Below are 72,089 nucleotides of genomic sequence, written 5' to 3'. Positions count from 1 at the left end.
ATGGATCACGTGTATTCAGCCAATCAACATAGGTTTTTAGATCTTGGTTATTGCGCCAAATCATAAGGACGTCATCAATGTAACGTTTCCAGTAGAGAATACTGGAAACGTGAGGATTGGCAGTTGTTAGTACATGATGAGTTTCAAAATTACTCACGTACAGGCCGGCCACCGAAGGGGCAAAGGCACTGCCCATGGAGGTCCCATGGCTCTGTAAGTACAGTTGGTTTTCAAATTCGAAGTAATTCTCTGTAAGTGCCATCCGGCAACATTCCAGGACAAAGTGTCTAGGTGTTTTGAAATCCCAGTTTTCTGAAAAAAGGACATCTTCCAACATTTCTAGTGTCTCTTTTTGTGGAAGGCTGGTATATAATGATTCCACATCCATTCCTACCAAGAGCATACTTGTGGGGTCAAAGGCTTGATCTTTAAGTTGGACCAGCAGATCTCGGGTATCTTGTAAGTAGGCAGGTGTTTTTTTGACAAGTGGTTGGAGGAATTGATCCGCAAATTTTGAGAGCGGTTCCAGCACTGATCCTATACCCGAAACAATTGGTCGACCTGGTGGAGGAGTTCTGTTTTTGTGTGTTTTGGGTAAGGAGTAAAAATACGGGGTCTTTGGATGTTCAGTCGTTAGGAATTCAGCCTCTTTTTTGCTCACCCAGCCGTTTGTTACTGCTTCATGGACCATGATTGCCACGGTTGTTTTTAATCTTGATGTTGGGTCCACGGTAATTTTGGTGTAGAATTTTTCATCCATCAATAATTCGCGGCATTGGTTTCTGTAACCTTCTTTTTCCAGGATAACTATTCCGCCGCCCTTATCCGCGGGTTTTATGACAATATTTTCATTTGTCTGTAGTTCTTCCAAGGCGATCCTTTCTGATCTCGTTAGATTCTGGAAGGGTCTTTTGACATTAGTTGCCATGTCGTCAATTCCGGTTAGGATGGCTTGTTCGAAAGTTAGTATTTCCACTGGCACCATGTTTGCTGGCGGGGTAAAACTCGATTTTTTACGAAGATTGGTGTCTCCGAGGTCAGCTGTTGGTGTAGATTCCCAAAAGTGAGCTTTTAATTTCAGGGTGCGGCAGAATTCCGATAACTCACACTTGAGTCGGAACAGGTCGAGGTTAGGAGTAGGGACATAGCCAAGTCCTTTGTTTAGGACATTTTTTTGTTCTTTTGAAAGGACCATCGGACTTAAGTTCACTATCAGTGATTCGTTTTGCTGGTCCCTGGTTTTGTCGAGGTCATACTTCTCGTTTGAACATTCGGCAGTTGGTCTTGCCAAGATATGTTTCTTCTCCTTCCTCTTTGGTTTTGGCCCCTCAATAAAAAAGAATCTTGATTTTGGTTATTTCCTTGTTGAGGTATGCCCATAAAGTTTTGCATTTGTTGGGGTCCTTGATTGTACGGATTCATCCAGCCTGTGTATGGTTGTATATACGGCTGAAAAAATGGCATTGGGGGGCCCATAAAGTGTTGTCTTGGCCATCTATTGCCTCTTCCCTGTGATCTGGACCTATACTGTCCTCTGCCCCGTCGGTGGCCAGAATCCTCGGACCCTGTATCTGACCCTCCTGAGGAATCCCAGCCTTCAGAGTCATTATCTGTTTTCGAATCCGATGATTTGTAATCTTTTTTGGTATAAGGATGCATTTTCTCATGACTGAATTTTTTTAATGTCTTTGCTTAGCTTTTGTAATTTACTTTGCATCAGAAAATCTTCACTCTCTGATATTTCTTTATTTAGTTCTTCCAGTCTTTTTTTGAAAACCGCAGGTTGTATTCCTTTCTTTAGTTCCGCTTCACAAGCTTCTATTTGAATTAGAAGTTCATCAGAAAGTCTTTTGGCAGTTTTGACTATTAGCACTAAGTAGTCAAGAGTGCACTTCCACGAGATTGCAGACCAATCACGTCTAAATGCCAGGTCATGTAGAAAAATTCGTGGTGCGTTGGTGATCCACAACCCTCGTGGTGCTATCTTTGAACGCAAATATTCAGTCATGATTATACCATGTATCGCAACTCTTATCTGCTCCTGTTTCTTTGCTGTTAGATTATCCCAATCGTCGGTCTGGGCTAGTACTTGTATAAATTCTGGGTTTCGATTTAGTGTTTGAGCCGCTAGAATCTCGCTGATGTCGCTTCCCGAAAAACTCAAGCCATTCATATCTTCCATTTTTTGTTTCCAAGCGGTGTCTTGTTATTCATAAACAAGACAAGGAAAATATTCCCGCAGCTGCACGCTGCTTAATACGAGTTCCTCAAGATGAGGGAAGAGGAATAGCTGTCCTATCTGTTCCCCAGAATTAGGCAGGATTAATCAAAGGTGGATAGGACACTTGTAACCACTAATACCAAGAGAAGTATTTGGAAAACCCTCATAAACGTTGTGTATAACGTAAGCGGTATATGTTGTTGGCCGCCCCACACAAACGTTATGGCAGCAATCATTGGGTTTAACAATTTGTAAATTGCCAGCCTCACCCGAGGCGTTCTCTGGTTTTGTGGCAGTCTCCAGAGAATTTAGAGTTACCCCACTGAGAGTGCGCAAAAAGGTTTTGTTAAAAAAGCTTCCAGACGACTTAGATACTCTTTATTAGTATCGCTGGACTGCTAGGTTAAAAATGGTTGGGTATGCTCGCAGGAAGTTAGGTATCCATAGCATATGATTAATAAGATTGCAAGAACGTCGACATGTTTCTGCTCTGTTGGCCAGGGTGGTCTAAGAGCATTCGTCAGGACAAATACAACATTTAACACAGATAGAAAAACATATCACTATTTGTGATGTTGGTGGGTAGATTTATAAACTTATTAGTCTTACCCTTCTGTTTGCGGTATATGAGGTCACCTAAAAATTATTAAAGAGAAAGGTGGGGTCACTCCTAGCATTTATCCCATATTCAGGAAATGGTTAACAAACAGAACTTGATACTGTTTTAGCAAAAGCTCAAATGAGACATAAGGAAACAGATTAATGGGGACATTAATGGCGAGTAATGGGTGGCGACTGGCGAGGAACTAGCGTTTGCATAGTGAGACTGTAACTTAGTGATGACAATAATACAGTACCCAAATCAATTCCTAAACTGTGACATACCTCTAGTTAGGTGAGCTTTCATATAAACCTAATGGAGGAACTAGCGTTTGCATAGTGAGTCTATGACTTAGTGATGACAATAATACAGTACCCAAATCAATTCATAAGCTGTGACATACCTCTAGTTAGGTGAGCTTTCATATGAACCTAACGGAGGTAAAAACAAAGGAAGGTAAAGAGGGGGGAATGGATAATAATCCATGTTGAAGGCAGAGAAACGATCCGAGTTACCTCAGGTGAGGTCTTACCTTTGAAATGAAGAATCAAGGTTTCATCAGGAGGAAAGGACATTGTCCCAGGCTATAACGATAGCAGGCTTAGGTTAGTACAGTGCCGTGTCTTGGCGATTCACCGCTAGCAAATGCGGGAAGAAACTCACCCGCTTTGGAAGTGTGCCGCGTCTTGTGCTGACTCTGCCTCCTGGACGCCAGGAGCACGCTTACAATGGCGTTTTTACAGGGCATTTCAAGAAAATAGAAATGGGACTTATAGCAAGATGAGGACAAGTTAGGACTATGTACAAAAACAGGTTGAGAATTGTTTATCACGCTCGAAGTCAATTATAAGTGAACACCAAAACGATGTGGTAATTATCATGGCGTTACTTATAAGAATTGAAAAAATGAATTTTGACACTGAAATATGGATATCACATATATTTACAAATCCAAATCTCGTGACTTTCGTACTGCAGAAAGAGTAGTACTTCTTTGGGGTCTATTGTTCATTTTTCAAAGAAATTTTAGCGTGCAAAGTGGTGCCAGCAAATGTCATCGTTTAGACCAATCTGATTGGTCTTAAGGCGGTCCACCCAACGCTGTTCTTTTTCATATAATACTTTATCAGCATTGGGTGTTGTGTCTGGTATTCTTTCAATAACTGTCCACTTCAAGTCCTCAATGTTGTGTTTTTGTTCAGTAAAGTGTGCACAGAGCTTGGTAGTATTCTTGTGTAAGCGAATGTTGCTTTTATGTTCCCCTATGCGTAGTTTGACCTTCCTGCAAGTCATGCCAATATATTTCTTGTCACAGGGACAAGTGATCATATAGATCACGTGCGAGGTGTTACAATTACTGTGTTGCTTTTGGGTCCATGTGAATGTTGCAGACAGCTGTAGAGTCTTTGACATTGAAGTGGATGTACAGGCTGTGCAGGAGCCACATGGGTAATGGCCCGTCACTGGTGTCATGTTGGTATTCCTGATAGGATTGGTTGGGTTGATTTGTTTTGGGCGGGTATGTACCAGCATGTTGCGCAGATTCTTTGTTCGTCTATTCGCAAAACGAGGTTTTGGCCAGTTGAACTTTCCGGTGTTTACGATGTGCCAATTCTTGCTTATCAGTTTGTTAACCTGATATGATGCAGGCCCAAATGTTGTGACGCAGGTCATGAGGTCCTTGTTCTCCGCTTTTTCAAAAGTTGTCAAGAGGTTTTCTCTGGGTTGATTTGAGGCTCTTTTTTGACATTTCGATATTGTGGATTTTTTATAATGTCTTTGTTGGAGTCTGATGCTGAGAGCTTTAGATTGTGTTACATAATCCTTTTTTTGACTACAGTTCCTTTTGAGACGTAAGAACTGACTGTAAGGTAGGTTGTCTCTTAATGGTTGTGGGTGATAGCTGTAATAGGACAACAAACTATTTTTTGCAGTAGGTTTTCTGAAAGTTTTTGTCTCAATTCGGTTTTCCGCTGCAAAAATCGTTAGGTCCAGAAAGTCAATGCTCTCTTTATCTGCTGTATACGTGAATCTGAGCCATGGATCACGTGTATTCAGCCAATCAACAAATGTTTTTAGATCTTGGTCTAAACGACGACATTTGCTGGCACCACTTTGCACGCTAAAATTTCTTTGAAAAATGAACAATAGACCCCAAAGAAGTACTACTCTTTCTGCAGTACGAAAGTCACGAGATTTGGATTTGTAAACATATGTGATATCCATATTTCAGTGTCAAAATTCATTTTTTCAATTCTTATAAGTAACGCCATGATAATTACCACATCGTTTTGGTGTTCACTTATAATTGACTTCGAGCGTGATAAACAATTCTCAACCTGTTTTTGTACATAGTCCTAACTTGTCCTCATCTTGCTATAAGTCCCATTTCTATTTTCTTGAAATGCCCTGTAAAAACGCCATTGTAAGCGTGCTCCTGGCGTCCAGGAGGCAGAGTCAGCACAAGACGCGGCACACTTCCAAAGCGGGTGAGTTTCTTCCCGCATTTGCTAGCGGTGAATCGCCAAGACACGGCACTGTACTAACCTAAGCCTGCTATCGTTATAGCCTGGGACAATGTCCTTTCCTCCTGATGAAACCTTGATTCTTCATTTCTAAGGTAAGACCTCACCTGAGGTAACTCGGATCGTTTCTCTGCCTTCAACATGGATTATTATCCATTCCCCCCTCTTTACCTTCCTTTGTTTTTACCTCCGTTAGGTTCATATGAAAGCTCACCTAACTAGAGGTATGTCACAGCTTATGAATTGATTTGGGTACTGTATTATTGTCATCACTAAGTCATAGACTCACTATGCAAACGCTAGTTCCTCCGTTAGGTTTATATGAAAGCTCACCTAACTAGAGGTATGTCACAGTTTAGGAATTGATTTGGGTACTGTATTATTGTCATCACTAAGTTACAGACTCACTATGCAAACGCTAGTTCCTCGCCAGTCGCCACCCATTACTCGCCATTAATGTCCCCATTAATCTGTTTCCTTATGTCTCATTTGAGCTTTTGCTAAAACAGTATCAAGTTCTGTTTGTTAACCATTTCCTGAATATGGGATAAATGCTAGGAGTGACCCCACCTTTCTCTTTAATAATTTTTAGGTGACCTCATATACCGCAAACAGAAGGGTAAGACTAATACGTTTATAAATCTACCCACCAACATCACAAATAGTGATATGTTTTTCTATCTGTGTTAAATGTTGTATTTGTCCTGACGAATGCTCTTAGACCACCCTGGCCAACAGAGCAGAAACATGTCGACGTTCTTGCAATCTTATTAATCATATGCTATGGATACCTAACTTCCTGCGAGCATACCCAACCATTTTTAACCTAGCAGTCCAGCGATACTAATAAAGAGTATCTAAGTCGTCTGGAAGCTTTTTTAACAAAACCTTTTTGCGCACTCTCAGTGGGGTAACTCTAAATTCTTTGGAGACTGCCACAAAACCAGAGAACGCCTCGGGTGAGGCTGGCAATTTACAAGTTGTTAAACCCAATGATTGCTGCCATAACGTTTGTGTGGGGCGGCCAACAACATATACCGCTTACGTTATACACAACGTTTATGAGGGTTTTCCAAATACTTCTCTTGGTATTAGTGGTTACAAGTGTCCTATCCACCTTTGATTAATCCTGCCTAATTCTGGGGAACAGATAGGACAGCTATTCCTCTTCCCTCATCTTGATGAACTCGTATTAAGCAGCGTGCAGCTGCGGGAATATTTTCCTTGTCTTGTTTATGAATAACAAGACACCGCTTGGAAACAAAAAATGGAAGATATGAATGGCTTGAGTTTTTCGGGAAGCGACATCAGCGAGATTCTAGCGGCTCAAACACTAAATCGAAACCCAGAATTTATACAAGTACTAGCCCAGACCGACGATTGGGATAATCTAACAGCAAAGAAACAGGAGCAGATAAGAGTTGCGATACATGGTATAATCATGACTGAATATTTGCGTTCAAAGATAGCACCACGAGGGTTGTGGATCACCAACGCACCACGAATTTTTCTACATGACCTGGCATTTAGACGTGATTGGTCTGCAATCTCATGGAAGTGCACTCTTGACTACTTAGTGCTAATAGTCAAAACTGCCAAAAGACTTTCTGATGAACTTCTAATTCAAATAGAAGCTTGTGAAGCGGAACTAAAGAAAGGAATACAACCTGCGGTTTTCAAAAAAAGACTGGAAGAACTAAATAAAGAAATATCAGAGAGTGAAGATTTTCTGATGCAAAGTAAATTACAAAAGCTAAGCAAAGACATTAAAAAATTCAGTCATGAGAAAATGCATCCTTATACCAGAAAAGATTACAAATCATCGGATTCGAAAACAGATAATGACTCTGAAGGCTGGGATTCCTCAGGAGGGTCAGATACAGGGTCCGAGGATTCTGGCCACCGACGGGGCAGAGGACAGTATAGGTCCAGATCACAGGGAAGAGGCAATAGATGGCCAAGACAACACTTTATGGGCCCCCCAATGCCATTTTTTCAGCCGTATATACAACCATACACAGGCTGGATGAATCCGTACAATCAAGGACCCCAACAAATGCAAAACTTTATGGGCATACCTCAACAAGGAAATAACCAAAATCAAGATTCTTTTTTATTGAGGGGCCAAAACCAAAGAGGAAGGAGAAGAAACATATCTTGGCAAGACCAACTGCCGAATGTTCAAACGAGAAGTATGACCTCGACAAAACCAGGGACCAGCAAAACGAATCACTGATAGTGAACTTAAGTCCGATGGTCCTTTCAAAAGAACAAAAAAATGTCCTAAACAAAGGACTTGGCTATGTCCCTACTCCTAACCTCGACCTGTTCCGACTCAAGTGTGAGTTATCGGAATTCTGCCGCACCCTGAAATTAAAAGCTCACTTTTGGGAATCTACACCAACAGCTGACCTCGGAGACACCAATCTTCGTAAAAAATCGAGTTTTACCCCGCCAGCAAACATGGTGCCAGTGGAAATACTAACTTTCGAACAAGCCATCCTAACCGGAATTGACGACATGGCAACTAATGTCAAAAGACCCTTCCAGAATCTAACGAGATCAGAAAGGATCGCCTTGGAAGAACTACAGACAAATGAAAATATTGTCATAAAACCCGCGGATAAGGGCGGCGGAATAGTTATCCTGGAAAAAGAAGGTTACAGAAACCAATGCCGCGAATTATTGATGGATGAAAAATTCTACACCAAAATTACCGTGGACCCAACATCAAGATTAAAAACAACCGTGGCAATCATGGTCCGTGAAGCAGTAACAAACGGCTGGGTGAGCAAAAAAGAGGCTGAATTCCTAACGACTGAACATCCAAAGACCCCGTATTTTTACTCCTTACCCAAAACACACAAAAACAGAACTCCTCCACCAGGTCGACCAATTGTTTCGGGTATAGGATCAGTGCTGGAACCGCTCTCAAAATTTGCGGATCAATTCCTCCAACCACTTGTCAAAAAAACACCTGCCTACTTACAAGATACCCGAGATCTGCTGGTCCAACTTAAAGATCAAGCCTTTGACCCCACAAGTATGCTCTTGGTAGGAATGGATGTGGAATCATTATATACCAGCCTTCCACAAAAAGAGACACTAGAAATGTTGGAAGATGTCCTTTTTTCGGAAAACTGGGATTTCAAAACACCTAGACACTTTGTCCTGGAATGTTGCCGGATGGCACTTACAGAGAATTACTTCGAATTTGAAAACCAACTGTACTTACAGAGCCATGGGACCTCCACGGGCAGTGCCTTTGCCCCTTCGGTGGCCGGCCTGTACGTGAGTAATTTTGAAACTCATCATGTACTAACAACTGCCAATCCTCACGTTTCCAGTATTCTCTACTGGAAACGTTACATTGATGACGTCCTTATGATTTGGCGCAATAACCAAGATCTAAAAACCTTTGTTGATTGGCTGAATACACGTGATCCATGGCTCAGATTCACGTATACAGCAGATAAAGAGAGCATTGACTTTTTGGACCTAACGATTTTTGCAGCGGAAAACCGAATTGAGACAAAAACTTTCAGAAAACCTACTGCAAAAAATAGTTTGTTGTCCTATTACAGCTATCACCCACAACCATTAAGAGACAACCTACCTTACAGTCAGTTCTTACGTCTCAAAAGGAACTGTAGTCAAAAAAAGGATTATGTAACACAATCTAAAGCTCTCAGCATCAGACTCCAACAAAGACATTATAAAAAATCCACAATATCGAAATGTCAAAAAAGAGCCTCAAATCAACCCAGAGAAAACCTCTTGACAACTTTTGAAAAAGCGGAGAACAAGGACCTCATGACCTGCGTCACAACATTTGGACCTGCATCATATCAGGTTAACAAACTGATAAGCAAGAATTGGCACATCGTAAACACCGGAAAGTTCAACTGGCCAAAACCTCGTTTTGCGAATAGACGAACAAAGAATCTGCGCGACATGCTGGTACATACCCGCCCAAAACAAATCAACCCAACCAATCCTATCAGGAATACCAACATGACACCAGTGACGGGCCATTACCCATGTGGCTCCTGCACAGCCTGTACATCCACTTCAATGTCAAAGACTCTACAGCTGTCTGCAACATTCACATGGACCCAAAAGCAACACAGTAATTGTAACACCTCGCACGTGATCTATATGATCACTTGTCCCTGTGACAAGAAATATATTGGCATGACTTGCAGGAAGGTCAAACTACGCATAGGGGAACATAAAAGCAACATTCGCTTACACAAGAATACTACCAAGCTCTGTGCACACTTTACTGAACAAAAACACAACATTGAGGACTTGAAGTGGACAGTTATTGAAAGAATACCAGACACAACACCCAATGCTGATAAAGTATTATATGAAAAAGAACAGCGTTGGGTGGACCGCCTTAAGACCAATCAGATTGGTCTAAACGATGACATTTGCTGGCACCACTTTGCACGCTAAAATTTCTTTGAAAAATGAACAATAGACCCCAAAGAAGTACTACTCTTTCTGCAGTACGAAAGTCACGAGATTTGGATTTGTAAATATATGTGATATCCATATTTCAGTGTCAAAATTCATTTTTTCAATTCTTATAAGTAACGCCATGATAATTACCACATCGTTTTGGTGTTCACTTATAATTGACTTCGAGCGTGATAAACAATCCTCAACCTGTTTTTGTACATAGTCCTAACTTGTCCTCATCTTGCTATAAGTCCCATTTCTATTTTCTTGAAATGCCCTGTAAAAACGCCATTGTAAGCGTGCTCCTGGCGTCCAGGAGGCAGAGTCAGCACAAGACGCGGCACACTTCCAAAGCGGGTGAGTTTCTTCCCGCATTTGCTAGCGGTGAATCGCCAAGACACGGCACTGTACTAACCTAAGCCTGCTATCGTTATAGCCTGGGACAATGTCCTTTCCTCCTGATGAAACCTTGATTCTTCATTTCTAAGGTAAGACCTCACCTGAGGTAACTCGGATCGTTTCTCTGCCTTCAACATGGATTATTATCCATTCCCCCCTCTTTACCTTCCTTTGTTTTTACCTCCGTTAGGTTCATATGAAAGCTCACCTAACTAGAGGTATGTCACAGCTTATGAATTGATTTGGGTACTGTATTATTGTCATCACTAAGTCATAGACTCACTATGCAAACGCTAGTTCCTCCGTTAGGTTTATATGAAAGCTCACCTAACTAGAGGTATGTCACAGTTTAGGAATTGATTTGGGTACTGTATTATTGTCATCACTAAGTTACAGACTCACTATGCAAACGCTAGTTCCTCGCCAGTCGCCACCCATTACTCGCCATTAATGTCCCCATTAATCTGTTTCCTTATGTCTCATTTGAGCTTTTGCTAAAACAGTATCAAGTTCTGTTTGTTAACCATTTCCTGAATATGGGATAAATGCTAGGAGTGACCCCACCTTTCTCTTTAATAATTTTTAGGTGACCTCATATACCGCAAACAGAAGGGTAAGACTAATAAGTTTATAAATCTACCCACCAACATCACAAATAGTGATATGTTTTTCTATCTGTGTTAAATGTTGTATTTGTCCTGACGAATGCTCTTAGACCACCCTGGCCAACAGAGCAGAAACATGTCGACGTTCTTGCAATCTTATTAATCATATGCTATGGATACCTAACTTCCTGCGAGCATACCCAACCATTTTTAACCTAGCAGTCCAGCGATACTAATAAAGAGTATCTAAGTCGTCTGGAAGCTTTTTTAACAAAACCTTTTTGCGCACTCTCAGTGGGGTAACTCTAAATTCTCTGGAGACTGCCACAAAACCAGAGAACGCCTCGGGTGAGGCTGGCAATTTACAAATTGTTAAACCCAATGATTGCTGCCATAAAGTTTGTGTGGGGCGGCCAACAACATATACCGCTTACGTTATACACAACGTTTATGAGGGTTTTCCAAATACTTCTCTTGGTATTAGTGGTTACAAGTGTCCTATCCACCTTTGATTAATCCTGCCTAATTCTGGGGAACAGATAGGACAGCTATTCCTCTTCCCTCATCTTGATGAACTCTTATATGAAATAATACTCCGGATGGAGGGAAACATACCAAGAAAAGTGAGAACACTCTTTTGGGAGCGACTTTCTAAGTGTTATGACATTCTTCTAGCTGAACCACCACAATTTCAGGGAGTGCCCACATGGCTAGGACATCATTATGCCAGTCTTCTCTAACCATATTCCAATTCATTTAAAATATACTTATGCCTGTAAATGGGCAGTCGCCCAAGCTCCTGCATTATATAAAAATCATGTAGGATGGGATGAGGACTCTCCTCACCATAAAATCCAGTTAAAAATCAACCAACTGCACAAAGACAGTACCCACTTAAGCAAGAAGCTAAAAAACGGGTCAGGGAGATATTAGATCAACTTGAATACCAAGGGCTGATTTAAACATGCACCTCGTCAATGAACAATCCTTTGTTTCCTGTCTCCAAACCAGACAATACATATCGTCTAGTATTGGATTACAGAGATCTAAATTCTTGTTGCAAAACATTTGCTGTACAAAATGCACACAGTACAGCATTAATGAATAACATTGTGCGTTAAAAATATAAAACCACATTGGATATTTCTAGTTGGAATAATATTGCACCTGAACGCAGGTATTTGACCGCTTTCTCAATTATGAGGACACAGCGTCACTTCTGTCGTCTACCCCAGGGATTCAAGAATAGTCATGGGTTATTTTTAGCAAGGGTAACAGAGTTACTACAAACTTATGATGATAAAGCATTATCATATGCGGATGACATCTATCTGACATGATGATGACTTGGATAGGCACTTGAATAGGGTGAATACAATTATACTTGGATTTGTCTCTGACGGTTACCAATTCAATTTTAAAAAATCGAGAATTGCCCATTTAAACATCCTTTTTCTAGGATATGAACTTTCAAGTGAAGGCAAAAGCCTGGCAGCAAACTTTCTAGAGAAATGTGCCCTGCACCAACCTCCAAAAACATTGAAAAACCTAGTCGATTCTAGGATTTTTAAATTCGGAAGAACCTACATTCTGAACTACGTAGAGAGGGTTAAACCTCTCTATGAATTAATCAAACCTGATTTTAGAAAAGTATATTAGACACTAAAACACACAGAAATGTTGCGTTCACTCCAAACAGACATGTTAGCAACGAAACATTTGCAAACACGCATAAACGTACATAACTTAGTGATCCGAATCATTCCGGGTCAATGCGGATTTACCTACTTAACTTTTAACGAAGATGAAAAAATACCAATAGCTGATAAATCACATTTGTATACACAAGCAGAAATTAAATTCACTTCTACAGAAAAAATTCTGACAGCGGATCAGACTGCTGTAGAACAAGAAATGTAAATGTAAATGTCAAGGTATTTGTAGAGCGCACTGTCACCAAGCAGTTTCCTGGCGCTATTACTCATACCGCTGTGGAACCCCTCCTGGCTTTCCCTGTGAAGTATCCACTCCTGGGCACCCCGAGGGTGAAGCCAGGCATCCTAGCGCTGTTGGGGCTGGTGTGGAGGTTAAGCAAGCTATTTCCCAGAGTTGCAGCGTGGGACCCATGATTAGAATAGGCACCGAGGCGAGAATTATCAGGTCCGAGGAGATTAAGCCCAAGACCCGCCGAGGCGGGAATTGAACCCTGGTCCCGGGCCAGAACTCTGCATCAGGGTCTGCTGCTCTAACCATTGAGCCACACTCCTCCACAAGAAAGAGTCCTAGCACAGGGAAAATGCATTTTGGTCATAACTCCAGTACCTGCCTTAGAAGCAGTGACAAAAGGGAGCATTCCAAATGCTAAAGCTTTACATCCATGATGGATATAAAGGGTTAATTCTCTTGCTGCAACTGATGTTGAATACGTTTTTGATCCATATTTGAAAACACAAGCATTTCTACAATACGAACAAGAATGTCCTCTGCCTACTGAAATTCTGCCTCTTGACCAGTATGAATGTATAACTTATACTGACGGATCACCTCAACCCGCTGCGGGGGGGGGGGGGTAAACAAGCCTATAATGCGGCGTGCACGATCGTTAAAGGTCGCTGGCGCGATGGCAAATTCTGACCAATGGTCACAAAAAAATCAATCTCTATAAGATTGTACAGCTGAGAGAGCTGAACTACAAGCATTCAAGATGGCACTTGAAAACACGGATCGCGAATTCCCCACACTCATTGTGTGCGACTTGTATTATTGTGTTCAATGTTACAAGGAATACTTGAAAAACAGGACTCAAAACAGTTACAAAGATGCAAAAGGTGGCACAATTAAACATAAACTGCTTTGGGAGCAAGTAGTTCAGTTACAACAAGGACTACAAAAGACTCACGTGATACATACACTGAGTCATCAACGTGATGGCGTTCACGTTGCAGGGAATTCATTGGCTGATGAAGCCGTAAAGGCAGCTGTGAAAACGGCTTCCGTAGCTGCAATCACTCGTTCAAAAACGAAAATAGACAGTAAAATAATGCTGGCTGTTAATGCTTCTAGCAAAGACAGCGGAAAAACGTTACCTAAAGGGTTTCCACTCAAATACTCATATATAACTGATGCAAATAATGTTCCATTTGCTCGAATACCTGGAGTTGGGGATAGGGTAATTCCAAACATGGAACATAGATCAGGACTAATTTTAGCAGCACATGAAGGGCTTGCCTCTGCACATGCAGTTTTTTCCACCACAGTGTCATTATTAAAACAGCAATACTGGTGGCCGAGCATGAGGAATCAAACCAGAAACTTTGTTTTGGAATGTAAAATATGCCAAAAAATGAAAGTCTCTACTGTGAAACGTCCTTTGCAGACACCCCTGTTAATCTCAGATAAAGCATTAGCTTGCGTTTACCTGGACCACCGCGGTCCCTTACAGAGGGATGGTAATTACAAATATATCATGGTCGCAATGGATTCGTGCTCAAGGTTCATTTGGATGTGGCCTCAGTTCTCGGCTGACGCTCAAATTGTTATGAAAGATTTGTGAGTCTTTATCGGCACATACGCAGTTGGCATGCTACATTCTGACCAAGGTCCTGCGTTTAGCTCTCGAGCTCACAAGGAGGCCATTGCCAGTTTGGGCATTGAATTGCGGTACTCTAATCCATTTCATCCTGAGGGAAATTCGGTTGTGGAGAGAAAAATCCGGGACATAAAGCAATCTATAACAGCTGGGGTATTGGGCTCGGGTGGGTCAAACATCTAATAAGTGTCCAACATAGTCTTAAGAATATGCCAAGAAGTTCTCTAGGGGGTATCACTCCACATGAAGTGCTTTTTGGGACCAGAATGTTAGTTGCGGATCTCGATTGTCAGACTTCAGTGGTAGACCAAAAACCATTTGATATCAAAGACCGTTTGGCTGTTTTACAGGACTCAAATGAAATAAGAACAAAACAAAGCAACGTGTTCCTGAAGCCAACCACCATTGAAGAAAAACCAACCGTCCCAACAAGGCCTGTCTGGATCCCAAAGCTTTGTGATCTAGTCAGAGAAAAAATTGCGGACAAGAAGGAATTTGGGCCTTCTTACAGACAACCAGTACCTGTCCTAGCAATCCACGGATCAAGAACAGTATTACTCCCGCCTCTTGCTGGAAAAAAGGAGAACAGGTTTGTGTCAATCGACCTGGTCAAACCACATCATGTGGCTGATACTAAGCAATAGGCCAAGTGGACTCCGACCAAGCAGCAGACGCCCTAATCTAGCTACTATCCAAGAGATTCAAACTGAGAGACTCATCACCTTTGAGGAATCTGCAGTACGAAATGAAGGACTATGCAATAAAGCTATGGAACTTGTCCCTCTTGAAACCCAAATAACAGTTTGTCAAGAAACACCTATCTACAATGAAGTAACAAGTTATCAAGCGATTTCAATGAATCCTGATGCAATCCCAACAATTGACAGAACTGCCACTGGCTATTTCATTAACTTTGATATGTTTTCTGAGGATACCAGCGAACCTGACACAACGCCAGCAAAAAAAACTTTCTTTTTTTTTGTCCTCATTTGCCTTGCCCTCCTTTCAGAATCGCCAACCACCTTGCGTGTCGCCTGCCAGAAGACTTCAAATCTTTGCCTTCTCCCGTTTCAAGACACAAATTGATGTTACTGGCGGAAGGAGCATACCAAAAGTATAGAGGGAGGAGGATAGGATGCAGGCATGCTATACCTCCAACTCCATCTCAGTGTTTTTCAACCTGCAGGACCAACAGTATTTCGAAGGGGGCCCTTATCCTAGGTCCATGGAGTCAAACTAGGCATAATCATTGGACCCGGGGGAAAAAAAGAAAAAAAACCCTGGGGCCTTCATCTCCACTGAACCAACAAGTCCCAAAAGGCCAAATTTCTTTTATTACCAGGTCTAGCGAGATCCCCTTTAGATGTTTCGTATAACGATGTTAACCAACCCGAGTGTAATGGGGCCGTATTCTCCATCCAAACTTTACAAATTTGCCTCCTGGCCAGGAGGATCGCACAGAAGAAATAAGACCTAGCCTGACCAGTTATGCCTGCCTTGAAACCGAAGATTATCAAGGGCAACGTGAGAGACAGCGAAATGTTTAAGATAGAATTTAGAGACCTTATTACTTCATCCCAGAACCTGGCAATGTGGGGACAGTCCATGAACATATGAACATCAGATGCTTCACTGTAGTTACATTTGTTACATTTCTTTCCTGGGATGAATTTCGACAATCTCAGGGGCGAACGATAGGCCCGGTGCAACGTGAACAGATGATTTTGCCTGAGCCAGGCAGGCTTCACGATTTTATAAAGGAGGGTAAAAGATTTTAACCATATCTCCTCATAAGGGAACCCCATCTTTTCCTTCCACAGTTCATCAGGGAGAACAAGGTCCCCATCAGCCTCCTCCAACATACTCCAATACCATAGGGCTACCTCCTTGCCCCCCCCTGACCGCTCTACCAGCTGCTGTTCCAGGCTGGATATCTTTCCCAAAGGAACCCCCTTCCTGGTCAACACCTTGGCCCAGCTTTCTAACTGTAGATATTTAAATCTAGAGAAGCCCGGGCCAACCAACTCTCGTAGATCCTCCCAGGCTCTCAACCCCCCTTCAGCCACAAGCTCCCTCCATCTTACCACCCCGGCGTCTCTCACCGGAATGGACAATCTATCTTGTAAGCATAACGGTAACCCAGGGGAGTCCCATAAAGGTGCATAGTTGGAGTAATAGGACAGTCATATTCTCTTCCTAATCTAAGATCAGGCTGACCCCAGAGATGCTAATATTTTTATTTTGACCTTTTAAAAAAATTTCTGGTCCCCAAATTTAAATACGAACCTGTCTATTGACAGGTCCGCTCCAATCAGCATGGCTTTAAACATTGTCCCAGAAGATGTACCCAGTGGTGTTTTTAAGAGCATTCTTGTGTGGGACAACTGAAAAGCCCATGCATAATACTGCAGGTCTGGCAAGGCGAGCCCCCCTTTCTCCCTCCTCCTCCTCAACTTTTTCCACGCTAGCCGGGTGGACCTATAATTCCATACAAAGGAGTTGATTTCTCGCCGACATTTGTCTAGTAATTTAACATCAAAGGCCAAGGGGATTGTATTAAAAATGAAAGTAAATTTAGGCAGGATAGACATCTTGATTAGGTTAATCCTACCCAAGATTGTTAGTGGGAGGTGAGTCCATATTCTCATTAGCTTCTTACACTCATTGTGTATCCACTCCAAATTGACTCGGGCAATGTCCCCTTTCTCCTGTACCACCCATATACCGAGGTTCCTAATTGATGTTTTCACTCCAAGATGTAAGTTGGGGATGTTCTACGCCATGATCTCAGTTTTGCTGGCGTTGATCTCGTACACTGATATATGCCCAAACTCCTCCGCCCGCTTGATTACCTCAGGAAATGCTTTAACTGGATCTGACGTAAAAACTAAAATGTCGTCCACATACAGTGCAACCCGCCTCTCCCACTCTTCGAATTTAAACAGTGGGATATTTTCATTCCCCCGCAAAGTCTGAGCATAAAGCTTGATGTACAAATCGAAGAGAAGGGGAGAAAGCGGGCAGCCCTGCCTCGTTCCCCTCGAGATTTTAAAGGGTTCTGTCAGGACTCCATTTATCATAAGCCTTGCCGATGGAGCACTATACATCAGAGAGATGACACGACAAAAACCCTCGCCAAAGCCAAACTTTTTCAACACTGCCTCCAGATAAAGCCAATTGACCCTGTCAAAGGCCTTTGTCGCGTCTAAGGTGAGAGCGGTCAGAGGGAGAGAAAAGGTGTAAAAGCACAAAATTTTGTGAATAGGGATAAGAAGGGCACATACAAGGTTTCAAAAGAAAGTGGCTTTATTGCCAATAAGCTGCAGCTGAGACAATTTGCAGGACTGCAAAGTGATCTGGTTTTTCAGTGAGGAAATCAGTCTTTATATATGTTTTCACAGACCCCTGACACATTATTCATTAACTACTACATTGTGGTGTGACCATCTCAGCCACGTGTACATTACAACATCATGGTGCATTTCAGAAATATGTCTACGTTCACACTTTACATTATTCCTGACGGATCTGACCATGCAGATGCTGGTTAATCTTTACACCAATATCTCCTGACCCACAGCCTTTGGTCGGTTATCTTTGAAATGTCAATGTGCACTGTTTGCTCTTATCAGCAGAGGCCCGTGTTTTCTGCTTTCCCCATACAAATGACGCACTTGCTATCTGTGCTGAGCAAACACTTCACCCTTTCACTTAACCGGGCAAGGGCAGAGCAAACTTGGCACGTCCTAGGTCAGCGAACCCTTTCTAGGAATTGGCTCACTGAACTGGCTCTATACACAGGTGAAAGCTAGTGAATCATTAAACAAGTTGGAGTTACAGCAGAATGGGCACGTACACGTTCACTTGCCATTCTTTCTGGTTTCAGCTGAATTTCAGACAACTTAATTTTAACCATTTGTGCAGCATGGAGCTACCTTCCATTATGAGTGGCTCATATCATTTACAGGCAGATGTCAGGCATAAATTAATATAAACTACGGTTCATTTAAATGTATTCATTGAAGAGGGCCAACTAATTTTTCATCTTTTACAAAACGACCCTTTGAACCTTAGTTTAAAATAATTTCATCACGAAGCATATCACAATTTAATAATTATATTGCCCATTCTTATCATTGTCAGAAATGTCTATGTTCATCAACTCAGTAGTGACTGTTTGCATCAGCATTCTTTCTTTTTCCTGTAATTTCCTCACTTGGCACTTTGTCAGCTGTTCCAATAGTTGACAGCACATTGGCAGGCAATTAATTAATAGACAACAGCCTATTATTAGTAGGAAAAATGTTATGAACACCATTCCTATCTTCCAACCCCATGCGCTCAACCAACTCCAAAGTGAACCTCCTATATCCCATGTACCAGAATCCTGATGTGTTTCTACACCTATATGATGCAATCTTTTTATTGCTTCCCTGACAGTAACAGAGGAGTCAGGGACATAGGTGCAACAGGACGCCCCTATAATTGCACAGACTCCACCCCTTTCTGCTAGAATCATGTCAAGAATCATTCTATTTTGTAACAAAACTAATCTCACAGCTTGCAGTTCTACTGTAATATTTTCAAGTATACTTGTCGTTTCATTTATTGTTGCTTCTAGTAGCCTGGACAATCTACGTATATCCCCTGAGTTGATAGATGGACCAATCCATGGTATCACTCCTTTAAATATGTCACCTGCTATCTGTGATGCTGTATCTCTTTGATCCACACTTCTCCTGCCTCGCCGTGGTGCATGTCTTTGCATGTCCCTTCGTACTTCCTTTGTGTCTTTTATTGCTATAGCAGGTAATACAAAACCTGGGTGACAACAACCACTCCAACTTGTTGGAAGCCATGTATAAGCCTTCTCTCCACAAATGAAATAAATTGAGTCACCTACGTAAAGTGGAATGCTAATATTTCCGGCCGTCATTTCAAATGTCATGTTACAATTTGTACTATTGCCCACCTGATAGGACCCATTACTCTTAATACAAATACTCCCTATTGCGTTGTGTTTTCTTAATTTTAACTTCAAAAATTGTATATTCTTATTTGCCTCTTTTGACTGGCCTGCTATCCCAGTGCTTGTATTCTGAGTTGGAAAGAGCAGAGTAAAGATGTCAGACAGGGGGAATGTTGCATTCTGTTCTTTTACCTCCGTGCAGTTCCCCAGAGTCAGAATATCTGCCATATATTTCTTATATAATGTTCCTGCAGGTGGAGCCCTAGTTGTCCCTGCACCAGCAGTACTTTTCTTTAAATTGTGCAAAACAGCTATTAGTTCTATTTTTACTATTGTTATGTAAATGGCATAACAGGATGCTGCAAAAGGCAGTGGGACTTGAACCAGGGGCAAACTTTGGTCCACCGAAGCAGGGAATTGCAAACATATCCAGCAATTTCCCCTTGGTAATATCTTATTTGTATGATGCAACAAAGTTACAAAGGAATTGTGGTGCATATTTTCTCTGTGGGCTATTTCTTCAGGTGACAAAGTGTATGCAGGTATTGTAGCAGGTGTTGTTGGTGTTGGGTTCAACTGTTCCATGGGATAGAACACATCCAATAGATATACAGTAATTAATGCTAGCAATAACAGACAGAATATCACCCCAGGTATGCACATTTTAGACTTATACCATTTTTTCTTCATTTTTAGAGCTGTATTTTCCCTATCCATGCCTATCTAATCTTATACTTTCTTTAATTGGATGTAGTGCTATTGATGACACTATATTGTGAATTATCACTGTGAATCTTTACTATAATATAAGCTAAACACACAAAAAGCATGAACACGTATAAGGTGAGGCTGTAGTATAGAATATATTGCAAACTGCTATTCGTTAATATTTCAGATGGCCTCTGAGAATTTCTTGGTACTTCTCGCCTCCCAAAGATATGCATGTAATTCTTGTAATCCACGACCCTTTGGTCACGTATATCAACCATTAGTGCAGCCTTACTTAATTTTTTACAATATTGTCCACTGTACCTCACCTTAAAGGATCTTTTTGAAGCAGGCTGTCTTGCCAACCTGTGAAAAAGTTATTTGCTGGTTGCTGCAGCAGCACGGGTGCTCGCAGTGACAGGAGGACTCGCAAATACCTCCCGGATCAGTTCATCTTCTAATTGCTGCAGTGGCACGGGCACTATGCAGTTACAGGAGGACTCGCAAATACCTCCTGGATCAGTTCATCTACTAATTGCTGCAGTGGCACAGGCACTATGCAGTTACAGGAGGACTCGCAAATACCTCCTGGATCAGTTCATCTACTCAACGTTGTACTGGCCCACTTTTTACTAAGAACTCCCTGATGAAGTGTGCTAAACTTTTCTTGTTCTGCAACTGAGCTATTACTCCTGGTGGTAGTGTGCAATATACCCTAGTTGAATTTTCTTAGTCAGAAAGTACTCTACTCAAGGCTTCTTGTAATGCTATACTATTTAAATCTCGCATTAGTTGGTATTCTAGCTGATCAAATACTTCCTCGAGGTAAATGAGTGCGTCTTCGTTGTCTTCTTCACTGCTATTCTCAAAGTCAAAAATTGTTGTCAAAATATCTGTTAGGATAATATCTAATAGTAGTACTTCATCTATTTCCTGCAGAAGATCAGTTACCAGAATTACTGATATTTCATCTCCTTCTTCTTTGTAGACCTCAAATTGTACCTTTTTTCCTCTTTGATCAGTTCTGGTGTTGGCATGTGCTGCTGACCTGGGTCTTGGCTGGATGCAGTCTCAGGAGGTGCCCTCTTTATATGGCTGGCATGTATCCAAGATTTGTTGTTGGTGCACTTCACTGCTGTCTTTGTGGCGAGCAGGACTTGCTGCGGACCCTTCCAGCGAGCTTGGAGACAGTTGGACCTCTGGAATGCCTTGATGAGTACCCAGTCACCGGGCTTGAACGTGTGCCCCTCAACATGCAGTGGCTCTGGAAGGGCCCCCTTCAAGTGCTGGTTGATAGAAGCTAGAGTGCGTGTAAGTGACATGCAGTAATCATTCAACAATTCATTCGTCATCATAGGCAGAGCATTTTTGTTCGGAACTCCCCAAGCTACCGTTGGCAACCCAGTGACAATTTCGTGTGCACTGAGTTTGGTCTTGGCATCTGGTGTGCTCCTCATGCTCATTAGGGCAATAGGTAAGGCATCCATCCAGGTCAATTTTGTGTCAGCACATATTTTTGCTATCTTGCTCTTGAGCACGCCATTTTTTCTTTCTACTGCACCAGCGGCCTCTGGATGATAGGCGCAGTGTAGCTTCTGCTGTATTCCCAAGGCTTTGCATGTCAATTTTATTATTTCATTACAGAAGTGACTGCCATTGTCTGAAAATATTGTTTTTGGGACCCCAAAACGTGGGATCAACTCCTTTATCAGGCACTTGGCTGTTGAGATGGCATCATTGTGTTTTACCGGGTATTAAGCATGGGCGAATTTTGCGAATCTCGCGTTCGCGAATTTTGCGGATTTGCGAACTCGCAATCCGCAAAATCCGTGAATTCTCGCGAATTTACGGATTTTTTTTTTGTGTTTGCGCGGGTTTCTGCCAGTTCGCGAGGGTTTTGTACAATTTCGCAAATTGCGAACTTACCTGTCGGGTCGCAAGTTTCGCGAACTTGTTGTTTCTACGTGTCCAGCCTGTTTGGGACACTCTTCTTCATCACTGCCACTCTCTGTCACCACTGCCACTCTCTGACTACTCATGCCACCCTCTGGCCCACCCATGCCACCCTCTATTTCATCACAGCACCCTCTGGTTGTCCAGTCAGTGTACATTATTGTGGCAACGCAAGCACACCTTCCCTGCCTCAAGTGACCTGAATTAATTTGGGGCTGATTAATGTGTCACAGAATATTTTTTTAGCTGGCACCTGCTTCCTTAGTGCTTCCTGATTAGTGATCTTTTGCACTTGCTAAGTGCTTTCATTGTTGCAAAATTAGTTACAACACCTGCCCTGCCCCAACTGACAATAATGAATTAGGGGCTGATTAATGGATTTGAACTTCCAGCCTGGCTCCTGCTTGTCTCCCTTAGCTGTAATTCAGGACCTTTGTGGCATATGTGTAACTATTCTGAGGTTCAGAGCAGGGTCACATAATAGTTGCAACTGGCAACTGAACTCTGGAGGGGCCCCTCAGGAAGCCCTACATGAAATGGCTACTAATGATGAGCCTGAACTTTTGAACCTGGTAAGTAGTTTCAGTTTTGCTAAGATCGTATTTCTGCAATTTTGCACTTATTCGCGGGGCGCGAAGTTGTACTGGGAAGCCGCGAACTCACGCGAACAGTGCGAGCAAAATCCGCTGCTCGCGGATTTGCGGATTTTACGGGAGATTCGCGAATCTCGCGGATTGCGAATTTACCGAAAATTCGCAAAATCCGCGAGCGAAACGGATTTTCCGCCCATGCTTACCGGGTATGCCTCTATCCATTTTGAATACATGCACACCAAGACCAGGATATACCTATACTTATTTGTAGGTGGCATCTGCACATAGTCTATCTGCAGAGCTTCAAATGGCATTGTTGGTTTTTGAAAGTGGCCTTTGGGTACTGGAGCAGTCTTACCCACATTGTACTGTGCACATACCATACATCTTTGACATATTTCCTGTGCTGTTTTCCTTATATTCTTGTTCACCCAGAACTTGTCCATACAATTTATTATGGCATCCCTGCATATGTGTGCCGGGCCATGCATGGCCAAACACATGGAGTAGACCATCCTGTCTGGTAACATATATTTCTCCTTGGTGTCATTCATCCAACATCCTTGAACAAATGACCCGTCCTTTGACCAACCCATCTGTTCTTCTGCTGTTGCTCCTTGTTGCATTAGTCTTATACCTTCAGTTGTTAGATCTAGTGACTTCACTTCATCAGGTAATTCTTGGGCCGTTAGTACTAGTGCTGAATTATTTCTTGCTGTCTGTTTTGCTGTTATGTCAGCAAATGCATTTCCCTGGCCTACCTTGTCAGTAACCTTCTTGTGAGCACTGCATTTAATTATGGCCAATTTCTCTGGAAGTGCCAAGGAGTTAAGTAATTTAGTGATCAGCACTCCATGCTGTATCTTTGTGCCTTGTGAGGTAATAAAACCTCTTTCCTTCCAGAGTCTTCCAAAGGAATGTGCCACATTAAAGGCATATTGGCTGTCTGTATATATGTTAACACACCTCCCTTCAGATAATTCACAAGCTCGTGTGAGTGCCACAAGTTCTGCTGCTTGTGCAGACAACTCAGGTATCTTACAGGACTCAACTACGGTTTTATTTGTTACAACTGCATAGGCTGCTGATGTATTTCCATCCTCTGTTCTAAGGCAGGAACCATCCACCCACAATTCTCCTTCAGCATCTGCATAGGGTGTATCAGTTATATCTATTCTCCCTTTTGTTTGCTCCTCAGTTAACAAAATACAATCATGGTCTGAGTCCACTAGATCATCAGTGGGAATCGGTAACAGAGTGGCAGGGTTAAGCACATTACACTTGTGAAGTGTTACATGTGCTGCAAATAAACAGATCTCATACTGCGTGAGCCTGGCATTTGTGAGGTGCTGCGTATGTGTCTTATTCAGTATCAGCTCTACGGCATGTGGAACATAGACATCAACTTCATGTCCCATTATTATGCTTTCTGCACGTTGTAGTGATAAGGCAGTTGCTGCAACAGAACGTATACAGGAAGGTAAAGCCTTGGCTACAGTATCCAAGGTGGCAGAGAAATATGCGCATGGTCTTTTGTGGTCACCAAACTGCTGGCATAGAACCCCAAGAGCACTCCCGTCAGACTCATGAACATAGAGTTGGAAAGACTTAGAATAATCTGGTAGGCCTAAAGCAGGAGCAGAGCAGAGAGCTTGCCGAATGGCAAGGACGCTTTGTTCATGTTCTGGCAACCACTGAAGGGGTTCGGGCGTGTCCTTGTGGGTCAGGGCCAATAAGGGTTTTGAAATCAAGTAGAAGTTAGCAATCCAATGTCGACAATAACTGGCCATACCTAAAAAGGCTCGCACCTGTTTTTGGGTGCGTGGCACTGGTGTCTGTAGAATCAATTTAATGCGCTTATCATCCAATCTTCTCTGCCCTTTCGCCAGGATGTGTCCTAGGTAGGATACTTCCTGTTGAACAAATTGTATTTTTTCTGGTGAAACTTTGTGACCATGTTCAGCTAAGAAATTTAACAAATTAATGGTGTCAGTTGTACATTGTGTCTCAGAGATGCTACCAAGCAGCAGGTCATCTATATATTGTATTAGCACAGAATTAGGTGATAAATTGAATGTGTCTGGTTCTCTTTTCAAGGCCTGGTTGTAAATGCTCGGGCTCTCTGTGAACCCTTGAGGGATTCTACAGAAACAGAAGGTTCTCCCGCTTACAGAGAATGAAAAGAGGTACATGCTACCCTCATCTACTGGAATTGAGAAGAAGGCATTTTTTAAATCCACTACAGAAAAATATGTCATTTCTGGTGACAATGATGACAATATTGATACTACATTTGGGACAACCGGGAACTGTGGCACCACAATTTTATTAATTTCTCTGAGATCAACTATGAATCTGTAACTTTTTTCATCAGTATTTCCATCGCTTTTTTTTAAGACCGGAAGAATAGGGCTGTTACAAGGACTGCCTGATATTTCTTTAACAATCCCTTCTTTTAGTAAGTCAGCTACTATATCCTGCAATCCCTTTAGACCCTCTGGAGCTATTTTGTACTGTGGTATTCTTGGTAATTTCACATTCTGTTTGACTGTAATTGTTACAGGTGTGATGTTCATTTTCCCTGTGTCATTTTTGTGTTTTGCCCATATCCTTGAATCTATCTGATCCATTATTTGTGCTGTAATGTTTTGTATTCCTATTGATAGGAAACAGTTGCCCATTTCCTCTGTCATTGGTCCATCTACTTCCAAGAAAACTCCGTCTGCAGTGCACTTAATTGTGGCATTCATCTTTTTTAGCAAGTCCAATCCCAACAAATTAAATGCACATTTGTCTGATATAAGGAATGAATGCATGTCCTGAATTGGGCCTATACTGTATTTCAAGGGTGCTGAAATTGGGCTTGTCACAAGTATGTTGGTGAATCCCACTGACTTATTTATTTTTCCCGAGAGAGGAACATCTGGAAACTTTTTCTTTGTTAAGGAGGAATTGGTGGCCCCTGTATCTATTAGTAATTCCACAGGTGTACCTTCAATCTTATCCCTCACATATGGTCCAGTGGGATCTACAGGGATTACCATCCTCTGTATTAACTCTCTCGGGCCTCCCTATGGTGCATAATAGTCCCATTCCCCTTGGGGCCCTTCCTGATATATTCCATCATAATGGTGATGCACCTGCATTTTTGGTATTTGTTCATTATCAAAGAAATTTGTGTTGGGGGGGATACCCTGTTGGGCCATGTTGTGAGTCACGTCCATGCTGTTGATATCCAGCTCTTCCCATTCTCCTTCCCCGGCCTCTTGATCTCCCCATCCCACCCCCTCTTTGTGACTGTTTGACAGGGTGTGGGCATTGAGCTCTCCAGTGATCATGTTCCCCACAATTAAAGCATCCGTGTGTGTGTGTTTGTTCATTTGTGGTGATATGCTGTGTAGGGGGAGCCGAAAATGACCTTTGTGGGCCTCCACGGCCTCTTCCTCTCCCCCTGCTTCTTTGTCCTCTGCCGCTATACTGGTTTGCTTGCTGAATCAAAACCTTTGTTTTTAACTCCTTTATTTTGTTATTTTTACTTTCCAAATCCTTTTTCCCTAGCATTTCGTAATACTGTGCTAATTGTAAAATTTCTGTCAGAGGTTTGCATGACCAAGTAGGGTTGTACTTTAGAATCCCTCTTTTAATTGAAGGTTTTAAATTATTTACAAAACAGGAGACAAGTGCGCTTTGTGTTGCTTCCTTTTCAGTATCTAAACCACTTGAAGCTGTGAAGACTTTCTGTATTCTAGCGAAAAACCCAGATACTGTTTCTTCAGTATCTTGAATGCATGCATTCAATTTTGACCAGTCTATTTGTTTTCTGGGTACCAGTGTATTTACTTTAGCCATTATTTTTGCTGATAAGTCTCTAATATCATCCGATATATCCTCTCCTTGTTTCCTTTTTTCTGAAGTTATATCTTCCCATTTTATTTTTAAAAATTCATCATCCTCTCTCCTTATTTTTCCCCAAATGTCTGGTGGCAATATTATAGAAAACATTTGTTCTATGTCATCCAGTGTGAGAGTGCCAACTCTTAGTATTATTTCTGTCTGTCTATACCATTCTTCTCTGTCTTGTCTAATATCTGGGAACTGAAGTGCAAATCTATGTAACTCAACGTTAGACCATGGTGTGTGCACCTTAATAGTAGTGTGTCCTGGCTGACTTCCTGGTACTTCTCTCAAAGGCATGATGTGATCAGGTGAAAGACCACAAGACTTAGATGGCTGTTGTAGTTCCCCCTCCTCTTTACTTTTCTTAAACCCTTCACATTTTCTTTCTATCATTATCTGTGCGTCCACCCATTCAGTTAATATCTGGAGTGCTTCTAATCTCTCTTTTTCTATTGCTGCTGTGTCTTCTAGTACAGTTAGTAATTTGTTATATATTTTATTAGGCAAATTTTCAACACATGGGTATCCAGCAGAAGAGGGCCAAAACCTCTCCCAACTCTTAAATCTGTGAAATGCCTTGGTGTCCAAATCTATCAAAGCAAAATGTTGAAATGCTGGTGTGTAATGCGCTGGGAATGCGCACCTTTCATTCAACCACAATGAGGACCCTTTCTTCATAACTTCATCTACCCATGCCTGTACCTCACTTTGTTCTTTCTGTGAAAGTGCTAATTGTGATCGCAGACCCCTTTTTCCTATAGGGGTACCAGATACTTCTTTCTGTTGTATAGTAGTTGTGTATTTTTGTTCCTGTGATGCGTTTTGTGATGTTTGTGGGCTATATGGAGGAGGAGTCGTTAATAATGCTTCTATTACAGGATCCTCTGTATCTTCCTGTTCTAAGGGAGCATTAGGTAGAGTGGGGTACATATCTGGTATTGGTTTATGAACTGTGAAGCATTTGTCTATTTCCATTTCTTTGTCCCTACAACTTGATAAACATCTTTCTTTTGCCTTCTCCCTATCATGTGCCATAGCTTTTCCTTTCGTTGTCCTAGGTTCCCCTGACCATCTATTAGCGGCGTATGACCGCCATGCATGAAATGCATCCCATTGTAATAAACATACTTTCTTCCCTTTCTTTTCACGTTCCCTTAAACAATCTTCTAAATAAAGCATTTTAGCTCTATCAAACGTGCCATATTCTGGCCATTGTAAATCAGGATTTTTCCTGGTATAATGAGTCCATTAATCTAGATGAACAGCTGTATGGTACCCTTTTTTCCGTGACACGTACCATGCTGGTGTGTCGGTTGGGTGACATCTAAGGCTGCCCTGCGGCCTTTAGCTGTGCTCAGAAATAATTTGCTAAGCATTTTTAATTTTATTTAGTTACTAATTTAATTAATTTTCTTCCTTTGTCACTTTTTATTTCTTTTCTAGAAATACACTGTTGTACACCTTACTTCAACAATATGCATATTTTTTTAGACATCTTTCAGAAGCATGCTCTGTCCTGAGGCAACCTCCCACGGTCCCTCTGGGGCAACCTCCCACGGTCCCTCTCCTGTCCTTGGGATCCTTATGATCTTTCACAGGTTGGACAGTCCTCCTCAGGCACCTATCTTAAAGGTGCCCTCAGACCTCCCCTAGAGAACCCTAATGAATCTCAGTGTGTACCCTCTGATGTATTTAGAATAACAACATTCAATTAATAAAAGTGAGTTCAGTGCAGTTAAGCACTGCCTACCTGATCATCAGACCAGTAATGCCGTTGTATGCGTCCTTCTTTGCTGTGGCAAAATCACCTGATGGCTCAAAGGAAGCTAGTGGTGTCTATTGTCAAAGGCTTATCAACGGGAGCCTTCTTGTCTGGGCCTTGCAGGAAACTATGTCCAATCAGCAGCTGCGCAGCATACACCGAGACTGGAAGGCCCCTGAAGAGTCCTGAGACCGCAGTTCTTAACCCCCTGCAGAGACCATCAGTTCCCAGTGAGTCACTGGCACCATCTGTAGAAGCACAAAATTTTGTGAATAGGGATAAGAAGGGCACATACAAGGTTTTCAAAAGAAAGTGGCTTTATTGCCAATAAGCTGCAGCTGAGACAAATTGCAGGACTGCAAAGTGATCTGTTTTTTCAGTGAGGAAATCAGTCTTTATATATGTTTTCACAGACCCCTGACACATTATTCATTAACTACTACATTGTTGTGTGACCATCTCAGCCACCTGTACATTACAACATCATGGTACACTTTACATTATTCCTGACGGATCTGACCATGCAGATGCTGGTTTATCTTTACACCACTATCTCCTGACCCACAGCCTTTGGTCGGTTATCTTTGAAACGTCAATGTGCACTGTTTGCTCTTATCAGCAGAGGCCCATGCTTTCTGCTTTCCCCATACAAATGACGCACTTGCTATCTGTGCTGAGCAAACACTTTACCCTTTCACTTAACCGGGCAAGGGCAGAGCAAACTTGGCACGTCCTAGGTCAGCGAACCCTTTCTAGGAATTGGCTCACTGAACTGGCTCTATACACAGGTGAAAGCTAGTGAATCATTAAACAAGTTGGAGTTACAGCAGAATGGGCACGTACACGTTCACTTGCCATTCTTTCTGGTTTCAGCTGAATTTCAGACAACTTAATTTTAACCATTTGTGCAGCATGGAGCTACCTTCCATTATGAGTGGCTCATATCATTTACAAGCAGATGTCAGACATAAATTAATATAAACTACGGTTCATTTAAATGTATTCATTGAAGAGGGCCAACTAATTTTTCATCTTTTACAAAGGTTGAGGCGATGTCAATTGACCCTACCAAGTCATATGTTAGGTCAGATAGCTGCCTTGCTTTGATAAACCTCTTCTGATCTTGTTGTATAATTTCTCCAATTATGGCCCACAATCTCGCAGACATGATGGACGCAAAGATCTTGTAGTCACTATTTAAGAGCGAGAGCGAGATTGTTCTATAAGATCCGCAGTCAGTTAAATCTTTCCCTGGCTTGGGGAATAAGGCTATAGTCGTCTCCCCCCAAGATTTTGGGGGGGCTTCCCCCTTCCTTAATATTCCATTGAAGAGGGTCGTCAATATAGGAACAACTGCAGCGCCCAGGACTCGATATAACTCTCCTGCAGGCCATCCGGGCCGGCCGCCTTCCCTTGCTTTAATTGCCCTATGACCCTGCTGACTTCAGACTCCAAAATGGTCATCTCTAAACAGTTCCTCTGTATTATTGAAAGAGTAGGCAGTGAGATGTTACCGAGCCATGTAGCTCTTTTGGCCACATCATTTGGAGTGTCCTCCCTATAAATCTCCTCAAAGAATTCAAAGAATGCCTGCCCTATCTCCTGCTTAGAGGTCCTTACCAAGGGCTCTCCCTCCACCCTTATCTCTCTAATGTAATCCTTAGCTTGTTCCGCCTTGACTTTCCAAGCCAAGATCCTTCCAGCCGCTTCTCCGAACTCGAAGTGCGAGATCTTACAAACCTCCCACCTTTTTGCCACCCTTTCCTGGAGGATATTTTCCAATTGTCTTTTCAATATTCCTAATTGTTTTTGTTCCTCCAGAGACCCAATGGAGTCCCCCAGCTTTATCTCTAAATTCCTCATTTCCAATTCGAGCTTGCTTATCACTTCCCGGTATGCTTTCCGCCTGTAAGAGGCTCTGCTTGTTATACAACCTCTGAGAAAAGCTTTTAAAGTTTCCCAGACTATTGCTACTGCTGCAGAATCTAAGTTGATCTGCAAAAAAGATCTAGTTTCGGATACCAGGAAGTCCGCTTCCTCTGCTTCCAGCAGTAAGGTTCGGTCAAATGACCAGGAAGGATGTTTCGACTGAGACTCTAACTTGAGAATAAACCTTAAAGCTGAATGGTCCGAAAGATGGGACGGGAGATATTCTATAGTGATTAGTGAGTCCTTAAGGCCATAAGTAAACAAAGCATAATCAATCCTTGATTTATGTTTATATTTCAAGTTACGGAAGGTGACCCCTAGTTTATTGCCAGCCCTTTCCTGCCACAGATCTGCCAACCCAAGTTGCAGCATTGCTGCAATGAGCGACTGCCTCGACTTTGAGGATACACTGGCTCTGGAGCTTGGTGTTTTATCCAATTTGGGGTTGAGCACAATGTTGAAGTCTCTCACCCACACTATAGGATCTTGCGAAGAAATCAAGTGATTGCTAATAATATCAAGGAATGTTGTATCATCCGAGTTAGGGCCATAATAACCGACCATTGTGCAGATCCAGCCATCCACTGAGATTCTCAGCAGTAGCCATCTCCCGCTTTGGTCCTCCTTAGAATCCAAAATCTGGACTTTCGCAGATTTTTAAAAAATAAAAATGATCCCTCTAATATTTGCATTATGGTCCGTACTATAAAAACTATCTATCCATCTGTGTTTTTTTGATCCGCCATTAGCCTCAGCCTTCAAAAGATGTGTCTCCTGCAACACAATGATCTGCGCGGGGGAGTCCCTTAGATATTGCAAAATTCGATCTCTTCTGCTCCCCGCCCACAGACCATTGACGTTCCAGGACAGGAACTGGACTGACATCAACGTATGAATTTCCACTCCCCCCCTTTATGCTCCCTCTTGCCTAACCTTCTGGCCTGAAGATAAGTGACTACTGTGGAGAATCAGGGGTCCCTACCTCATCAGAAGGGCGGAACAGACAGGGGTCTCCCACCCCCACGCCGGCACGAACAGCATCCCTAGGTCATCGGACTTCCTCTCTTTACCCACAGGATCCGCTAACCGACGACGACCCGGAACCCGACAAACCGGAAACCGGAAGTGAAGTCCCTACTGGTGACCGGAACCCGAACCATCCGGAAGCGGAAGTGCGTCCACTACGCTCCACCAGGAACATAGAAAAGTCGGGAGAGCAGTCAAGACGGCGTTCAGCCCAGCGGACTCGTGGCAGGAGAAAGCGAACGGCGCGGAACCCCCGACGGAGAGCGGAAGACGAGAGGAGATCGTAGAGAAGACGGAAAGCGGAGAGGAGGAGGAGGAAGAGGACCTGTGGTCGGAGGACTGGTGGCGACCTCCGGAGGTGGCTGGAGAGCGGCCGCAACTCGGATGAGAGTTGCGGCGGGGCACGTGAGTACCCTCTATCCTTTCTCCGTGTCCCTTTGTAAATATAGTGTACATACCTGTAAAGCCTGTATATAGAGCGTCACGAGCACCCTGCACTGTCCCCATAGATAAACGAAGTATCACGAGCACCTTGTATATATATCACTATCCTCGCACTGACCCAGACACTCCAGTCACTATACCCCTCCCGCTTGCTCAGTTGACCTTATCCCCCTCTGCCCTTCCCCCCTCCCACACGTTTCCTTTCCTGGCCAACTCACTCCCGGTGAAGGTGACAGTACTCGGTAGTCCTCGTCGGACTGGACTAACCCCATTTTGTTCTCTCTCTTACATATCTCCGAGGAGACCCATCACCCGACCGACATCTGATGACAACAAACTACAGAGCACCCTGAACAAGACATCAACCCTACAACAGAACCCACCCGTCACGACGTTCTCTCCGGACTTCCTCCCCTATATCGCTGTGGAACACTACTGTGTGTGCCTTACCTGTGAATAAAATCCGAAACCATAGCTCACTACATCCGGCCTCCAAGCCTGTTATTCCGGTCCGCCCAACCCACATCTCTACAGGTGGTGTCAGAAGTGGGATCCGCCGGAAGCATGGAGGCCGCGGTTAAACAGCTAGCGGAGAGCCAGGAGGTGCTTGGAAAAATGATGGAGCGGTTCCTCAAGACCGCGGAGGATGACCGTGGCCAACTCCACGATGTCCTTAAAGGACAGGGGACTGCTCAGGACCAAGCCCTCGAGAAACTGACCACCGTCATGGGGCAACAAAGGCCCACCACCTCCTTACCCTCAGTGGTCCTCCAAAAATATGTGTCGGGGGAAGACCCCGACTATTTTTTCACAAATTTTGAGCGCTTGGCCCAAGCTGCCGCATGGCCCGCCGATCGCTGGAGCCACTACCTTGGTCCACTGTTAACAGGTGAACTACAGGCCGCCTATCAGCAGGCCAATATCCAGGGAGTGACCCCCTACCAAGACGTCAAAACCTGCATTCTTGAGAGACTGGGAATCGACGACGAAACGTACAGGGTTCGTTTGCGGCAGGCCAAAGAGGGCCCCCAAGAAACGCCGCGTGCTCTCTCATTCCGGATACAGGACTTGGCAAACAGATGGCTAAAACCGGCCACCGCCACTAAGGAAGAGATCCTTTCAAAGATATATTTGGAACAGTACCTGGCGTCTCTTCATCCAGCCACACAGAAATGGGTGAGACAACACGCCCGCCTGACTCTGGACAGCGCGGTGGAAATAGCCAGCGCCTACAGTAGAGCCCAAGAGTCCCAACGGGTCAAAGAAGAACAACATCCACGTATTCCACATGGCAACCACTCACGGCCCCAAAGACCACCAACCCCGGTCAGAAGACCGGATCCCGCTCCCCTGATGCCATACCCAGTCCTACCTCGACCTCCCCCACCCGGTCCACAGTGTTATCACTGTGGAGGATATGGACACATAGCCCGGGTGTGTCCTCAAAAGGAGGAGCCTATGGACATAGGGATGGCACGGAATTATGTATGCCTCACCAACGAAGCCACCCCACCACCTTTTCGCTGCCCCGTGAGAATTGATGGACACCGTATGATGGCCTTGGCGGACACGGGGTGTAGACATAGCGTCCTAAGACCCCAGGAACTACCCCATCCTCCCGGACCCCATACTGGGACTGTCGCTATAAAATGCGTTCACGGCGACACCAAGAGCTATCCAACGGCCCAAGTAAGGGTACAACAAAACGCAGATGAGGGTAGCATGTTAACAGTCGGGCTGGTTCCTAATCTCCCTGAACAAGCCATATTAGGCAGCGATTATAGCGGTCTTCCCCACCTCCTGAAGGACACTACAGACTCCCTAAAGAAATGGTGGGCGGAGGCCCCGTTTCCCCATGGATCTCCGACCACGGACTCTCCCTCAAAACCCGGAAAGACTAAGAAACAAAAGAAAAGAGAAAAGAGAACATTTACCAGTGCATTCCCTGCTCATGTCGACGATCATCCCTGGGAAACGGACCGCGAAGTCCGAGCTGCCCAGCAAGAGGATCCCGTATTACAGGAAGCCTGGAATCGTGCCCTGGACAATGAAGACCCACTGCACGTAGGTCCTTACTTCTTTCGCAAACATGGACTTCTCTATAGAAAAGGGGGGCCCCAGGACCCCACCCAGTTAGTTATCCCCGGATTGTTTCGGGACAAAGTCCTATACCTGGCCCACAGTCATTTGCTGGGAGGACATTTCAGTGATGTAAAAACCGGGCAAACCATCCTCGAAAAATTCTACTGGCCAGGCGTTCATGGCCAAATAAAGCAATACTGTAGGGAATGTCCGGTCTGCCAGAGAAACAGCCGGTATCGACCCCCCCGAGTCCCTCTCCAACCCCTTCCTCTTATTGATGTCCCTTTTTCCCGAGTGGGTATGGACCTGATAGGACCCCTGTTACCCTCTAGGACGGGTTGTAGGTACGCCCTGGTGTTAGTAGATTACGCCACCCGGTTCCCGGAGGCCATCCCTTTGAAGCAGCCCACTACACAAAACATCGCTAAAGCCCTTATCTCCATCTTCAGCAGGGTAGGATTCCCTCGTGAGATCTTAACAGATCAGGGTACGCCTTTCGTATCCTCCCTCATGCGTCAAGTATGCGCCAATTTGGGTATCAAACAGATAAGGACTTCGGCCTATCACCCCCAGACAGACGGGTTGGTGGAGAGATATAACGCAAGCCTAAAAGCCACCCTGAAAAAGCTCCTGGGCCTTGAGAGTAAAAGGTGGGAGGAGATGCTTCCCCTCGCCCTCTTCGCCATTCGGTGCAAAGTGCAAAGCAGCACCGGGTATTCCCCATATGAATTGTTATATGGACGTGCCCCGAGGACCCTGTTAGACATGGCTCGCGAGGCATGGGAAGCTGAGCCAGACCGCACCCGCCCTCTCCCTGAGTATGTCGATAACCTCCGAACCCACTTGACCCAAATCAGAGAAATAGTGAGGCAGAATCTGACAGCTTCGCAGGTCACTCAAAAACAGCAGTATAATAAAGGAACTAAGGCCCGTTCTTTCAACCCAGGAGACCTGGTGTTGTTACTCCTGCCGTCCTCCGACCATAAACTGTTGGGACATTGGCAGGGCCCCTTCCCTATCTTGCGACAAGTGACTCCCGTCACCTATGAACTAGAGTTGGATGCCAACCGAAGGGTCACCCAGATCTACCACGTAAATCTGTTAAAGAAGTGGGAGGGACCTCTCCCTGTCCTGACAGGCTCACTCTCTCTGCCCTTCGAGGGCTGTATAGACCCTGACCTCCCTGACATAAACAAACAGGACCTTAAACGGGCCTTGTCCTCGGTCCAAGCAGTGTTTTCCTCCCTACCCGGACACTCCACCATCGTGGAGCACGCAATCCACACAGAAGCCGGGAAAATCGTGCGACAAAGGCCCTACCGGATCCCTGAAGCACGCCGAACAGTTATAAAAGAAGAGACCACCCAAATGTTGAAGATGGGTATAATCGAACCATCTAACAGCAGTTGGAATTCCCCAATCGTGTTAGTACCCAAACCCGATGGCTCCACCCGTTTCTGCATAGATTTCAGGGAGGTGAATAAAATCTCGGCTTTCGACTCCTATCCCCTGCCTCGAGTGGACGAGATGGTGGAACGGATAGGCAAAGCTAAATATATCAGTACCCTTGACTTGTGTAAAGGGTACTGGCAGATCCCTTTAAAGCCGGAAGACAAACCTAAAACAGCATTTTCAACCCCTGAGGGTTTGTTCCAATTCAAAGTGATGCCCTTCGGGCTCCATGGGGCCCGGCGACATTTCAAAGGGCTATGAACCTGGTCTTACGACCCCATGCCAGCTTTGCCGGGGCGTACTTAGATGGCATAGTCATATACAGCGACAGCTGGGAACAACACCTACTCCATTTACAGGCAGTGGTACACTCCCTGGGTAGTCATGGTTTTACCATTAACCCCGCCAAGACAACCTTGGCGGCCCAAAGTGTGAAGTATCTGGGGTATCTCTTAGGGGAGGGGGTCATTCGTCCCCAAAACAATTGTCATATGGATACTTCATTACATATATTGCGTTAAGTTAGCATGAGTGTATTACATGTTTAAACAGCCGTTTTGCCTTCGGCTTCAGTTTTGCACACGACACGTACTTGTTGTTGTAGCTTTCACCCTAGAAGCGGCGAGTTGCTTTATTTGAGAATAATATGTTATTCCTATGCTATCAGCTTTGCCTGGTACACTTGGTACAACTGTCTGCACACTGAGAGCTGCACACTCTAAGATTAACCTAACACAAGGTTGCTAGGAGGTCTGATCCTCGCACCACATTAGACATTAGACATAACACAAATAATGTTGATGCCAACATTTTGGGCTCTACGCGGGTTTAAGATAGAGTTACACGGAATGAACGCAGACACTTGGTGCTGCGCATGAAGAGAGCTGGTAGCGGTTGATGTGAACTGCTCCTACTGACATTGAGAGGTATGGGGCCGCCCTGCTAAAGCCCGAATGAGACCTTCTTAGATATAATATAATATGCTAGATAGGGTGCGCGAAATATAGGTGATATAGATTTCTATAGAAATTGCATTATAACATGCTAGCACCTTTTGCTTACTATGGATTAGTGACTATGCTGCTGACTCTGATTTTTATAATCTGCATTTTGGTATTATACAAGATACTGCGTTTGAGAACTTTGCATTGAATAATAAATATTTCAAACTTGCACTTGTGTTCTTTGACTCTCAGTTTTGGTTTGAAATGATTATATAACGAAAGAGTGTTCATGTGTTCCACGACTCCTGAGGTATTCTAAAGATCATGTTCTGGTTTGTCTAATACATGTATCATTCCATAATGATCCATGAGACACTGTAGCTAGCTAGGTAACGAGATTTCTGACACTGAGATGAGTTTTTGGATCATCCTAACTCACTGAGGTTCTCGATCTCTATGCACAGTTCTGTGGGAGAACGGAAACCCTGCAACATGGCGCCCAACGGATTGGTTGGCCGTATTTCATGACACTCGAGTAGTATATCATTCATACCTTGACACCTTCATTTCCGTTTCCGGTAAACGGCGGTGTCGGAAAACCTACCTGTTTTTGAAATAGGTCTTTTCAAGCTTGAATTCTTCTAAAAAGGTTTCTTTGAATCACTACCCAGTTGTGCTACAAAGTGTTCTTTGTCTAGTTTTTCTTCTTCCTGTGCTAACATGGCAGTGGAAATAGCGCAGCATAGCCGCGTCGCGGTTCGCGACCACTTGCGGGGATATAATGTACCCGCGGAAGGCTTAGCTGTGGTTCTAGTAGTGAGTGCGGAACATGCGTACCCGTACGAATTGTTTTATTCCTGGGTGACATTTCCGGAAATAGACGCTAATTCGGGTGTCTATCATTCCTACACTGCCACGGATGTACCGGCAGCTTATGCTCCGTACAGAGCACTGGAAGTACCTATAGACGCTTGGCAGCACGGAGTTTGGTTTGGTGGCGCCCTACCCCATTCTTTAACGGCTCCGAGGTTAGGTCCCTTATCCATTCCGGGCACAAATTGGCCCGCTTTGGGTGGATTTACTCCTCATCCTAATCGCACCACTTGTAATGTGGGTGACCTGCGGCGTCTTCATGAGGTCGCAGTTGGTGTGATTAGAGCGCTTGTTCATTACATTGGTCGTAATATTCAAGGCGCAGCCCCCGCAGGGGCGCAGCTTCGAGCAGACCAGGCTGGCTTGAAAATAAGTCCGGTCTTGGTGAATTCCGTTATGGGCAGAAAGCCAGATATTAAGGATGATTTTCCTTACTGGCTTGCCGAGAAATTCGACCAGCTGGAAGCTGTGTTTCCTAATACGACTCCGGGTGAAAAACACCGGATTCTTACGCTTAGTTTACCGAAAGATTTAGCCCCGGAACTTGTTGACTGTGAGACATGGGGTAAGACTTTTGCAGCGGTTTACTCGAGGTGCTTTGGCACACCGTCAGTGTCGAACCTGTCTGCAATCCTCAAACGTGTTCAGGATGATCACGGACCTGAGTCGGCGGTTGAGTTGGGTATGCGCCTGAACGGTTCATTTGAGACAGTTTGCGGTATTATCCTTGCCAATGTAAAAGGGGATGCAGTGAACTTTCAAGTGGCCAATGGTCTGGCGTTAATTCCCGATGCCGAGAAACCCCGTCAGCTGGCAAGAATAATTGTGGCGGCTTATAAAATGGTTGGCCGCAATTCTAAGGGTGCGAAGGTTTTTCTTGAAAAAGAAAAGAAGCAGCCCCAGGGGCAGTCTTCGGAAACAGGTGGACAGCCCAGGTCCAAGAAACAAAATTGGCCTAAAAAGCAGAATCAGGGTAAGCAACAACAACAACAGACACAGGTCTCGAGTCCGGCGCCTTCACAACCTGCGCAGTCAGAGCGTGTTTATGAATTGCGCGATCGCGCTACGATTAAAACACCTGATAGATATCAGGCATCTGACCAACGCTCTCCTCGTTCCTTTCAGGACTCATCGGCTCCGTCAACCGGTGGTGGAGGGGGCGGCAGGGGCAGGGGTGGTCAGCAAGGACGTGGCCAGCCCCGCATGCGAAGTGAAGGGGATCAGCGGGACGACTCTACGCCTAAGAGACCGCAGTTTGCCAAGAAGAAGGTCGCTGCCTTAACGGCGCATCGATATGCCCCAGATAGTGAGAACGCGGCTTCGGAATCTGACGTGGGCTCTGACCTTGCTGGACAGCGCGGCGGAGATTACCATAGTGAGAGAGGCCCTCCGTCCACTGTTGAAGGTGACAGCGACTGAGACTTTTATTGTAATTGAAACAGCTGATACGCATGTTGCTCCCCCTGAAAGACTTTTTGAAATTGTCCTGTTAATTGAAGGTGACATGCAGCGAACTGTAAAAGGGGTATTTTGGGAGAATCTTTCGGATACGTATGACATTTTGCTTTCGGAGGCTGACTGGCCCCCACCTTTTGTTCTCGCAGCTCCGCGAGGGGAGGAGGTAATCCTCCCCAGTTTCGCGCACACTGTACCGAGAGTGGAAGCGCTGCATTTTGCAGAAGAGTGGGCTCTGGCGCTTGCGCCGGCTGTGTACCGAAATCAGTGTGGCTGGGATAAATTGTCCCCTAGCCATGAGATTCCTTTACGGTCACAGCCTCAGCCACAACCCCAGTATCCCATACGGCGTGAAGCTAAGGCTTCAGTCGCGGCTATCCTTGAACAATTGGAATATCAAGGTGTAATTGAAACATGTGTGTCACCAATGAATAATCCCCTTTTTACTGTTAACAAGCCGGACGGCTCGTATCGTCTAGTTTTGGATTACCGGCATTTGAACTCGCATTGCCGTAACTGTGCAGTACAGAATACTCACGGCTCTGCCCTAGTGAATAGTCTTGAGCGTAAACGGTTCAAAACCACGCTTGACATTTCCAATGGTTTTTATGCACATAGATTAGATGGTCTAAGTTCCCAATGGACCAGTTTTACGTGCGGCGGCGTACAAAAAATGTTTAAACGTCTCCCAATGGGATATAAAAATAGTCCTGGAGTGTTTTCCGCCCGCATAGTCTCTCTTTTGGAGAGTTTCGATCCAGTTGCATGTTCGTATGTGGATGACATTTATCTCACAGACGACGAGCTTTGGGTGCATCTGTGTCGAGTAAACAGCATAATTTGTAACTTTGCAGACATGGGTTACAAGTTTAACTTTGCGAAGTCACACATTGCAGAGTACACAGTGTTGTTTCTAGGTTATGAACTTAACCATGAAGGAAAGGGATTGGCTCCTCACTTCCTGGAGAAGTGCGCGCAGTTGCGCTCTCCGACAACTCTGAAAAAATTACAGTCTTTACTGGGTTTTTTAAATTTCGGGAGGACATACATTCCGGAATATGCCCAGCGTATCAAGCCTTTATATGCCTTGGTACAACCATCTTTTTCCAAATCATGCTGGCTGCCTGAGCATTCAGCCATTCTGCAGTCTTTGCAGGCTGATTTACTCACTACTGACTACTTACAAACCCGTGATAACCAGACCAACTTGGTGATAAGAATTATCCCTGGGACGGTGGGTTTCACGTACCTGACTTTTAACGAGGGGGATACTGTACCTATTGCTTACAAGTCACACTTGTACACTTCGGCTGAACTGCGTTTTTCCACTGTGGAGAAAGTGTTAACGGCTGTGCAGATGGCAATTCTTAAAGAACGTGCCCTGTCGCAGGGAAAGCGCATGTTGGTTGTTACCCCGTGTCCTGCCTTGGAGGCGGTCACGAAAGCCAGTGTACCCAATTCTAAAGCTTTGCACCCTCGGTGGATTCAGTGGGCTACTTCCTTGACATCTCAGGATGTCACGTTTATTTTTGACGCCGCTTTACGGTCGCAGGAGTATTTACAGTATGAATTTGTTCATCCTGCTCCTTTAGCAATGCGGCCGTTGGAGGATTTCCACTGTATCATTTACACGGATGGTTCGGCGCAGGTTGCGCATGGCTCTAAACATGCCTACGTTTCCGCTTGCGCCATTGTGGTCGGTGCAATGGTGAACGATGAGTTCGAGTCCAGTGTCGTGCACACGCAGACACTTGGGGACTGCACTGCACAATTAGCAGAGCTACGTGCTCTGATGCTTGCATTGGAGTACGCAGATCCTAGTGTGACGACTTTAATCGTAAGTGATTCTTTCTACTGTGTCCAGTCTTACAATGAGAACTTGTTCTTTTGGATTCAGAATGATTTTCGTGATTCCAAAGGTAGCACAATAAAACATAAAATGATCTGGGTCAGAGTAGCGGAACTTAAAGAAAAGCTACCGCTCGTGTTTGTGATTCATACTCTCGGCCACCAGCGCGTGGGAGTCCACGCTGTTGGCAACTCGCTTGCTGATGAAGCAGCGAAAAAAGCGGTATCTAAATACTTAGTTGCAGCAGTCACGAGGTCCAAAAGCAAAATAGATGATGACATCTTGGCGGCTGTTGCTGCCACAGCGAAGGGAGGTAAATATCCTGCGGGGTTCCCTTCGAAATACACATACCACTTAAGTCCCGATAAGGTTCCTTATGTGAAAATTCCTGAAGTTGGAGAGCGTCTAGTTCCCAACTCGGATCGCAGAGCTTCTCTGATTACAGCGGCTCATGAAGGTGTGGCGTCTGCGCATGCGGGCGTCTCAGCCACTGTATCTCAGCTACAACAGAGATTCTGGTGGCGGGGACTGTACAAACAGACGCGCGATTATGTCCTTATGTGTGACATTTGTCAGCAGATTAAGCCTTCTACTGCTGCGCGTCCGCCTCAGACACAGTTGTACATCTCTAATAAACCACTTGGATGTGTTTATTTAGATCACTGCGGTCCTTTCTCTTCTGATACTGCGTATAAATACATCTTAGTAGCAGTCGACTCATGCACACGCTTTGTGTGGTTATGGCCGCATCGCAGCGCTGATTCACGGACTGTCATTAAGGATTTGCGTGTCTTTGTGGGAATCTTTGCTTGTGGTGCTTTCCATTCGGACCAGGGTCCGGCTTTCGCCTCTAAGGCGTATAAGGATGCTATGGTTTCGTTGGGAGTACAGGTGAAGTTTTCAAGCCCCTACAGGCCTGAGGGCAATTCTGTGGTAGAAAGAATGAACCGCGACTTAAAGCAATCTTTGACAGCCCGAGTTATAGGCACTGGTAGAAACTGGCTGACCCACCTCTATGGCGTGCAGCGTGCGCTTAATAATCTCCCTAGAAGGTCTCTGGGTGGGCGGACCCCATACGAAATGCTCTTTGGTATCAAGATGTACGTCCCTGACCTTGATGGTGCAGACTGCGAGGCCCAGGCCGCGGCCTTTGACGTAGATGAACATTGCAATGTTTTACAGGATCTACAAAAGACCAGAGACAGTCTTGCAAAGGAACACTTGCCCTCCACGTCGGATGATGCGTTGCAGATCCCGGTAGTTGGCTGGCTACCCCAAGTTGGAGAACTGGTTCGAGAGAAGATCGAAAACAAAAAGGAGTTTGGTCCCTCATATCGAGCGCCAGTTCGGGTCCTTGGAGTGAAGGGCACAAGAACAGTCATTTTACCACCACTTCCAGGTCGTAAGGAAAACAGATTTATTTCTATTGACAATGTCAAGACACACAGGGTGGCCGATTCTTCATAGCATGACACCGGCTGTATCCTGTCCTTCCATGGTGAGGCACTCTGTGCTGGCTATTACATCTGGTGCAGATCAGGAGGTGTCCCTCGAGATGCCTGCCCTATCAAGTCCTTTATTAAATACTATTCCTGTTACTAACATTGATGAGGTGACCTATGCAGATCCTGCTGATTTATCCATGTCCGATTTACATGCTCGTTTGGCTAACCAGTCCAGATTCTCTTTTGACTCTGTTTCGGAACTTTCAAAGAAACCATCGACTATTGCAAAATATGCCACGTTGTTTAAAAAACATTTTTTAGTTCCACCTTGGACATACATTTGGCTGATACTATTTTCATTTTATCTTTTTATGTCAATTGGTTTTGTGTTTTATTTTTTCCGCCTGATTGATGGCCATTATGTGAAAGAAAGAACAGGAATTCGGTACCTTAATGGAACATTGGCCCCTCACTCCTCCTCACATTCAGCACACAGACTAAAGAGAGACTTACATTCAGTACAAATTACTGCTTGGCCTGTCCTTGATGGGATTGTGTGGGATGCGGTTAGGTTTCAGATACATGGCCCCACAGAAGTTATTAATGTTCCTAATGTGCTTAGAGTAAACATGGGAGATGTGATTAAGCAAAATATTCGTTCTGATGATTGGGATCTTCAGGCCGTAGAAGCATTGTTCTCTGATTTGAAATATTATGCGGCCTTTGATGATGAGGATTTGTATTTAGATTCTGTCAATTATGGTGATTTGTTTTGTTACCAACATTATGGAAATCATTTCTTGCACAAGACAAGTTCCAGGCGGGTTCCTGTGAATTACACTCAGTGGGAACATTGCCCTGCTCCTTTACAGGGGAGCTCAAGTACTTTTCTGGGAAAATACTCTTACTTTACAGATTTTAATCAATCAAATCCTGAGTCTTTTTACTTCAAGGTGAAACAGAAATCCATGCCAAAAGTTAGACTGACTGACACAAAATTGTTGTATTCAAAGTCCTTTCTAGAAAGGTTATCTGTGGATGGCTATGAGTTATGGAAGGATGCTATTGACCTTAAATCGGTTTGGGGTACCAAAGATTGGCAGGTACAAGGCACTGAGGCTTTGCATCGTGCATGTCTCATCCCGAATCACATGTTGTTTTTAAATTCGACTATTTCCCAAACAACATGTTTTGGATTGGCTACATCTAAAAAATTAAATACCCCTACTATCCCTGATTTGGAAGAATATTCAGGTTGGAGTAATTTCACTACATTGCCCATAAGTGAGATACAAGCACTTTTGCAGAATTCCTCCTTTAATATTTCCAGTTTTGATCCGGATGGGTGGCTTTTATGGCAAAGAAGCTCTGATTCTTGCCAAAGTCGTTTTTTGGGTTTGTCTGAGGGTTTTACACGCATCAGGCCAGATCCCAGGTTTGACTCAGATCACACTGTTACAACTTATTCAGTAGGCAAATTGTGTCAGAACTGGTTACAACATTCCACTTTAGCTGCAGTTAAACTGCATCTGTCCCAGTTGAATGAGAACATAGAGTTAAATGATTTTATAAAAGGCCCGACTATGGGTAGGTCTAAACGCTTTATTTATGCTATTTACAATGAAATTTGGAAATTTTCAAGAGTCGAAGCAGCTAAACGCCTGAGAGCTATTGATCAAGCCAATTTGGAAAAAGTGCTTGCAGTGGTCGATAATAGTATTAACACGCTTTCTTCCAGAATTTACACATTGGATAATATTGTTTCTTCTGTAGTTGATATTGTACATGATGAAGTGTCCACGTTATACCATGGTCAAAATCAATTACGTTCTGTAATGCAGTTTGCCTGGACTCTACAGACAATTAAGGCTGGTCGAGTTCCCTGGACCGCATTGAACGTTTCATCACTTTTTGCCCCTTTTAATCTTACTGAAAAACAACGCATGCTTTCAATGCGTGATGCATCATTTTCTATGTTACATATTGAGAAGCTAGAATCCTTACCTTTCTCTGTTGCTGAAACCACCACTGCCACGTGGCTTATTCATGGTTTAATTACATTACCATTTCCTTTATATAAATTTACTAACTGTATGCGGTATATTGCTATAGGACGATATGAGCCACTAGGCAATGCATTCCTACATGAGGCATGGTCATTACCATACACATACAGATGTCTGAAAGATGGAAAAGAAGTGAATCTTAATGGTGAGGAATGCACACAGTCACCTGACCATTCATTAATATGCAGACACATTCAGTTACACGGTTCTTGTAATCAGGACCGCCCAAATTTAGCATGTGTTTTAAAAGGTACGCCAGTTCCAGCAGTAGTTCCCACATTTACTTTATTAGCTAATGGTAGTTATTTGCTTTTAAACAACGAATTATGTTGTGGTTTATTAATTGGTGTGGCTTATATAGTTACTGTATCAGAGCGTGTAGTGTGCTGCAAGAACGTCCTATACCCACCCACGCATGGCTCTTCAGATGTCTCCATCTGGCCACGGATCCCAACCTTGGAAGCGAAATTCAATGGTTTAAGCAGAATAAGGGCTCTTTTGTCTCAAAAACAAGTGACCCTGAGTTCGGCCCGGGAAACTTATGTCCTTCACATAGCTAACACCCGCACAGAGGTGCAGGCGCTTTTAAACACTGATTTGCCATTTCATTTCTGCGAGCTGGTACACCAGATTTTTAATGCTTCTTCAACGACTGGCCTTGCACATTTTTTTAAATTAGTAAGCAGTGGCCTCGTGACTACGTTTGAAAAAGTTTTTGGTCTCATTCCCACGTTTTTCCACACTATTTTTTCGAGTTTGTTTGGTGGACTACCTGTGTTGCTGGCTGTAGCCGCAGGCTTTCTGTTGGTGTTTTTCTTCATAAAACATGGATGCCCATCCTGCGCAAGACGCCGTTCAACGCCTCCTGACACTGTGCCGTAATCGGATGCTCAATTACTATGGAACATTGCCGCTTGCAGCATTAAGCACGGCCTATAGATTGTCATTTCGGTTCACCGACTTCACGTGTGTCCAACCTGTGTTTCACTGCCTGAGTTGCGAGTTCGATTGGGCCATTGATTTATGCCTATGCTTGAGGACTGCTCCTGACGTCGATTTTGATCAGCTAATGCGTCCCGTTGTGGCTCACGAGCTGATCTGTTCTGGTGAGAGAGTTATGGCCTTGGCAGCGATAAATGGAGTTCTGGGCCAATGGGAGATCTCTGCAGCGGCGAATGCCTTTCTGACACACAGCGATCTGGTGAACCCACCGAGTTGTCCTCTGACGTTGCAGGAGGATCCGATGCTGGAGGAGCACGTATGTTCTTTCCCATTGCTAAATTGGATGGCTGAACTATTTTCGGATGATGGCAGTGATTTCATACTGGAGGCTGTTGCAACTTTCTTTGCATATACTTTCCAATCGTGAGATGCCTGGGAGGAATGCTTTGTGGTGAAATATGACTTTCCCCTCGCTGAATTGGAGAGATGAACTATGTTCAGCTGATGGAGAGTTCACTCACGTGATGTCGCTGGAGATAACGTCTAGGTGGCACATGACTTTGGATATCGGATAAGTGCCTTGGTTTTTCTCTTACAAACATTTGAAAGGATGAGACCTGGTCCTACATTTCGTAATTTTGAAACCTGGCGGATGACTTTTGATTCAAGGGTTTTGTGGATTTTTTTAGAATTGAGGCCACTGTAGGCATTTATACATATTCATTCATACATATTCATTCATACATATTTTTAGCTTATTTTAGCTCAAGATTATTGAATTTTGCTTTCAATTTTTGTATCTGATTTAGTATTGCCTTTTCCCTTATGATTGGCGGTGCTCGGACCAATGGGGGGGTGTCATATGGATACTTCATTACATATATTGCGTTAAGTTAGCATGAGTGTATTACATGTTTAAACAGCCGTTTTGCCTTCGGCTTCAGTTTTGCACACGACACGTACTTGTTGTTGTAGCTTTCACCCTAGAAGCGGCGAGTTGCTTTATTTGAGAATAATATGTTATTCCTATGCTATCAGCTTTGCCTGGTACACTTGGTACAACTGTCTGCACACTGAGAGCTGCACACTTTAAGATTAACCTAACACAAGGTTGCTAGGAGGTCTGATCCTCGCACCACATTAGACATTAGACATAACACAAATAATGTTGATGCCAACATTTTGGGCTCTACGCGGGTTTAAGATAGAGTTACACGGAATGAACGCAGACACTTGGTGCTGCGCATGAAGAGAGCTGGTAGCGGTTGATGTGAACTGCTCCTACTGACATTGAGAGGTATGGGGCCGCCCTGCTAAAGCCCGAATGAGACCTTCTTAGATATAATATAATATGCTAGATAGGGTGCGCGAAATATAGGTGATATAGATTTCTATAGAAATTGCATTATAACATGCTAGCACCTTTTGCTTACTATGGATTAGTGACTATGCTGCTGACTCTGATTTTTATAATCTGCATTTTGGTATTATACAAGATACTGCGTTTGAGAACTTTGCATTGAATAATAAATATTTCAAACTTGCACTTGTGTTCTTTGACTCTCAGTTTTGGTTTGAAATGATTATATAATGAAAGAGTGTTCATGTGTTCCACGACTCCTGAGGTATTCTAAAGATCATGTTCTGGTTTGTCTAATACATGTATCATTCCATAATGATCCATGAGACACTGTAGCTAGCTAGGTAACGAGATTTCTGACACTGAGATGAGTTTTTGGATCATCCTAACTCACTGAGGTTCTAGATCTCTATGCACAGTTCTGTGGGAGAACGGAAACCCTGCAACACAATAAGATACAAGCCATACACTCCAAACCCTTCCCCCACACCAAGAGAGAACTTCGTGCCTTTCTCGGATTACTAGGGTATTACAGGAGGTTTATTCCCCGTTTTTCCCAGATAGCCGCTCCCTTGACGGACCTTTTGAAAAAGACCGCCAGAACCGAAGAGAAGTTGCAACAACCCACTCCTCTCCTGTTGCAGGCCTTCGATCTTCTCAAGCAATCCCTGTTGTCGGAACCCGTGTTGATCAGTCCGGACTATTCCCGACCTTTTATCCTGCAGACAGACGCCTCCGATCAGGGTTTGGGGGCGGTCCTGTCCCAAAAAGATGAAAAAGGGGTCGAAAAACCGGTTCTGTATATCAGTCGGAAGCTCTTTCAGCGGGAGCAAAACTATGCAGTCGTGGAGAAAGAGGCTCTGGCGATTAAATGGGCAGTGGACAGTCTCAGGTATTATTTAGAGGGCCGGGAATTTATCCTGTACACGGACCATGCACCACTTGAGTGGATGGCCCGCAATCGGGGCCACAACGACAGGGTTCTTAGGTGGTTCCTATCGCTACAGCCTTTTCGTTTCAAAACGCTACATCGAAAGGGACTAGACCAGGGCAATGCTGATTACCTCTCACGTTATCCAGCACCTTCCACCCCTACTAGTAAGACAGCTAGGGAAAGGGGATGTGGAGAATCAGGGGTCCCTACCTCATCAGAAGGGCGGAACAGACAGGGGTCTCCCACCCCCACGCCGGCACGAACAGCATCCCTAGGTCATCGGACTTCCTCTCTTCACCCACAGGATCCGCTAACCGACGACGACCCGGAACCCGACAAACCGGAAACCGGAAGTGAAGTCTCTACTGGTGACCCGGAACCCGAACCATCCGGAAGCGGAAGTGCGTCCACTACGCTCCACCAGGAACATAGAAAAGTCGGGAGAGCAGTCAAGACGGCGTTCAGCCCAGCGGACTCGTGGCAGGAGAAAGCGAACGGCGCGGAACCCCCGACGGAGAGCGGAAGACGAGAGGAGATCGTAGAGAAGACGGAAAGCGGAGAGGAGGAGGAGGAAGAGGACCTGTGGTCGGAGGACTGGTGGCGACCTCCGGTGGCTGGAGAGCGGCCGCAACTCGGATGAGAGTTGCGGCGGGGCACGTGAGTACCCTCTATCCTTTCTCCGTGTCCCTTTGTAAATATAGTGTACATACCTGTAAAGCCTGTATATAGAGCGTCACGAGCACCCTGCACTGTCCCCATAGATAAACGAAGTATCACGAGCACCTTGTATATATATCACTATCCTCGCACTGACCCAGACACTCCAGTCACTATACCCCTCCCGCTTGCTCAGTTGACCTTATCCCCCTCTGCCCTTCCCCCCTCCCACACGTTTCCTTTCCTGGCCAACTCACTCCCGGTGAAGGTGACAGTACTCGGTAGTCCTCGTCGGACTGGACTAACCCCATTTTGTTCTCTCTCTTACATATCTCCGAGGAGACCCATCACCCGACCGACATCTGATGACAACAAACTACAGAGGACCCTGAACAAGACATCAACCCTACAACAGAACCCACCCGTCACGACGTTCTCTCCGGACTTCCTCCCCTATATCGCTGTGGAACACTACTGTGTGTGCCTTACCTGTGAATAAAATCCGAAACCATAGCTCACTACATCCGGCCTCCAAGCCTGTTATTCCGGTCCGCCCAACCCACATCTCTACAACTACCCAACTAAAATACTGACCTTTCTTATGGAGAACAACCTTATGAGGATTTTTTATCATTTTTCCCCTCTCCCCAACCCACCCCCCACCCCTGGAAAACCCACCCATACTTACTCCGACTAGATGTGAAGCCTGATATGCGTCCTCCAACAGCTCCCCCTCTCCGTACCGCCCAGGACTTGCTAGGCCTAGCGGCTTGCAAAGAATTAACCATCGGGAGACTTTACCTAAACCTGCCCCAGTGTAAAAGGCAAACTAACACCCTCATACCCCAGTGCTTGATCTAATTTCGATATTTTATTTTATTTTATTTTTTATTTTTTTTTATTCACTCTCTGTTTCTCATTGTTTGTTTTATCCTTTTGCTCGGAATTTACTCTCTGTTTCTCATTGGTTTTTTTTCCCTTTTGCTACGCAGTGCTCCCCACACTCCCCCTTTATGTGCAAAAGACCCCCTATTTTTTTTTTGATTTAACCCTTTTTCTAATTTTTTTCTTAAGGTAGTAGACCCCTAGATCCCCCAATTTTTTTTTTTTTTTTATAATGCCGGGGAAGGCATATTTAAGGATTCTCCCACTCTCACTTACGCTCCCTGGCAATTTTTTTTTTGCATTTCATCCTACTCATGCGGACGGGTGGAGGCTAGAACAAAAACCAGATCTTCTACCTACACCCCTCCCTGAGATGGATTATTAATGCATTCCAAAAGCTCATCTGCCTCCACTGGTGATCGAACATTATGGATCTTATTATTGTACATCACGCGTAGGAACGCAGGGAACCACATCTCGACCGTGGCCCGAGAGTCCTAAACTTGTCCATTCTCTGGCCTAGCTCCCACTGTCTGTAAAGTGTAGTCTTTGACAGGTCTGATCGTATCTCGAACGAGAAGTCCGGGCCCTTCAATGACTTTGCCTTTAAGGCCAGGTTTAAAAAATGTTCCTTCAGGGAATAGGTGAGAAAGTTAACCAATATTTTTCTGGCTTTGGTTCTCCCTGGGTTTAGACGGAAGGGGTCACGGTGAATCCGTTGAATGTCCTTCTCAAGCTCCTCCACTGACTCTTCAAGGTCAAGGGAGTCCTTAAGTATCTTAATGATGAATGCCTTTACATCTCCTCCCTCTTTTCCTTCGGGGATCTTCAAGAGCCGAACATTATTTCTCCGTGAATAATTTTCTAATGATTCAACCCTTTCCCGCATGGCGTCTCCCTCTCGCCTCAGGCTCTGAATTTTAGATTCAGCGATCCCCAGACTGGATTTCAATAAGCCCACTGCCCCTTCCAGCTCCTCTGTTCTTTCATATAGGCCATCCACCTTCCTCTTTAAGATCTCACATGAGGACCTTATGTCATTCTGGTTAGCCTTGGAAACAACAATATCATTTCTAATCTCCTCCTTCATTGAGGCTATGGACGCCACAAGAGCCTCCAGCGTACTCCCAACACTATTTCCATTGATCGCCCGACCTCCTCAGCCTCCTCACCCCTTCTGCTGCTTTGCCTATTGCACTTCCTGCATTACCTGCCCCTGCCAACACTATTGGTGCCTTCTCTTGGGAGCCTAAGTCCCCTTCTGCTTCTGGAATGGGAGATACGTCTGCCATCCTGGGCTGTACAAACGCGAATGTAGCTGTATCTAATGGTGCAACTGATGCTACTGAAGATGATGATGCTGGTGTTAACATTGAAAACAATGGGGTAGACCCAATAAGTCAAAGGACCTGGGTGATAGTAAATATAAAAAAGGTGGTTCTAGACAGCACTCTAAATATCAATAAATGTGAATCTTGATTTTTCACAAAACAATTAATCAGATTGAATCTGTAACCAAGGAAGGGAGATATAATACTTGCATTATGTATGCAGTAAACCCAACACAACTTTTTTTTTTTTTAAACTTTATTATTATGAAGGCATAGTGTACAGTCATTACAATACATTCAAGCTGTCATTTGCATATATGTACGGCGTAGTCCTGGCATCTTATATTGCATTTTTCAGCCTGCATTTATGGCTCGCCCCCCTTCTTACAAATTCCATATATGCTCTATAGTAGGTTTTCATCTAAGTTAACAGAAAATAACGATGTTCACCCGTTAATTGTTGCCTAACATGGATGTCTCTCGCAAAACTTCGAGAGTCAGTCCCCCCTCCTTCCCCCCAAACTCAGGTCATCACTTTTATGTACGTTTCACACTTCCTCTCCCAACATCCGGTCTCCCCGCCCCATTGTCGTCTCATAGGTAAGTCAACTCAATACGTTGCTGCACATAGCACGAGTAAGCGGACATCCTCAACCCCATTCGCTACTCCTCATCCCCCTCCGAGTCCAGATCGTCTCCCTCTGGTAAGGGCTCACATATCTCACCCCTATAAGCATTCCATGCTGCCCATACCATATTCCATTTGCGGGGGGAGGCTCGAAGGACATAGACCGTTCTCTCCGTGATCATCAGTGCATCCATGTTTCTAGCCCATCTGTTCGCAGTGGGCAAATCCGGAGCCCCCCATTTCTGTGCGATATCACGCTTAGCTACTGTCATGGCTAGCGTAGTCCAAATGATCCCATATCTATCTAGGTCATTTGGGTCCCAGATGTTCAAAAGGCACTTACGTGGTTCTGGTAAAATGGAAATCTTGAGGGCTTGGGAGATTGTGCGCATGATTTGCCTCCAGAATTCCTGTATGTGTGGGCAGTCCCATAGTGTGTGAAATAGTGTTCCCTCCTCCCCGCAGCCTCTCAAGCAGAAGGGATGGGGCGCTCTATGGATTTTGTGGAGTAGTGTCCTGGTGTAATAGATGCGGTGCAAGATTTTTAACTGCACCAGTCTGAACTTTGCCGAAATGCCTACTTCTTTCGGGGAGGCTAAAGCCTCGTTCCATTCCGATTCGTCCGTCACACCTATGTCCCCCTCCCACCTGTCTTTAAGTTTCAGCGTGGGGTCCTCCAAGTTGTTGATCAGCTTTTTGTATGTGAGGGAAGTCGCGCTCTGTTGCATGAAGTCTGTCAATAGTCTGTCCTCAAGTGGCGAGGATTCCGGCAGATCAGAGCCCGGTGGGATTGCTTGGAGCAGTGCGTGTCTAATCTGTATGTACCTAAATGTTTCCGTGGGTCCGAGGCCATACTGCTGCTGGAGTTGTGGGAGCGGTATTACCGTGTCTTTGTCCCAGAGGTCCCCCACCGTGGAGATACCTATAGAGTCCCACTGTGTAAATCCTGCACACCCTCTAAGGTTCCCCAGTGATTTCGTGTCCCACAATGGTGTCATTTTGGTGATTCTTCCTTTCCAGCCCAGCCTTGCCTGTGCTATATGCCAGAGGGCCACCGTGTGTCGTGTCGGACCGTGCAGATGTTTGAGTTGTGATTTATTGTACAGTGCCGAGAGCATGCAGTCCGTCCCCAGCTGTGACCAGTCTGCTCTGTATGCTGGGTCGTTTCTTGGGGTGTGGAGCCATAGGTTAATTATTTTGAGTTGGGATGCCCAGTAATAAAGCTGAATATTGGGAAGTGCAATCCCACCCTCATACCAACTTTTCACCAACTTGTCATATGCTATTCGTGCTGGGCCATTGTTCCAAAGTAGGTTGGAGACTAACGCTGCTATTTGTTTGAAGTACCGCGGTGAGACAGGATACGGGGTGTTTTCTAATATGTATAGAAATCTGGGAAGTGCCATCATCTTATATGAGGCCGCCCTTCCCAGGAGGGTGAGGGGCAAGGTCGCCCAGTGCTTAACGTCTGCGCGTAAGCGATCCAGTGGTGGTTTGAGGTTGTTAGCGAAGAAATCTACTTCATAAGGTGCGATGACAATGCCTAGGTATTTGAAGGAGGTCGTCGGTCCCGCCAGGGGGCAGTCTTCTCGCAATCTCGGTGCCGGACCTTTTAATGTATATATCACCGATTTTGACCAGTTCAGGGTATAGCCCGATGATTTCCCATGTGTGTTGCATATTTCCAACAGGGCTGGGATTCCTTCGTCAGGGTCCACCATGTAGATGAGCATGTCATCAGCATATAGGGAAATTTTGTCTTCCCAACCTTCTTCCCATTGAATGCCTTTGAATAAGGGCGTTGTCCTGATCAAGATCAACACAACTATTTTAATGAAAAACATGTAACTAATAATCACATTTATATCACAATTTGTATTTACATATTCATAAAGTGGTTACTGGGAAGGAAGGAAAGAAGGGAAAGGGTGCTCAAGTGAATTAGAGAGAAGAAAGGCTCAAGGCACAGGATTAAGGTGATTATGTACAAAAAAAGGACAATTTAAAGTTGCACAAAAAAACAGAGCCTACCCATACAATTCTATATACATTATTATACAATGGGCAAGGGAATAAATGGTATAGGCCTCAAAATAAAAGGGGCGTAATCGTCGACGTTTCAACCCTGGCGCAATACGGGAAATTCACGACCTCTGCAGCTGGTCTTCTTCAGGACAGTAACGGGTGAAGGAGGGGGAGGGGGGTTTGGAAGGACCACAGAATTAATGTGGAGGTGTATCACGCCAATTCGACTGGGCGGGCCACCTCTGATCGGTGCGTCCTTTCAGATCCAAATAGGAAGGAATGATATGGATCGTGTTTCAAAAGGAATCGTTCCGGGTCTGGTTACAAGACTTATAGAAGGTCATTTGAGGGGGAACCACTGTAAGTAGGACCTGATTGATGTTCATCAATTGCATGAAAAAATCACCGGCACAGGTTATTAATGGCAAGGCGATATGCGCTTGAATTCGCTGTGTTAAAGCACGAGAGTCTGAGGCTGGTAGCAGGTCCAAGACCTGGGGTAACACCTTGAAAAAGGAGTGCAGGGAGGGGGTCACCCTTGTCGTACTGCTCTGACCCCTGGCCTTTACACCCTTGCCCGCCTCCTTACTGTATTTAGTGTTTTTACTATTGCTATTGCTATTACTCTTCTGGTGAGACCAGGCCCCCCCCTCGTTTGTACCCCCTCAGCCGACCCAGTAGCACTAGCACTCTCTGCTACTTTGCCCGGGCTTTTCCCTTTACTGACAGTGCATTCTGGGACTTGTTGTTTTTTACCAGCTTTCTGATTCTTTCTTTGCTTCCGCTGGCCTTGAACTCTGGTGGTCTTCTTGGGAGTTAGCTTCTTAATCGTTACTATAAAGCTGGTATCCGCGGGGAAAAAATCAGCATCCCCTGCCTCCCCCTCGCCCCTATTCACAGTGTCTGGATCCAGCGCTGAACTTCCTGGATTGCTGGAGGGTTCCGTTATCTCGATTTCCAGTGATAGTGCGCTGGAGTCAGGCACATTTCGAAAGCTGGCAGCAGCCCTGTTGCTGCCCAGTCTGTGCGTCAGGAGCCCCCACGCCACCGCTCTGCGGCTACGCCTAAGCTCCACGACTGCCCGACCCCAGTGGTACAGAGAGACGGGAAGCGGGGGGCGAATTTCAATCAACAAGCACATCCGTGGATGCAGCAGCACGGCAGGTAGTCAAGGTCCTGGCCGAAGCCGAAGATAAGAGCGGCGTCTACCCGGCGTTCACGTGGCGTGGGGTCCGGCACACAAAACTGGAGACTGAGGACTTCTCACTCACTTCAGAGGGGGGTCAGACCTTCATTAGCGCGCCCATAAACCACGCTGGAAAATCCCTGGAAAAACGCTGTCTAAGCCATGCAATGCAGCGATACACCGGAGGAGCTGTCAGGACGCGCGCACCACTCTAGCTGGTGGTGTTTTCCCCGCAAAAAGAACTTTCAAAGAACAAGCAACAGACCTTTTTCCTCACCTGGAAAAGATTTATCTGGTTTCACCATGGATTGAACTTTGGATTGTGTTGGGTGTGCTTTTCTTCTACTTTGGTTGACTCTGGAAATAACACTGGGAATGCTGATAAATGGAAGATATGTAAAAATAAGCACAGCAATTAAGAACATCAACTTACTACTGAAGCCACACAAATCATCTCATCGTGAACAAAGAGACTTGCCATCAGTGAACATCACAGCCGTTCCTATACCTGGGGGTATAGCTTGGAACAGAACTGATTAGGACATTTTTGGCCCGTCGGAGCTGTTGAGAATTCTACACCAATTCAAGATTTGATTAAGTGACTTTGTTTCATCGAATACCTTTTCTGATGATTGGGACTTCGAGACTGTTAATAATATGATGTCAGACTTAGAAATGTCTCCAGTATTCACAAATCATGAATATTTAGAAGGTTCATCAAACTATGAACAAATGTGTTGTTATAATCATTATGGTCATCATTTCTTGCACAAATCTGCAAATCCTAGAAAAGGATTAATGTATAACCAATAGTAGCATTGTCCTACGTCACCAAAGGGTAGCTCAAAAACTTTTGCCAATAAGTTTCCATACTTTTCAGGGTTCAATGTATCAAATGCTGAATCATTTTACTTTAAAAATGTAAACAAAACAGGAATAAAAAGTATGTTGACCAATACAAAACAGATCTATTCTGCAGCCTTTTATACTCAACTGTCTAAACTAGGTTTCGACTTTTGGAAAGACAACATTGAGACAAAAACTGTCTGGGCCACAGAAGATTGGCAAGTGTAGGGGTGGAAGCTATGTTTAGAGCCTGCATCATCCCTGAGCAAATTATGCTTTTGAATGACACTGTCCAACAGACGTCTTGTCTTGGGTTAGCCAAGATAAAAGACCTGAACAATCCGTCCATACCTACACCTACACCTGATAGCAATAGCACTTCGGAGGGGTAGGTCGGCATACATACTATTTTGCATCACAACAGAACAGATCCAGATTGGAAAAAATGGTTGATCTGGCCCACAGACACAAACAACTGTTAAGATAGATTCCTGCACAAAACACAGGGTTTCACATTCAATGGGCCAGACCCAAGATATGTTCAAGACAGCACCCAGGGATAGTAACAACATACAGTGTAGGGAAGCTGTGCCTTGATTGGCTACATAGATCTACACTTAAGGATGTAAAGCAACACTTATCTTTACTTAAAGATGGCGCTGATCTTAGGGAATTCTTGCTACGACCAAGAAAACCGTGTCATAAACGTTTTATATATGCCAGTATCTATGCTGCTTATAATGAAGCACGGAAGGTAACGCAAGCAGAGACTGCAGAAAGAATATGAGAAATTGATCGTATTCATTTAGAGAAAACTCTCTCTGTAGTTGACAATAGGTTAACGACTCTGTTGTCCAGGATATATTCATTGTACAGCATAGTGTCTTCTGCCATAGACATCATGGAACATGACTTGGTCATATTGCAACATGGTCAGTCGCAACTACGTTCTATCATGCTATTAGGCTGGACTTTGCAAAACCTTCATTGAAGCTATGTGCCTTGGCGTTTAATCAATACTACGTCACGGTTTTCAAAATTTAATCTCACTGATAAACAGATCAAATTGGCACAGAGGGGAGCAGACTATACAGTGCTGAGCATTGAAAAACTGGAAAGATTTAATTTACGGTAGCAGAGAAACCAGATACTGAATGGATAATACATGGAACAATCACTTTGCCTGTTACAATTTTCCTTTTTCAATATTGCCTAAAACACATACCAGCAGGCACATATGAAAGGTTGGGTAAAGAATACATCAAGACATCCTGGGAATTACCGTATACACATAGATATTGGAGTGGGGGAGGTGAAGTGTTTCGTAGTGGGAAAAACTGTGAAAACGCAGTAAGCGCTTCTCTCCTTTGTCAGGGTATAAACTTACACGGGGCCTGCAACTGTTCCTCTAACAGCTTATCCTCCCACCTGCAAGGTTCACCGGATGCGGTGATTGATCCAATTTTTGGACAACTTTCAAATGGAAGTTACCTCATGTTGAACGATCACAGCTGTTGTGGCATGTTGCCAGGTATACCATGTCTAGTAACTGTGTCAGCCAGGGTCACTTGCTGTATGCAAGTATTGTTTCCTAACACTAAGACAGACAGGGAGTCGCCATTATGGCCTTCACTGAACATCTCTTCTATACGAATTGATACTTTAAGCAGAATGAAAGCCATTCTTTTGCAAAAAACTGTGCCACTGACCTCGGCCAAAGAGACCTATGATCTGCAAGTCGCAAGGACTTCTGCAGAGATATATGCCCTCTTAACTACAAACTGCCCTATACATTTCTCGGAAATGTTAAGTCGTATCTTAAACATATCTGATATGAGCGGTTTTCTACATCTATTTAAGAACCTATGGACTGCCTCTCCTTTTGGGACTTGTTGCAGGCATACTATTTTTGCTCCTACTGCTACGATATGGCAAGCCAAATCACCAGCGCCACTCCAAGCACCATAGAGAGAGCTCTATTGGAGATGAAGTGTCATGAGCGCATCGTCCAAATTTTGGGATTAACTCGTTTACGACAATTAAATACTGCATGGTTTCTGTAATTCAGATCAATCTGGCAGGATTGCATCTTACTTGTTCTACGCTGCCTGCTATGCCGAGAAGAATGTGTGCTAGACATCTGTCTAACACTCCCATCAGTCATGCCAACGGATGTTGATAATTTACTGGACCCGGCGACGGCCCATGCGCAGTGTTGTCCCCAGCGGCTACCAATTCTGATGACTGCATTCATTGAGATCTCACAGACGCAAAATGCTGAATGATGCTGAGGTACGAGAGGAAACTTCAGGCACACAGGTACCATCCAATTTGAACATTGCTACTGCGACCAATATGAAGGCGATGCTTCACATCTATGTGCGATTAATCTTCTAACCGAGGTAATCCAACTGTCACCTACAATGATAGACGTCTTTACGGACTTAGAAGATTTCATGTTTTCTCCAAGCGCTAACACTGACTTTTGAGTTTGCACACACTGTTCTGAGAGACTTTGAATTTGACCTTCATTTTCAAATAACTTTTTCCTATGATTAATTTTTTTTTTCAAAAATTTGTATTTTTCATTTTTTGGCACACAGTAATCTGCTTAAAGTAGAACTATTCATAGAGAACAAGAATACTTTGAATACTTCCAAGAGACAATATTTGACCTTGTTCACATACAAACAGTTTTATGTAATCTGACATGAAATGGTTTCGGCCTTTTTTCTTCTGTATTTAAGAGCCATTTCATAAATGTATATTTTCATGATTCATTCATTTAGCATTCAAAATATGAATATATGCTTCGAATGAAACATTGCTTTAATGCGTACAGCACCAATGCATTTTTTATCTGTACAACCAGTTCAAATGCATTTTTATGTATTTCGGGTGGGTTTTTCACACTTCATGTGTAGCTACGTTTTAGATCTGTGTAACATGTTTAGAAATCAGTAATGTCGTACATAAGAATGTGGAGTGGGGGTTGTGTTCGATTATGGATTCCGAATGAATTTCCCGATTCATGCCCTTATAGAGGTACAATTCGCGTTGCCCTTATATAGGCACAGAAATCCAGTCCTTATTTAGGCATAGCCCATGCTACCCAAATACAGGCATGGCTACTTCCATCCGTCTTCTACGTCACCACGATTTCTTGGAAAACCAGACTCTTAAGCAGAAGGGACTTCCCCTAGCCTGGATATTGATTTCTCCAAGAAACTCATTATTATGCATGAACAATTATTCCTTAGGGGTTCATCCATGACGTTCATATGCCCGACTTTACGTCAAAGCTGGCATTCCTAAACACCTTCAAGGTAGTAATATACCTTCACTTGCTATAGCAAAGCACAGTGTGGTTCGGTGCATTTCGACTACCTACTTTCCCGACGCAGCTCGCTACCGCAAATGCCGAAGGAAGCCGACTCTCCAGCTGATGCACTGACAAAGAAGCTGTCATCCTCCAGCCGAGAATCCAGCTCCAGTGTTTCTGATTCCCCTTGCGTGGTGTTGAGAAATCGAGTCCCGAGACAGAGATACCAACCTCTTTCCTTCTAAAGGTATGGAGTTGATTAGAACCTAGAGAAACCTTTGGCAATTCTTGGCACAACTAAAACTTATGCTAAGCAACACCTACTTCTTCCCTGGTACCAGACATAGGTTAGGTACATTGGGGTAGGCGTATTTTAGAAGCACCAGTTGAATGTTTTCGCCTGTGTTGTTTATGTATGTATTTTACATCTCATAGCAACAGACAATGCTATTACAGTATTATTTTATATTACTGTTCTCGATGTACACATTATACTTTGCATTCTGTTTAATGATTGTAGCAGTTCACGTCTCTTGCATGAGAAAGAAGACTGTTCAACAAATCCCTTTTATTGAAACGCCCGTCTCTCTATTTCTGGACAACTCTGTAGAAGCATGCATGATTGACTCAGTGAAACAGTTATCTATTGTTTCCACAACTCTGAAGATATTTGTTCCAGTCCTAGGGAAACAAAGTTGTCATGTTTATGCGGTTGTCAAAAACTAATCCCTTATTGCTTATTCGAGAAAATTTCTAGTGATCTCTGAGTTAGGCGGCAACACAATTACATTTAATATACTCGATAGAGACATACTGACCACAGTCCTATGTAAATTCTATAGTGCATATTATTCCAATGCGCACAGCCTATTGGTAATATAGGAACTACATTACACGCCATTCGCCGCCTCTCCTCTTTCATGTTCGGTCGCCGCACGGAAGCACGCAGGCTCCTAGACTCCCCTAAGCCAATCATGACACTGCTATCATGCTGTTAGTACTTTTACAAGCATGGCAGCAGCATTGTGATTGGTGTGAGCTGCCTGGTTCGCCGCTCAGACAGGGAATGGGACCCTGAGACTGTTCTCCACCCAGCTGTGCAACACAGCCGGATTGAGAAATGCTAAGTGTGCATGTTTGTTTGGCCAGCCCAAAATGGCCAGCCAAACTATCATGCACACTTAAAAGAGTGCCCACCACTCCTCTCCCTGCTCTGGAGATCCCAGACCAGCCCCTCCTGCACCTAAAATGAAAACAAACTGAGCCAGTACGGAAAAATAAAATGATTGAAAAATTTTACTATTATCTTTTTATTTTTCCTTTTTACACAGCTCAGAGAGCAGTGGGGCAGCTCTCCTCTGCCTTAGCGGAGGAGCACCACTGACCACTAGCCTCCGCTCTTCAGACAACAAAGATAAATAGAAATGCAGGCATATTCACACATAGGCCAAGAGACATACAGGTACTGATACGTACAGACCAGCAAAGGCTTTTGCACACAAGGGTGCCCATGAGAACAGAACAGCATAGATTCCTGCACTCATGCACATTGCCAATGACAAACAGATATACATTCATTCATACAAATAAATGTGCAGGTACAACTTCACATAGACATCCATGCATACTAATGAACATACATGCATGCATTACAAAAAACAGACACCCATACACACAGAGGTATATATTCCCTTAAAGCCAATATGTGTACAAAGACACTTAAAATCATGACAACACATATACAGGGGCACATGGATGGTGGGACAAAACAACGATAGAGTGAAGGATGGACAGACTGATTCTACCAGTCAAACATTTACAGATCCTGATCTCCTTAGTTAATGTAGGGAGTGATCATGTGGGAACCAGAAGCAGCCTAAACTGTCTCTCCTACTTTTGCAGTTTCTTGCTTTGTGCACACGGAGTTTGATGATTTCTATGATTTATAGGTTACAAATCCTATCAAGGGGATTGGTTCCAATTAGAAGGTTGCCACAAGATCTGCATCAGTTAATACCCAGAGGCAATTAACCAAACACTGATCTTCTACTCTGCATTTAGATCATATCCTTCTTTGCCTATTGCCACTGCACAATGGTAATGTATAGGTGTATTTGAGCAGTAAAGCATGTTTGTGCATTTTTAGCTGCACAAAAAGACAAAAGGAATATAAACCAGGAAGACAATGCTTCTTTAGGATTCACTGCATTCAAACTTCACCCCAGGCTTTGTATCCATGAATGTGTTTGAAAGCTGTCTAATAGTCTTTCCTTTCATCCTTACTCTAATACAGGGGTCCCCAAACCGGTCCTGGAGGGCCGGATCCATGCCAGATTTTTAAAATTACTACATGTATCTCAATGGGGATATCCCAAAAATCTGGCATGGATCCAGCCCTCCAGGACCGGTTTGGGGATCCCTGCTCTAATACCTACACCTACTCCCTGTGCTAGAATTGTGACTCCTACAAATCCCTCTTTCATTTTGCTCTGTGGAATAAAAAAAATGGAGTGCACAGACAGAATTTTTGCCTAGTATCTCACCTACTAATTGACTTCCATTGTTGTTATGAGAGTCATTTATTCCCAAGATTTGAAACCTGGGAGAATTTCGTGATCCAGCCGGTTCTCTGGAGGTCAGAAGTATTGCTTCATTTGAGCCAGTGGTTGCTGGTGCACTAACGTTATGACTCCCTCTTAATTTAGTATCCTGGTACCCGCACCGGCCGAAACTTTCACGACCAACCAGAACAATCCCAACCACATGCGCTTGCAATTTGCAACGCAAGGTAAGCCCACATTATTATACCCTATCAAGCCCCACCTGCCCTCGGATGGCTGTTTCATTAACTGCTACCCACCCCTCTCTATTAAACAGCATCAAGGCATCTGTACCATTAAAAAGCCGCAAACCATTTGTCCCTTAAACTCGGGGATAGACATTCTGGAAGGTAAAGCATGACCTCCTTGCCCTGAAATTTCCCAACCTTAAATCACCAATTCACTGCACATTCACCACGCAACACGAGCTGTAATGCCAATCTTCTGGAACCTTTCGGACACAGCGCCAGCACTTTCACTAATGTCTGTTTATATATAAAAATGTTGTTCAAGTCACCGCGTCTTATTCTCACTTTAGACTATCACGGACACGGATGTGAATGACACAATTTTTCCGTTCCTCACTGCGCCGGAATTTTCACTCTAGTCCTTTTAACTTTAAAAATCTTTCTTAAAAATCACCTTTCACACTAGTCAGAGACCAGCGAGTAAACATGTGAGAGTGGCCTGCCTGAACACCTGCACCTGTGCTTTGACGGAGTGTTCACCCTTATGTATATTTCAATGTTCCTGGCGTATGCCTCAAAACCTGTTTCTATTTTTTCCCCCCTTTTGTTACAGGCTTTCAAATTGTAATGCAGGTATTAATTATAAAACTGTCCTGATGATGATCCCAGTTTATCATGAGCCTTTAGGGATCGAAACGTCGATGCGCAATGCAGTATAGCATATGATATAACATGTATATTTAAAATTGTTTATACTGCAAGGTGAATTTGTTGGAACTATTTATTGTAATTGCAAGTCACCCCTTGGCTCAAGAATTTTTTCCTGCCTGAAAAACCTGTTTCCTCCTTCTATCCCCCTTGCTTTGATCTATTCTCTCTAACCCTTTGGGATAGGTACAGGACTGTACCCTATCTCACCTTTTATTTTGATCCTCCTTGGATCATCAATATTCTATACTATTCCTTAAATAAACTCACGCCCGGCTGGGCATTGAAACTATATAGTACTGATTGTAGTCTATATTATTATCCTCTCGCCATACCGTAACTCCTTAGGACCCTTGTTCTCTGTAATAAGTCACTTACCCATGGTCCAAAGGCCTTTAGTGGGTTCCCTTGTATTCTTAAAACAATTTGAGCGCAAACGCTGGTTTGCAAGGTCTCTAATCCTGTCCATACTAATAAGTTTGGGTCCCCTAGTACCTAGTACTTCTTCCCCCTCTTGTTTCTCTATTCCCCATCCTCCTCTCCCTCCTCACACTTCCCGTCAAAGCTACTATGTCAAACCATGCCCCACTATACACAGATGACTACTTAAAACATCTATGCTCAGGACCTTCACTGCTTTCGGAAAATGCAGACATTTCTAACCAAGTCAATAACTCACTCCCAGAACAGTTAGAGAAGCTGAGGAAAAAACAAGTCCGCCTACAGCTAATGATATTGATGTTGACCGACTATCTTAAGGCTGAGGTTATCCCCTTGGGCCTTCAAGTCCGGAACGTACCAGGTATTTTCACGGACAACCCGAAATATATAACAGGTTTTAGTTACATAGGGACTACCTGTTCCCGCCACTGGTTAGCGCTAGGAATTGACACGGCCTCTGAAACCCTGAAAACACTAGAGGCAGAAATTGCAGAAATTCTAAAACAACTTGAGGCACCAGATAACATTGCTGATAGTAAAAAACTGATAGAACAGGTAGACAAAACGGTTGCAGAGTTCTACAGGATTGAGCAAAATAAAAAATCCAATAAGGTTAAAAAAGACATAAAAGCCTATAACATTGAGACGACATACCCTTATTTGCAAAAAGATTTTTACACCACCAAGGCATACAACAACCCTCAACAAAACAGACCTTGGGGTAGGTTTAATAGAAGGCAGAACTTGGTCGGATTCTCCGACACTTCAGCCGAATCGTCTGACAATTCAGACGCCGGCGAAGGATCAAGCACATCGAGACGTGGTGGATTAAACCAGAATTCGAATTTTTTAGGCAGAGGCCAGCAAGAACCACCACAACGAGGGAAAGTCAAAAAACCCCAGAGATGGGTCAATCCACCGGGAGAACGGAGGACCAGGAACAACTATTACCAATGGTAATACAGATGACCCCTACATCAGAGACCATCCCTATCTTTAATCTCTCTACCCATTTGCTAGCACAAGATGAACTTTCCCTTTTGGAAAAAGGCCTCACCTTTGTCCGTACTGTGGCACCCAATTTTATGGAGTTACAAACCGAACTCCTAAAATTCTTCAGACAAGTGCGTCTTAAAGCATTTTTCCAAATCCACCCCTCTCCAGAGGTCAATGCTCGAACTCCCTTCCGGCCTCCCTCAACCTTTCTACCATCTGCTAATATGATACCACCAGAGGTTAGTACATTTGAGAAACTAGTCTTCAAAGATTTGTCGACTATAAAAGGCCAAAAAAAGTTCATACCTTATAACATCACACTAAAAGAAAAAGAGTCCATTGTCTCCCTGAAAAACAATAACTCGATTGTGATTAAAAGTGCCGATAAAGGGGGTGGCATTGTCATACAGGAGCTTGACTCCTACACAGCCGAAATCCAGAGACAACTAGGGAATAAAGAGCACTACCTGAGACTGGCATCCAATCCTACCAAGGAAATCCAAGGAATAATACTAAAAATAACAACAGAAGCAGTCTCAGAAGGCTTTCTGACTAAGAAGGAATTTATTTACCTAAATGTAAAAAGTCCCAGAACACCGGTAATATACACCTTGCCAAAGATTCATAAAAATCTGAATGCCCCCCCAGGCCGTCCAATTGTGTCAGCCTGTGGCTCAATACTGGAACCCCTAGGAGCATATGTCGATTTATTTATCAAAGAATTTGTCCCCTCCACATTTTGCTATGTACGTGACTCCATGTCCATGATCAATTTGATTGAGCATCATCCCTTCAATCCATTGACTGACACTCTCTGCACTATGGACGTGGAGTCCTTATATACAAATATTCCACAAACAGCAGCCCTACTTGTTATACAAAGAACCCTTGACAGTCGCCCTCGACCTCATGCCGTTCCGACATCGTTTATTTGCAAACTTCTAGAACTTTGTCTGACAAAAAACTTCTTTTCCTTTCAAGGCCTTTTCTATCAACAAATCAAGGGGACATCCATGGGGGCTATTTTTGCCCCAAACCTGGCCATACTGTTCATGGACGAAATTGAGAGACAGACAATTCTCGTGCCCTCCAACCCCTTCTTCCCCAGTGTCATGATGTGGCGACGGTACATCGATGACATCTTCATGATATGGAGACTAGACACCGATGTACTATCCCAGTTCTTACACTGGATGAACAACAATTGTATGGGACTCCAATTCACCCTCACCTCTGACAAGAATTCCATAAATTTCCTGGACCTGACAATACTACACCAGGAGGGTGAGTTATTTACAAAACTTTACAGAAAACCCACAGAGAGAAACACCCTGCTAAAATACACAAGCAATCACCCAAGGGCTTTGAGGGACTCTCTACCTTTCTCCCAATTCTTAAGAATTAGGCGAAACTGCTCCCATAAGGAGGATTACTTCCGTGAGAGTACCATTTTGGCGAACAAGCTTAAAAATAGGGGCTACCCCAGAAAAATTGTCAAAAATGCTCTCAAAAGGGCTTGGTATCGCCCCCGTGAGACTCTACTCATTCCAAACCAAAAGAAAAAAATGGACAAAATAGCCTGTGTGACAACATTCTCTCCAGTCTCCAATAGCGTAAGAAAAATGATTCTAAAGCACTGGCCTATAATTAATGCAGGGATACTGAACCTAGAACGTCCCCTATTTGCATTCAAAAAGAGTAAAAACCTGAAGGACCACCTGGTTCGGGCAGCCCTTCCAAGCCCTACCAACTCTTCTACTCTTGAATCAGCTTGGGGTCTGTCCCCCGTAGTTGGACACGTGAAATGTGGAGGTTGTACAGTGTGTAACCTCACAATTGAGGGTAAAAGCTTTGTATTTGATAATGTCACCTTTAATTGCAATTCACTCACAAACTGTAATACAACCAACGTAATTTACCTGATCCAATGTCCCTGTAAGAAAAACTATGTTGGACAGACATCCCAAAAGATCAAAACCAGGATATGCCAACACAGGAGCCGCATCAGATGTCTGACGCCTAACGCCCCATTGGTGGAACATTTCCAGGTACTCAATCACAATGTGGATGATATGCGCTGGACTGTATTGAAGTCACTGAAACTCCCACCAAGAGGAGGAAGCATGTCCAATCTACTGAATAGGGAGGAGCTCAAATGCATAATACTGCTGGACTCTATCCGCAAAGGACTGAACCGCACAGAAGATTGGACTTCACTACTCTGAGATCATGGTAGTGGCTCCAACAATCAATCATTCTAAATGTCTGCTTCTCAATCATCGCAGTGTCCATTTTTTTAATAATATGAGTTAATAATGTGAAGTACTGAACCAACCAATGTTTTAATAACACTGTCAGTCCAACAAATGTTTTAATAACACTGTCAGGTCAAATATGTGTTAACTGAGGGCATGCTTGGCTCCTTCCCACTCGCTGCATGTGTACAAAAGTAATTCACCCTAGTCACCGTTCACTATTCACGTTTATTAAATCAACATCATGGAATTAATGGTGTACCACGTTGGCAATCACCACGCATTTTAAAATGACCTTGTCACATTTATAATAATTGCGACGCTTTCCTTGCAAAAACCACTGCCTTCATTCAAAACAATGCCTAAGATGTTTGCCGTGATATTAGAGGTTTACACCACCCAATTGTGGCTCGACAATTTTCTCCCTTCCAAGATGTCCGCCAAATAGTCTCACTTGGAATTAGTCCTTTCTCCATTGTTATCCCCACTGGCCCAAAAGCCCAACCCACGAGCCACAGCAACACAGCGGACTCGCGCTGCCAGGAAGGGGTAGAAGTCCATTGAGCTTCACCCCAACCCGCCGTATCTCTGATCCAGCATTCAGGTAAGGCTAAAATGCTAAACTAACCCAGCTAAGAACTCCGGATTAAATGGAGCCTTCCGCTAACCCCTGCAACACTTATATTTACCAGTAATCCTGAGTGAGCCTACATCAATACGGCGCATCCCGGATTTACGAAAATCTTCCCCCCTGAACGGCTACTCCAGATGGAGCTAGGTAAGCCTCGCCTTCCCGCCGAATTTTCCAAAAAGCCCCCTGCCCCGTAGAACGCGCTAACGGTAATGGTAATGCTTTTATCATGCAGCTTTATGAAATCAGAACCGGCTTGAATTATCTCCCCTCCGGTCTGAACACTCTTCAACTGAATGCGTCTGCATAGTAGGACGCTGGGTAAGCACTACTCCCACCATTTATACCTGGTAAGACCCCTACCGTGCGTGGTGCACTAACGTTATGACTCCCTCTTAATTTAGTATCCTGGTACCCGCACCGGCCGAAACTTTCACGACCAACCAGAACAATCCCAACCACATGCGCTTGCAATTTGCAACGCAAGGTAAGCCCACATTATTATACCCTATCAAGCCCCACCTGCCCTCGGATGGCTGTTTCATTAACTGCTACCCACCCCTCTCTATTAAACAGCATCAAGGCATCTGTACCATTAAAAAGCCGCAAACCATTTGTCCCTTAAACTCGGGGATAGACATTCTGGAAGGTAAAGCATGACCTCCTTGCCCTGAAATTTCCCAACCTTAAATCACCAATTCACTGCACATTCACCACGCAACACGAGCTGTAATGCCAATCTTCTGGAACCTTTCGGACACAGCGCCAGCCCTTTCACTAATGTCTGTTTATATATAAAAATGTTGTTCAAGTCACCGCGTCTTATTCTCACTTTAGACTATCACGGACACGGATGTGAATGACACAATGTTTCCGTTCCTCACTGCGCCGGAATTTTCACTCTAGTCCTTTTAACTTTAAAAATCTTTCTTAAAAATCACCTTTCACACTAGTCAGAGACCAGCGAGTAAACATGTGAGAGTGGCCTGCCTGAACACCTGCACCTGTGCTTTGACGGAGTGTTCACCCTTATGTATATTTCAATGTTCCTGGCGTATGCCTCAAAACCTGTTTCTATTTTTTCCCCCCTTTTGTTACAGGCTTTCAAATTGTAATGCAGGTATTAATTATAAAACTGTCCTGATGATGATCCCAGTTTATCATGAGCCTTTAGGGATCGAAACGTCGACGCGCAATGCAGTATAGCATATGATATAACATGTATATTTAAAATTGTTTATACTGCAAGGTGAATTTGTTGGAACTATTTATTGTAATTGCAAGTCACCCCTTGGCTCAAGAATTTTTTCCTGCCTGAAAAACCTGTTTCCTCCTTCTATCCCCCTTGCTTTGATCTATTCTCTCTAACCCTTTGGGATAGGTACAGGACTGTACCCTATCTCACCTTTTATTTTGATCCTCCTTGGATCATCAATATTCTATACTATTCCTTAAATAAACTCACGCCCGGCTGGGCATTGAAACTATATAGTACTGATTGTAGTCTATATTATTATCCTCTCGCCATACCGTAACTCCTTAGGACCCTTGTTCTCTGTAATAGGTGGGTTCACCGGCACTTATTTTTCTGCATCAGATATTTACCAAGTGCAGGAGAGCAAAAAACACACAGGTTGGAAATACAATGAAGAGAATGATGAAAAACTGTCAAAAAGGGAACAAATAGGAACCTGTCAGAGTGACAAAGGGGCAGGGAGTGTCTGGTAGTGGATTAAAGAGGCATGAGGTGGATATAAGACAACCAATGTTGGTATTTGGCACATCCACATTTAAATGCACCGGCCGGGGGCTTCTGAGCAGAGCTTCGGCACCTGGGCTCTTTCTTTTACCATTAAGCAGTGGTCAGGTGATGTCCAAGACAAACTCAGAGACACACAGAGGTCTATTTACTAAGATTTACCACTGGGTTTTCATCGCAAAAGTGACACAAAACTACGCAAAATCTTTTTTTACTAATTTACTTTCCAGCGCTAAACTTGTTTAGCAATGGAAAACACTTGAACGTAGTTTGCATTACTTAGCGCCATGGGGGCGTACCATGGGTGGTGCATGGGCCCTCCCATGCAACCACCCATGGTTTCAGACATCAAACTTTATTTACTTAACTCCTTCTGTGCTGGTGACGAGCTGAGCTCGTCATGAGGCACAGCGCAGCTGCACTCATGACGAGCTGAGCTCGTCACGGCCGTTGGAACGTTGCACGCGGGGATAATTTCCCTGCTGTGTTGAACGTTCTAAAAACGGGTGTGGTTGTGACGAGCTCCGCTCGTCATAAGTGCAGCTGCGCTGTGCCTTATGACGAGCTGAGCTCGTCACCAGCACGGCGGCGCCGTGCGCGGCCCCCCTCCCCCCGCACAGGAGGTGAAAAACCCCGCAGGGAAGGGGTTAAAAAAGTAGACAGGGTTTAGCGTGAGCAAATAGCGCCCATTTCAAATAGGCGCAAATGCTTTCATTTCTCCTTTCTTTTCCAACTTTATGTGTGTGCTGAACTGTACAGCACACATACAAGGTGGGGAAAGGTTTCAAGTTAGTCTAAGCATGATAGTTTGTACTAGAAGGGTATCCTTCCAGTACAAAACCTATGCTAGACTCAAAGAGACACCCTTGCACTATAGTGCAAAGGTTTATCCGTGGCGTACGGCAACATATTTCAGCACCAGTGGCGTAGCAAGGGGGGTGGGGGCAGTCCGCCCCGGGCAGCATGAGTTTTGGGGGCAATGGCCTTCCTCCCTGCTCTTAGCGGTAGGGTGTTGAAATATCGATTACTAAAATATAGTTGACATAAATATAGTTGTAAAAATATCGTTTACAAAAATATCGACACCCTATACTTAAACAGGTAAGTACATACATATCTACTCAAAAACTATCGTTGTAATAAATATAGATGTAAAAAATATCGACTTTTTGAATTAATTAAAATTACATTAAATAATAAATAAATATAAGTACTATTAACAAAATACATTGCATTACTTTTATTTTTTAACTATTTAAAACAAATTAACTACACGTTTTCATTATAAAGTTAATAAATGTGTACATATACATATATTTAACACATTACTTTATATAACAACAATAATACATACATATAATTAAAATATACAATATATTATTAGTTATAAAATTGATAGCGTAGGTGTAAAAATTACTATTCCCACTTCAGAGGGTGCAACAGTAGGGAAAGCGTTGGATAGCGTAGGGGTAAAAATTACTATTCCCACTCCAGAGGGTGCAACAGTAGGGAAAGCGTTGGATAGCGTAGGGGTAAAAATTACTATTCCCACTCCAGAGGGTGCAACAGTAGGGAAAGCGTTGGATAGCGTAGGAGTAAAAATTACTATTCCCACTCCAGAGGGTGCAACAGTAGGGAAAGTGTTGGATAGCGTAGGAGTAAAAATGACTATTCCCACTCCAGAGGGTGCAACAGTAGGGAAAGCGTTGGATAGCGTAGGGGTAAAGATTACTATTCCCACTCCAGGGGTTGCAAAAGCTTGGGCCGCCACGGGCGGCCAAAGGTCTAGCTACGCCACTGGCTGGCACCAGGGAGAGGGTAGGAGAGTGCCATATTTCTGTAAATGCGGCCCTCTCCTGCTCTCTCCTCACGCAACGCTTCACAGCATTTGCGGCTGCTGCTCTACCCTGAGTGAGAAACTGGTCAATCTGCTCCACAGTGCTCTGGTACCTTCATCCGACCTGCCTGAAGTTCTTTTTCTGTGTTCTAGTTCCATTCTGGTACTGTTCTATGCTGCAGTTTTAATGTATCCCCCGAGGGGCGCTGTATGCTTATAAACACCTTTCCTCTCGGGCTAGAAGAAAGACAGAGGGGTGAAGTAAGTCCAGCTCCCTGTGCGCGTAGCAAGAGTTATTTTCAAATTACTGGGCTCCAGCTGCAGCTTATAACAGATGCAATCAGCAAGAATAAAAGCTTCCATTCAAGTTCACGACTAAAAGGAAAGAGATTTGAACTGAGGGCGAGATGTACAATGAAAGTGATTGCCTCTTGCGTCTGATCCTGAAATTCTGGAGCGAATACCTCGAGTCAGCAGATGAGTTAACCTTTGTCTCGTGGCTGTCCACATTATATTCTGCAGCGCGTGAATCTCTCATGTCCATGCTCACGGTATAGTTCATTCAAACACAAGTGCATTGATTTGGGTCATATATACGTTTGTTCTATCATGAATGCATCTACACTAAATTTGAGCATTTTCGTGTTGTTTAACTTTTTTTTCTCCTCCTTACCAAACGGTACCTATCTGTGGATGTTGACACAGTCGCTTCTTCGGTTATGAGATAGGAGTCTGACTCTCTCACCCTTGCGTTCAAATACGTGGCGACGAGGTTAAACATTTTTCTTGGCCTTAAGGCCTCATCATGACTTCATTAATTCTGTTCCTGAAATTAATGATCGCGGGGTACTGGTAACTCCGGGGAGCGGGGCTGGGGGATTAATGTTGGGTTACAAGTGTGACCCTGAGGTTCTAATAAGAAATGAGGAATTACCAGAGAATTTGATAATTTGGGGTATGGTTCTCCTGGTAATGCTGCCACATGATATTTTGGCTGCTTACAGCTGCTGGGTGAAACACAACAGATTGACATTGCTCGCGCGGATCAAATAATTGGGATGGGCTGGTATCTACTGCTACTGGGCCATTTCGAATTAAAAGACACCTTGTAGTGAGCCCTTCAGCCCCACTGTGCTCATATAGCATTAACATCATCAGTGATTCTACTCATTCTTATAAGGTGTAATTCTACATCTTGCCTCTGTAGTAGCCCCATCCTTCAGCGACGTATAACTTTTAACATGTTATGTTATGTTATGCTATGTTATGTTATGTTAAATGGGTGTCTTGTAGAGCGCACGGCTACTCAGGCAGAGTGTCCCGGCGCTATTCAGATCTGTAGAGGAGAGGCCAGGAACATAGACGACTATAAGCCAAAGAGCCAAGTCTTAAGTTCTTTTCGAAAGGACTGCAGATTGTCTAGCTTCCTAAGAGACAAGGGAAGTTTATTCCAAAGTTGAGGGGCCAGCAATCTGTAGGAACGTCCGCCAATGCGAGCACGTTTGATGGTTGGGATAATGGCCAAAGCTTGTGAGGCCGAGCTAAGAGATCTAGAGGGAAGATAGAATTGAACTCTTTTCCTTAAGTAAACAGCACCAATACCGTGCAATGATTTGAAGGCCATGGTCAGAGTTTTAAAATGAATACGCTTCCGCACTAGCAGCCAGTGAAGCGAATCGAGGAGAGTTGAGGTGTGAACCTGGCGGCTGAGGCCAAAAATGCTAAGAAACAAAGCTTTTTTGGATCATCAATATTGAAAATGTATTGGACTATAGCGTCAAAGAGCAGACTTCCTTATGAGATGTCAGTTTTGATCATTAGCCTACACTTTGATGGAGATCAAGTCATTGCCCCACTTTTCACTCCCCGTTATCCCACTGTGTTATGCTATCATTGTAGTTTGATTGGACATAGGCATAACTGGTACACACACAATGTCACTTAAAGCATACAGTAGTTATAATTCTACCATAATTCCTTCTGAGAGTTGTTCACTGCTCAAATCTCCCATTAGATATCATCATTGATCCAGATCATGAGTATTAATCACCCCATTGGACACTTTAACCCAACAATTGTTGCTTGCTTTAGCTTCTGCCAGGAAGCTGGGATAGTTTTTTTCTATTCTCCTCCATACCCTGGTGAGGGTATTACTCTAACCTGTTCCATGCCATCTCCTTTACCATTCCCTGAGGGGACTTGTGAATTCACACATTACATTTGACTGATGTCCACTTACCTTATTGGAAACCTCTTAATCCCCAATCGAACCGAGCATCCATTCCCGGACACAGCAGAACACATATCCTTGAATCATAACTGTACCTACCACCCAAACGTTTAAGGTCAGATGTTGCCAGTTGAATAATTATTTTATTAGTTATATTCGAGAACTACATCCTTAACCATCCTGTTCTCAAACTAGCCTTTCCTGGTGTGCAGTTTGTACAGTCTGAATTGGAATCCCTTCATGGTACCTGGTATTATATGGAATTGTGGGGTCCAATTAAAGAACCTTCACTTAAGCGTTGACCTGTCATCTATGTCAAATCTCTTGAAGAAAAAAGCAACAATATTGTAAGGTGTGAAGCTTGGGGTTCCTCACTGGGATAATCTGAATAGCTGAGGGAAATGGTGTAGGGTGACTCTGCCTTTAACCCCTTCCATGCTCATGACAAGCTCAGCTCGTCATGAGGCACAGTTG

The sequence above is a fragment of the Lissotriton vulgaris genome, chromosome 4_1 (assembly GCF_964263255.1).
Source record: "Lissotriton vulgaris chromosome 4_1, aLisVul1.2, whole genome shotgun sequence".
In the NCBI taxonomy this organism is placed as follows: Eukaryota; Metazoa; Chordata; class Amphibia; order Caudata; family Salamandridae; genus Lissotriton; species Lissotriton vulgaris.
The sequence above is the reverse complement of the archived record's forward strand: the minus strand, read 5'-3'. Positions refer to the sequence as shown.